Source organism: Alligator mississippiensis, chromosome 11 (assembly GCF_030867095.1).
Source record: "Alligator mississippiensis isolate rAllMis1 chromosome 11, rAllMis1, whole genome shotgun sequence".
NCBI classification, from domain to species: Eukaryota; Metazoa; Chordata; order Crocodylia; family Alligatoridae; genus Alligator; species Alligator mississippiensis.
The window spans coordinates 52,035,593-52,107,330 of record NC_081834.1 but is presented as its reverse complement, the minus strand read 5'-3'; the positions used below and the strand labels follow the sequence as shown (position 1 = coordinate 52,107,330).

Below are 71,738 nucleotides of genomic sequence, written 5' to 3'. Positions count from 1 at the left end.
CCTGTATGATTCTGGTGCACGGTCAGCACTCCTAGACTCCACATTCATCCACATCTGTTTTTTCAGTGCAAATATACCCATCAAAGATTACACTGGAAGTCTGTGGTGGAGCTAAGAATTGAACTTCCTAAACACCTGAGTTGAGCTTAAGTGCTCAGTGAGCAAGAGAGGAGGAGAGGAGTGTTGTAGTTTAGAGGTTAGCACCCTCACGTAGAAGTAGGACATCTGGGTTCCTGTTCCTCTGCAGATGACTGTAATCTTTCCATGAACCTCCAACCCAAGGATCTAAATTCTTTTCCACAACCTTGTACCCTGGGGCTTAGAGCTTTCTCCTGGAAAGCTGGTAATGTGAGCTTGGGTCTGCTCAGGAACAGCAGTGAATTGATTTAGGGTCTTTCACAACCCATGTGTGGGCCATAACGAGTAGCTATAGGGAAGAATGGGGGGACATATTCCTTCTGTCTGTGTTTGCATAGGGTTAGGCTGGTGAGACAGGCAAGGAAATACCTGCTTTGTGGATTCCAGAACGGTGAGATGTATAGCTGCTCAGCACTTAAGCCTAAGACATGCCTAAGAACAAAGCATTGAACCTCCCAGGTATAATAGTCAAAATGTAGATACCTACGGATTTTGGACACCTGTAACAGTAGGTGCCAGCTGAGCAGAGGTTTGAAAATCTAAATTTTAGATTTAGCTGCCTCAAGGGCCCGTTAGGCAGGATTTAGAATTTTTTTTTTCCCTTGCCAATCTACTCCTTAACCTCTCCCTGTCTCAGTTTCCTTCTGGAAAATGGGGGTGATGCTTTGCTTCCTCACTAAGGCCCATGAAGGGTGAATTCAGTCATGAAGGTGAATTAGCTAGGGGTACAATGCTAGGGCATAGAGGAGGATGTGTTTGTGGGTGGCAAATGCTCTCTTATCTCTGGATTTCATTGCTTCTTTGTTATTGGCAACAGCAGTTGAGCAACCCTAAAATGATGTGTAATGAATTTTTGTCCATGTGGTTGTTTATGAACCACGAGAAAAGTTTCTGAGATGACAGATACAGACAGAGGAGTTGCTTTAGGTGGTCAAACTTACTGATCCTGTTAACCTATTGTTAACCTGAACACAGGGTGAGGATGTGGGCTTGCTCTTGAGCTGGGGACACAGCTGTCAGCTCAACTCAGCTGCAGTCTCTCAGCTTCAGGGTAAAACACCAAGGAAGGGGCAGGCCAGAAACAGACAGGCGTTCCTAAAAACCTGCTTTAGGCTCCTACATCCGACGTTTTGATACCACAGAGATCCTATCTGGCTTTCTTGAAATACCTTGGCTGTTGGCTAGACCCAGTGAGCATTCCCAGAGCATACCAAACTGCATATACACCTCCACCAAAGGAGGTCACCCTTTCCATCCTATATCCTGTGGAACCCAGAAAGGGCAGATTCTATACCTTCCTATTCCTGAAAGCATATGTCTTGCCTTCTGGGCAAGCACCTTCAGGTCCAGGCTACAGGGTATTCTGGTTTGGGGGAACACCTTCTCCTTCCTGTTCTACCCATCATGACACACATATAGCAGTTGAGACAAGGAGTAGAACCCAAAAGATGACAAGGCAGCGGGCCAAACTTCTAGGTCATGTAAGGGGCTCAGAGAGACAGCAGTTTACATGGGGGAAGAGTGAGAGGAGTCAGCCACAATGACTCTGGTGGACTCCTGATTTATACCAAGGTGAGGAAGAGATAAATACATTGGCATCCAGGTCCCCTCTCTCTCCAGAGACATGCTTGGGCACTTCTGCTAATGCCACCAGTCCAGTGGCTGCTATTTTTTCACCCCCTGCCAACTCAGGGGCTGGTGCCCCTGCCAACCATCCAGGGCTGGTGCCCCAGTTACTCATACACGTTCCTCTTAGCTACACTACCGCGTCTCTCACAGCAGGGGTTAACTTGGGGAAAGAGAACAGTTACCCAGTTTTCATCATCATCTTCTCCCATTCTGTGTAAGATTGTTGATGACAGAGATTTAGCAGAATTCATGGATTTGTTAGCATCTGAGAGCGCTGTGATGTGAGCACTTCTGTTATGGCCAATAGAAAATCATTTGTTCCAGGGAAAGAAAAGCAAATGTTCTGAAGTATATGGCACAGTCTTGGGAGCGGAGATTGAGGGACCCAGAAGCAAGTAGAAGGCAATCAGTGGCCTTCTGATGAGGATGGTCAGACCCTTTGAGACTGAAAGTTTTTCAGGCTGCATCCAGGATGAACTGTGAATTGCTTTGGATCTCGGATTTGGACACAGAATCCTTTACAGAGTTTCCTATAACTGCCTCTAGCAGTGACTTCCCTGGACAGCACCTGATGCTCACATCATAGCTCTGAAGTCTCACTAGCATGAATTGGAGTTGTTTGGTGGACTCTCCTGAAGAAGCCTGAGTAGATCCTTGCCCAACCCAAAACTCAATTTTCAAGTGGCATTCTGCCAACTGATACCACCCTAGGCCTTTGTCCAATACACATTGTCCTGAATGAGGAGCTGACATTGGTCTGGGATTACCTCACAAAATTCCCCATTGTCCCAGCTACCAGTGGAGGGAGGGTTTGGGATTGAGAGAGTGGTTGGGGTAAAAAGGTAAGAAAGGTTTATTGATCTAACAAACACACAACTATGCAAAGCTTAACAATATAACAAAGACAGACAGTAAAATTCTGAGTCAGCAACTTATTGGCAGTCCCCTTTGATGCCTGGTATACGACAAGCCTCTTGAGATCCAGCGAAGTCAGGTGTCCCCAAGCTGTGCTGTCTAAAGGGGTACCAGGAAGAACCCTGGTATTCAGTCTCTTGGCTTTTTAAAATCCACGGGTCAATGGAATCCAAGTCAACAGCTTTTTCTTACAAAGTCAGCTCTCGTTACCATGCTGCTGCATTCCCTTCTGTTGATTTCTGGATGTACTAGCAAATGTATAAATTTGAACTACGCTGTCACCTTGCAGCCAATTATAGTTTTATGCCAGAAACTTTCCTTATATGACTAACCAATAGCAGTACAAGCCTTTGTGTTTTCCTTATATTATTAATTTTAGCTGCGGCATTGCTAATGAAGCTGGCCTTAACTGGGTTTTAAACTTTAATTACACTTTAAGCTATGGCAAAATGCATTAAGAAATTACAGGAAACATTTAGTCTGCTCTTGTAAGCTCCTAACCACAACAATTTCCTTTTACACTTTCTTTTTAGCTGTAAGCATTCTGTGATACATAGCTAAGCAGCAGAAAACCAGGTTTAACCCTCAGAAAGCTGGTTTAGCCATCACAGGATGCTTCAGCAAACATTTCTTTCAAGCAGAAACAATTTTTGCTGTCGAGAGACATGATCAGATCACTGCCACACCCATGGTTTACCCCACACCACACATGTCTATATTTGGGGAACTCTCTTGAAGAAGCCAACCCAAAGCTGAGTGTTGCAGTGGTGTTCTGCCAACAGATAGTCCCCAGGTGTGTGTGTAATATACATTATCCCGAATAAAGAGGTGTGGTTGGGCTGTGAGGATTGGGCACAATCCGTCTTTGGTCATCCCTCTTCTCAAAACTTATGAGGAGTTCCTACTCAAACCAAAGCTTGGTTTTTGAGTTCCATTCTACCAAGCAAGACCTCCCCAGGCCTTCATGCTGCGTACATTGCCCTGAACAAGAAGTTATAGATGGGTTTAGCGGGCAAAATCTGTTTTAAATCAGACAAAACCACACAACTATGTCACCAGGAGAATGTCATGAAGAATCCTGGGCAGGTCCCTGCCTAATCCAAATCTTTTATTTTTGGGTGGCATTCTTCTAAATGACACCATCCTAGCCTTTGTGTAATCTACATTCACCAGAATGAGGAACTGTTATTGGGCTAAAATCATCTTGCAAAATCCATTACATGTCACCTCAAACTACAAGTCTCCACTGTTGGGAAACTGTCCTAAAGAAGCCTGGGTAGGCTCCCCCTGACTCAAGTCTTGGTTTCTGAGTGGCATTCTGCCAAGTGATACTTCCCTAGGCTTGTGTGTGTCACAACCCAAAGTTGTGATTTTTTGTTTGTGTGTGCTTCGGCACTGCTAAATTATTTTCCCGCTAAATTGCAGCTTCTTTGCACGGTGGAGTTTTCTGCCGCAGAAGAGAACCCCAGTGCAATGGAGAATTTCCTGCCAATTTGAAGCTTTCTTTGCATGGTGCATTTCTTTTGCATCTAAGAAATGCACGGTGCAAGGAGTTCCCGCCATTTGTATGAGAATTCGTGCCACATTATCGGCCGATTCTAATATATGCACACGTGGCGGCTAGCGATTGGCTAGCTAGCCGTATAAAGAGCTTGGGTGGTTTCTGCCCAAGTTGGAGGACTCCACAAACACCAGAAGAGAGAGAGAGAAAACCTTCGCCTTGCGTGAAAATCTCTAAGCGCTGCGGATCCTTACGGACCCAACGCATTTCTTAAAAGGCAATAGAGGCCTGAACAGCCTCTAGCCTCTCCCCGTCGCCGATAGATTCCTAGACGTATCCCTTCCTGTACGAGAAACTACTGAACCCACGGAGCTTCAACAACTCCGGGGGAAAAGAACGAATTTGTCGTAGTCCTCTAACGAGGATTTAAGTGGAGCTGTACCTGGAAAACTGTTCAGCCTACACCACGACCATCTTTGGTGTAAGTAAACGATCTTTAAATCAACCACTACGCGTCTGTGACTAATTCTAGCTCGCCCCCGGTCTTCTCCGACCCCGCGTGCCTGGGCTGCTGGCCACAACCCGCGTGTGCAAAGACAGGCCCAGATCGCCCCCGGCCCGCACAGTGTGCTATGTACATTGTAGTGATTACGGGTTGAGGCTGGGCTATGATTATCAGACAAAATCCATTTTAAATCACCCCAAACCATACATCTATGTCATCAGCAGACTGTTATGAAGAATCATGGGCAGGTCCCTGCCTGACCAAAGCTCAGTCTTTGAGTGGCATTCTGTCACCAGACTCTAGGGCTGTACGAAGCTTCAGGTGGTGATTCAATCTGGAGGAGATTTGGCCTGATTCGGTGGCCAAATCCCTGAATCTGAATCAGGGGACCAAAAGGCCTGAATTGATTCAGAGCTCTCTGAATCTTCGGAAAAGATTTGGAGAGTTTGGATGATTTGGGCAGTCCCCAGTGGCTGCAGCCACTGAGCTGGTAAGTACTAGGGGCGGGGGCCATGGCGGGAACCCTGCCAACCCCCCCCTGCCCCACTCCCTCAGCCACATCCCAACCCCTGACAGCTCCCCCCATGGCTGCCCTGCCCTGCCCACCCCAACTTGGTACTTTAAAAAAAGCCCCGGTGCTCACTGTGTGCTGACAGGTGGGGGTCAATCCCCAGTACCCTCCTCTGCCCCATGCTGCATGGGGGGCTCTGCCATGAGGCCCCCGGCCCCGCTTGCTCTCCCAGCCCTCCCCAAAGGTGCCGTGCCCAGGCCAACTCCAGCCCTTTAAGGAAAAAAAAAATGGAGAAAAGCCCTGGGACTCACTGCTGCTGCAGGTGCCTTGGGGCTTTGGGGGCTCATGCAGAGCCCCCCACATGATGCGGGGCAGTGGGGGACAGTGGGTATCGCTCCGTGCCGGCAGGACCAGTGAGCCCAGGAGTTTATCATTTTTTTTTCCCTAAAAGGGGCAGAGCTGGCCCAGGCAGGGCAACCATGGGAGTGCTGGGGGAGTGATGGGGGGATCGGGGGCCTCATGCAGAGCCCCCCATGCAGTGTGGGGCAGTGAGGGGCAGCAGAGGTGCCCCCCCCCACCACCCAGCAACAACTGGTGAGTCAGGGCTTTTTTTTTTTTAACAAGTGCTAGGAGCTGGGAGAGGGGTTAGGGATGAGCCTGGCTGATTCAGAGATTCACCTGAATCAAATGGGGACAGTGATTCGAATCACCCAATCGAATCACTGTCCCCCAAATCAGCTGAATCCAAAGCGAATATTAGCCACTTCGCACAGGCCTACTACACACCTCCCTAGGCTGGTGCGCTCTGTGAATTGCACTGACTAAAGAGCTGAGGTCAGGTTAGGATTCTCAGGCACAATCTGGCTAATTTTATCCAAAAGCACGTCCAAAAGCACTCTCTCCAGTTTACTATCCTAAAGAAGCCTAGTCAGGGCCCTGCCCAAACCAGACCTTGGTTTTCAATTGGCAACGACCATGCAAAATCCCTTTTAGTTCACTGAAAACCAAACATGTTTGCTCTGGGAGACTCTCCTGTAGATGTCTGGGCAGGCCCCTGTCTATCCTGAAGCTTGGTTTTCAAATGCCATGCTGCCAATTGACACCACCCTAGCCTGGAGTCCTATGTACATCGCCTTGAATAAGGAGCTGTGGTTAGGGTGGGGTTTTTGGCCAAATCTACCTTAGGTCATATCAAATTACATGTCTCTGTCACCACATCACCTTTCAGCTGTCCTGTGAAATATGAATTTTCATTTTGACATTGGAGAAATTAGGGACAGATGGCCCTAGACAGGTGGGTGGGCCAATATTGTGACCAGCCCCGGGGATGGCCCATAGTTGCACACATCATTCATTTTCTATTTAAAAAATATCAGACATTAAAAACTGAGATTAAACCACTTCAAAGAAGAGATGAAGTGCTGCAACCGGATCTCAAAGTCAGTGAGGCATTTAGCAGCAAGACCTGGGATGAAGGGAAAGGCAGTAGCTGGCACAGTTTAAAAAAATTACAGGAAGGAGCAAATGAAATTAAGTGGAAATGAGTAAAATAGAGTGACATATCTCTTCTTGTACCTCTACAGCAAGGCTGTCAAATTCATCTGGCCCTGTAGGAAGTTGTATCTTCATTAGCAGAGTGTATGCTCCATGCTACTGCTTGCATGGTGGTCAGAGCAATTGTGAAATTCTCCAAGCTCTCAGAGCTTCCTGGCATCATCCTTCACATTCCCCTCATGCATACTGTGTTACAACCTGCATTGCAGGTAGTTGTATCTTCATTAGAAGAGCCTGTGCTCCATGCTGTGGCTTGCAACTATGTGGTACTGTGCGTGCTCAGAACAGTTGTGAAATTCTCCAAGCCCCTGGAGCCTCCTGGCATCACATCCACTTTCTCCGTCTGCATGTTGTTTCAACCTTCATTGCAACCTGGTTGTGTTGCAACCTGCAGGAGCCCATGGGTTGTCACCCTATCCACCAGATCTATAAAAAGGGGTGTGGGGAGGAAAATCTACAACTCTTATCCTTGCAGGAGGGAGGATTCATCTCTGAGAGGAAACCCAGGAGCAGGACTTGGGTAAGCTCAAATCCAAGTTAAGGAGGAAAAGCAATTGGCAGGGGCGGGGGTCACTGTAGATTTACCTAAAGGGAGCTAAGACTTTGGCTGTGACCCCACAGCATCAAGTGAGTTACTTGAGAGAGGAATAGGATGAAAAGACATGGCACTGAGGGTGCTGGCAGATATAAAAATAATGATGACCTGGGTTCTGACCCCCCTTCCCCACATGCCAGGACTGAGAGTGTCCATGTCAGGACAGGTCCCAGCCCTGGACTGCTGCAGTCTGCCTGGCTCAGGTGGAAAGGCTGTTGTAGGGGTGCCAAGGAACTGTCCTTGGCCCCATCCCAGCACCACAGCAAGAGCTTCCACTCTTACTGGTTGTACGGCTCTGGTAGGCAAGAGATTTCTTACTCTCCCCACCAGTGCTGGGGAGGTGAATGCCTCAGCCCACATAAGCTCCTTTTGCAGATGGTTCCCAGGGTGGGGAGACAAGAAGCCATGACCTTGGGCTCTTGGGAGCTAATGCAGACAATCAGCTGACATCCTTACTAACCCCAAGAGCCCCAGATCTGGTTATGGTACACCAGCAATTTAGGTTCCAGAAAGGGTTTATGGGCCCTAGCACAGCCTACAGTTATGGTGGGATTCACATGTCAGTGGCAAAGGTGCTACCCCTGCACACAGTTTCAGATCCTTCTTTCTGCATGTTCTTCTGACAAGGTATTTAGCAGAAGTCACAGATTTGTTGGAATCTGACAGGGTTGTGCTTTGAACGCTTCTGCTATAGCCTGAATTTGCTACCCCTGCACCCAAGTTCACACTGGTAGAGCAGCTGTTAAATAGCTAGGGGAAATCTAATAGGTGTGGAACAGCACATACATACTTAGGATTGGTATGCCCTATAGCAGTGAAGCCATAAATAATGACAATTAGAAACAGGGTGGGAGTACTCAGGTGAAACACAGAGAAGCCTAATGTAAACATATACATTTCCTGATTCAAAGGTCACACACAAGAAGCCATCCCCATAACACTAATAATTATAAGGACTTTTATACTAATGCCAGAAGATGGGAGAACTTGGATGCGTAGCATTAAGTAATCATTTTGAGATAATTAGTATCTTAGAAACCTGGTGCAAAGAGGAAAATCAATGAGATGGATAAAAATTATACAGGAATGATAGAATAGGTCACAATGTTGTAGAGTATGGCTCTCTACATCAAAATCTGCATCAAATCAAATAGGATAAAGTGTTTTAACTGATAAGATAGGTACTGATAAGATAGGTACTGTATTTCTGTAAATGAAAATTCTGTGTTTCAGTAGAAAACATCTGGGGATATAGCAACCCCCAAGACCAGGACGGCAGCAGTTAGCTAGAAATGCTGAAGTAGTTGAGAGAGGCTGTGAAAGCTGAAAACAGATAAATAATTGGGGACTTTAATTATCCATAAATAGACTGGGTTAATCTAACCTCAGGCTAAAATGCAGAGACTAAATTTAGTGACTTTATAAAATACTGCTTTCTGGAGCAATTAGTCCTGGCACTTACAAAAGGGAAGGCCACTGCTGACCTACTCTGAAGTAGGAACTGGTGCACACTGCAAGTGTTACTGAGCTGTGCTGAGCTGTGGCCAGAAGAAGATGTCTTTATTTCTCTTGTTTATTTAGATTGCCCACTCTTTTGGGCAGAGAGCATTGCGTTGCATCTGTAATAGAAATCATTAATAGGAAGAAACAGTTTTATCTTTCAGTGCCATTCACCATGCCTGGAATACTTCCGAAGAGTAAAGCTCCCGGAGTTGATTTCTGTGGTGTAGATAAATATTATTACATCATCCGCTCTGACCTGGGCTGCTACATGAGGTCGACCAATTTCAATGAAGGAAAAGAACTGAATGTGTATAGCCTGCACCCCTCCTGCCAGGGTGGGGAGCACTATCTTGCCCACCAGGATGACCTTTTCTACATCATCAAAGGAGGAGCTTATCGGCGTGTCAGCAACATGAACACCGATGCAGATGCTGTTGTGTACAATCTCCATCCCAAATGTCGTGGAGGAGACCATTACCTCTCAGCCTTTGCACACTTCTATATCATCTACAACAACAAGGGTGTCTACCGCAAGGTCACCAATATGAACACTGATGGTGATGCTGTTGAATATACTTTGCACCCTATGTGTAGGAATGGTCTCTATTATTGGGGTGTCAAGGACTACTACTACTTTGTAAAGCCCCATGATGAATGGGGGGTCCAGTATTACCGAACCACGAACTTCCATGAGAACACAGATTCTGTGACTTACTCTTTCCACCCCGATGTTGTCAATTTTCTCCCAGGGGGACTAGCCATTACACATGGTTCTTGTTTTGGCACTTGGCAAGCCATCAAGACCATCTCCAATGATTCCAACATACCCATCACCTGGAACAAGAAGATCACCAGGAAGGTGGGCTACACCAAGGAGAAGATGAGCAGTGTGGAGCACAACTGGAAAATAAGCATCTCTGCTTCATACCAGTCAGGAGCCCTCACTGAAGCAATTTCCAAGTATCAATTCTCCTTCTCTACTGAATATGGTGGGTGCAGCGTCAACACAGAGCAGGAGACCTGGAGTGAAGCCACTGAAGAGGAAGAGTCTGTCAACCTGACCGTGAAGCCCAATGAGAAGATCTACATATGGCAGTATCAACTTGGCCTGGGAAAGGAAAACATCTTGTTCTGCCGTGACATGACATTTGATGATGACCCCACACCACCTACCAAAGTTCCTCTGCCTCCTTCCAATCAGTGATCTGAAATGAGGAGTCCTCCAGAATTCCTCCTCCATCATGCTATTGCTAACAATGTAAGCTATTAAGGTAGAGCACCATAGAGGTCTATTTAAAGTGAATGCTTTATAGCAATCATACAAGTTTTGGGGTACAGTGAGGTGTAGTGAAGCTCTCAGGATTAGAAGCTATGATTATTGAACATAAAGACTAGTCACAGGATCTACTATCATGATCAGAAAAAGGCCTGTCTGTCAACCAGTTTCCAACAGGTGCGCATGTAGCATGGGTGGTTAATCATATCCCAGTCCAGAACAGAAGTTTTTAGTTGCCATCAACCAGCACAGCAGTTAGTGGGAAGTGAAAGACATACTAATGCTTCTTTTCCCACTGAATGGTGTAAAGCTCAGAAGGAAAAAGGAAAGGGCCCTAACCCACCAAAAATAACAGCACCGTTGGGCTTTTTTTTACTTGCAACAACATTCCAGCTTCCTTTGCAGCATCGGCGATAGTTTCAGCCCCTTATTGTGGATTAGGGCTTCTGGGGATTGCATTAGTCATGTAGGGTTGAATGTAGAGTTAGATCATGCTTATAACCAAAGTATGACTTTCACCTGCAAAGCAGCTCAGGTAGGTTTCAAAGGGTACATTCCTCTTACACAGGTTATCTGTTCTGGGGCTGCTACATAAATAAAGGAACTCAAAACTTTAAAAAAAAATGGCTTATTTTTTGTTTTTGTGTCTGCTTGTAGAAACAATACTTAGACGTGCCGATACCTGTGAATAGGTGTGAGGTGTCACTCAAGTCTTTCACGGCAGGCTATGCAAATTTCTTTCCTTCCAGTTCTGACAGGGCAGGGAGAAATCTGCCTCCCAATCTGAAAAGGAATCTATTTTATAAGCTCCCCCTCCGCAACTCTCTCCATGGTTTGGGGAATGGGGTAGGGATCTTCTAAGTCCCCAACACAACTGCAAAAAACCTGACTCATTCATCCAGGATAGTGTCATTAAGCAGGGAGAATCACATAGAGGTAAAGAACTGTTTTCATTTCTCAACCTAGTATTTGTAACACAATGACTAGAATACTGTTTCCAGTTCTGTGGTCTGTATTTATAGAAGGGCACGGTCATAAGTTCAGAGACAGGGTACAAAAGTGAGCTGGCAAACTTAGCCTTTTCACCTCTGGCTGAAGGAGTTCAGCCTACTCCTCTTAATAGAGAGAAGTCTAAGAGGGGACTCTTACTGCACTCACAGACAATCTTCTCTTAAGTTTCAGACTTTTAAGTTTCAGAGTCCTTCTCCAAACAGTGCAGTCAAAGGAAAAAAAAAACAAAACAGCACCTTCCCACAGGTTAATGAAAGTAAACAGTGCCTGCCTCTGGGCTTTGAAAGCAAACCTTTTCCCCGGTTGCAGAGATTTTCCACGCTCACCCAAGCTCCCTCCTCCTATCTTTCTTGCGGGTAGGACCCTCTGAATACTTCCAGATTGCAATCTTCCCAGCAGCATGTTTGATAGAAATTTCCCTGCAAATCAGATTGAAAAGGACCACAATGGACTTTTCACCTTCCTCATCAGGACAGAGCATGGATCCTTGGACTAGTCATGGCTGGACACAGATTTCATGAAACATGACCTATATTTTCCCCTGTGAAAGTATTTGAGATAATTTGGGGGGCGGAGGGGTGGGGACGGGACATTTTTAGGGTCTCAGTCTGGGGCGGGTGAAAAGAATGGTTTCAGCCGTGGGGTGGGAGGGCAGCATAGGCAGATACAGATGGTGACAGTGAGATAAGAAAGATCCCAGCAAGTTGGTACTGAGAGGTGTTTGAGACAAAATCCAAACCGTGTAAAATTGTGGGGAACAGGAATCATCATGGCAAGAGTTTTACTTGTAAAAAAAGAAAATTCAAATTTCCCTATATTCCTGAACTGGGAAACAAAACAGGCATGCCAGGTCAGCAGTGGTGGATGTCAATCCTGGATTTCTAATCTTGGCTGTAAGGATGGCCTGAATATCTATACAAATGGAGCTAAAGCTCCCCCTGCTAGCTGAAACACAGCATTGCTACTCTTCAGGCAAACTAGAAAGAAAACCCGTCCACAGTCATTAATGCAAGAGGCAAGAATGTCTTAGGGTGATATCATTAACTGGACCAACTACATTGTTGGGATAGAATTAGGCAAGCTTTTAAGTGCAAGGCATTTTTCATCCAATCATGCATTTGAAAGCTTGCCTAACTCTATCCCAACAGTATGGTTGGGCCAATAAAAGATATCACCCAACAACATTTTTACCTCTTGTTCAGTGCCTGAACTATCACAATTACATCACTCTAACACTGTCCAATTCATAAAAGCATTTAGGCACCTAAGTCAGAATGAAAGGGAACTTTTTGTGGACCAGGCTTGGGTTAAATCCAGGGTGGATTTTGGTAGTGCAGTTTCCCATCCCCTACTTTCCCCCTTTGATTTCTGCTCCACTTAAAGTTTAAAACAAACTTCCCATACGGAGAGCTGTATTTCTTTTCAGGCTGTGGAAATCAATTGACTTTGTAACTCATTTTTATCTACTTGATTTCTGCTCTTCAGAGGTGTTAACAACCCTGGAACTCCAAGTACTCAACCTATCCTTTCTTCTACAGTTATCCTGGTACTGGGTTTTCTGCATATCCCACAGGGTCTCCAGTAAGGGTGTGCCACCTAGGTATCCATACTGTTTGCTATTTTTTTCAAGGAATTCAAACCCAGAACACACCAGAGATGGTGATGAGAAGGCAGGGCTAAAGGCAGGCCCAGCTCTCCAATGGCTCTACCTGAGTGGTCAGAGGCAGGTGGGCATTGTAAAAGCAAGGCAAAGATATAAGTTACTGCAGTGACCCCTTCCAAGGTCATTCGTTGAGGCAGATGACAAAGGCAACCAGTTTGGCAAGCCAGGCATGAGCAGACCTAAGGGGTTGGTTTCCCTGGGTCAAGGTGCTGCCCCCCAGCCCAGATTCTTTGTTTCTGTGTGGTATGAGTGGAAGGAAGTAGAGGCTAGCTAAGGGCATGCGGTGGGGATGGGGACAGTGGGGAGGAAGAAGGGGCAGTTGCAGCCCTTCCCCCATTTGCCCCATGGTTAGAGGCTGAGGGACAAAAGGAAGTTTTTGGGAGGGGTTCTGAGGGGAGAGGGCTGTTGGAGGTGGTGAGGATGGATAAGGAGGATCAAAGGGATTTTAGAAGAAGGGAGGTTATGCAGTAGATGTGCCTGGAAGAAGGAGTTGGCTTATGCGGGTGAAAGAATGTGAGGGGTAGATGAGGTCTGGGGATAAGGGGTGTGGGGGGGGCATGATGCTGAAATAGGGTCTGAGAAAGTTTGGGAGGCAGAGGGATTATGATCAAGGAGAGTCCAGGGGGTATGAGAGACTGCATTAGGATTTTTTTGGGGGGTGGGGCTCATTGGGGCATGAAGGGGACAGCGAGGGGTCAAGAGGGCTGGGACATGAGGGAGATGGGTCTTTGTGGGGTGCAGTGGGTTCATGGGAACAAATGAGGGGGCAGAATAGGACTCCATGGTGGTGGTGGGGTCTGATGGGGCTTGTGGCACAAAAGGGTTGTGCTGAACATGGGGGATATGTGAGATAAAAGAGAGCAGAGTAGAGCCAGGGGCCATTGAGAGGGGCACTTTACGGCCACAGTGGAGTGACTGTGGGACACATGTCTTAGGGCTGGGGTGCAGGGAGCAGATCTGTCCATGGCCAGGCTGGGGGATAAAAGCTGTACTTCTCTGGTGCCACTTGTCTGCCCCACTCTGCAGCTGACAGTCAGACCCTACCCCCTCCCAACCCCTCCAGCTCAGTTATATTTGTTTTTGCTTGGATCTTAAACAGAATCATACAGCCCCAGGCCCTGGGCATATCGGTAAAGTTTCTAGTTCCTTTCTAAGTGGAGAAAAATATCACATTACCAGCACTCCTTTTTTTTTTTTTTTTTCAAAATCTTAGACCTACCCTTGGATCTAAACCAAATAATTTTCCTCAGCCCAACTGGAAACTGCACTCAATCCAAAGATAACACATATGGAAGGGATGCCATATCCCAGGATGCCATATCTCAGGCTGGAAGGTGATCCTCGATGGCCAGTCGGGTCTTCTTCAGCTCGGTGTTGTCCAGAGGGGGTAATCAGCAGGACCTCTGGGGTGGATAAGTGACGTGAAGCTGGTCTGGTCTGGATGGAAATGGCGTTCCCACTGGGTCTGTTTTCACTGCCCCTTTTTATAGGGGCAGACCGTATGTGACCCTAGTGACAGGAGGCATGCCCAGGCAAGGGTCAGCTCCTGATGTACTCAGCATGTGTGCTCCATGCAGGGATGTGTAGTTTCGGGTGTCTGTAATGGTGGAGTACAATGAGAGAGTTGCTGGTTTTGCAGGGTCTTTTGTTTTTCAAATGCTGGTTTTGTCTCTGTTCCTAGGTGAGGTCTGTGGTTCCTGGGTGAATCAATGCGAGGTTATGGCCTGGTTGCTACAGGCCATTCAATAGAGGCCTGCTACCATTGTATTTCAATCATTCCCAATCATTCTTATTCATCGGGGAACCAATTTACATCGGAGAAGTACAATGAATCATATTATTGCAACATGGGATGCCCAGGCAGAGGACAGAAGATGGAGGCTTGACATATAAAATGGAAACTTGACATGACTTTGGTTCACTTACAAACACAGGCCTAAACCATACAATATCCATATGAAACAATAAAAATCAATATGAAAATGATAATAATACAATATACATCAGTAAAAATTAATACAAACCTAATAATTATACAATATAAAACAGTGGCTATCCAAAACCAAAAACTTGCTACCAAAATAAAAATGTTCAAAGCTTATCCTAAGTTTGAGTTCACTTATACTTATCTATAGGGAATAGAGAGGGAGAGAAAAGTCAGAAATGGTTGGGGAATGCATTTTAAAATTAAAAAAAAGAAAAACTGGGGCTTTTGCTCCATGCGGACAAGCAAAACTCATGACATGGGTGACACTGTGTGTGTTAAGGCGCAGCAGGGTAGAAGCTGCAAGCTTGCTAGCCCCTGCTGAGAACATGAAGCCTGCCAGCTGTCAAGGAGATAGGTGCAGGGGCTTCTAGGTTCTGGGGCCCTGCACCTCTAGCTGCTGATGGGCAAAACTTGTGTCATGGGTGCTTGTGCAACTGACTGTGTCTGCCTTGGGGCACAAGCAGTTCCTGGCTCTGTGGTTTCTAGGTGTTAAACCTTGCTCGTTAACTTGTTATCATATCTAGCTACTGTGTTACATAATCAATCATGATTCACTCAGGGATCAGCTCAATACACAGGAGCTAGCTAGGATAACATGTACACCTGACATGAGTTTTGCTTTCAAGATATTGGGGTGCAGTTTCCCTGCATCTATCTCCTTGAAACATGGCAGGCTACATGCCTTCAGAAGAAGCTACCATTCCTGCAAGTTTCATCCAAATCAGGCCAGAAATGACAAAGTTATAGGCTGTTTCAACCTTCCCCATTATAGCCTATGGATGAAATGTCGAAACAGCGTCGAAACGGCAAAACATTTTGACTTGCCTCATTTTGTTTTGAGGCTGTTTCAACTATATCTGTTTCAATTTTGCTGTTTCAACTTCAAAACTTCAAAACGGAAACAGCCTCGAAACAAAACTGGCAGCAAAATTTAGCACAGCCCTACTGCACAGTGTTATTAGGCTAATGCACAGTAAGTGTCTTGTGTAGACGCCCCAGGTTAGAAGAGAATGTGTTACCACTGCTGGGTCAAATCCTAAGGATCTAACTGAAGGGAAAAAAAACAAAACACAGTGAAGAGCAACTCACCCTCAGGCACATACTTTAGCTGGAGTATGTTGGGAAAAGCAACAGTTGGATAGCCCAGAGGATCTCCCAAAACACAGATCCCAGAACCTTTCCAGAGCAGCACTCAGAAACCATGAGAAAGGAGGTCTTCAGCCTGAAGCAAGTGGAAATTGGAGAGGGCTATGCAACACAAGGTGCTTTGTTCCCATTGACACGGTGAGTAATGGGCATAGAGCTGAGGTGTAGCCTACAGTACAGTTTGCCAGCAGAACTGAAGTTCTGCCAGGAAAATATGTGGGTGTTTACACTCAGAGCTTCTCAGTGCCAGCAGACCCTTCATTCCTGACAGCATAGTTAAGCCACCTGTCTTAAGTAAAATACAGCTTTTTCTGCCACCAGAAAGTAGGCATATGGTGGGGACAGGCACTTCCATACCTTATGTTGGAAGCTCAGTTCTTTCAGTGGATGGTACCTTCTCACAGTGCACTTAAAGCCTGGAGGGAGTACTGCTGAGTGGAGTGGCCAGAAGCGCCTGGGAATGCCACCCACTCACAACCTGGTGGCAATATTCTGGCTGGTGTCATGATTTTCAAATAATACAAACATTTTCATTATATGTCTTTTCATTTAATTTTAACCAGCAGATCTGTAACCTTAAAACATCCTCCACATATCTTAAAAAAACAAACAAAAAAACCCAAGGGTAAGGAAGAAAAAAGTTTAAGAAAGAATCGACTTAATATCAGGTCTAATATTTATTAACAGATGGAGCTCTTGCAGACACTGTAGATCAACTCTTGAGCAATGAGGTGTAGTTTATGGGAAGAATACCTACTTAATGTTAAGGTGGAATTCAATATGGTTATAAGGGGATTTATGCAATGCAGTTTTCTGGAATAGCAAAGGACTGGACTCAGTAGCTCAAGAAATTCCTTATAGTCCTTTGTTACTGATTAGGAGAGTCCCAAAAATCTACCACATTTATTCTTAAAACGTAACTAGACAGACAAGTAGGCTGATAGGTAGAAATATCACTCCTAAAATATACCAAAAGACGATGCTATTACAACTTTAGTAAAAGACAATGAAATTTACCATTGGTAAATGGTTCACAAACAAAAATAATCATTTCCTATTTAAGCCTTCAAATAAATAGTCCTTCAGTAAGAAATAATAGATGTTCCCCATGTGGGAGCCTTCTACACCGAGACAAAGGTTGCAATTACTGAACCTCTTAGATGCCCAATAACAGCAGCTGTGATATGTGGAGTTTAGTTCAATGTAACTTGACTGGTATTTTCCCCATCTTTGGTTTGGGCATTTTGAGTCACCCCAACTCAGGCAGGAATGGAGGGCACACAGAGGTTAACATCTAAGTTTGGGAACATTGCTTCATAGGGATTTCTACCTACAACAGGGTCCTTATTCTGTGTCTAACCACTAAGTGTTCCGTGTAGGAGACATGGTTTGCAGCATAATACCATGGGAGAAACTCCTATTGCCTATATTTGATTGCATTTTATAACAAATATGTTTGAAATATTTGGCAGTTTGTAATGAAGGTCCGAATCTTATTGAGAGCCTTCCTCAGAGCCTCCTTGACCTCTTTGTTTCTCAAACTGTAGATCAGAGGGTTGATCAGAGGAGTCAAGATTGTGTAGAAAACAGAGAACACTTTGTTTAAGGGTCTCAGTGTGTTGGTTTCTGGTAGCAGATAGACAATGATTATAGTTCCATAGTAGAGTATTACAACAATGAGGTGAGAGGAACAGGTGGAAAATGCTTTTTGCCTCCCAATGGTGGAGGGAATCCCCAGGATGTTGGCAATGATGCACATGTAGGACATCAGGGTCAAGAGAAATGGGGGTAGAATCAATATGACTGTGAACACCTGGGTCACAAGAATCATCAAGCTGGTGTCACTGCAGGAAAGTTTGATTAATGCAGTGTAATCACAAAAAAAATGGTCGATTTGATTTTGACCACAGAAGATCAGTTGTGACATCCAACATGTTGTGACGGTAGTAGCTAGAATCCCAGTAAGCCAAGAGCCAGCTGCCAGATGTAAGCATATTCTTCCATTCATAAGGGCCACATAGTAGAGTGGTTTGCAGATTGCTATGTACCGGTCATAAGACATCGCTACCAGAAGGCAACATTCAGTAGATGCCAAAAAAGCAAAGAAAAACATTTGCACAATGCAACCCCTAACAGAAACAGTCCTGTTCTCCGTCAGAAAGCTGGCCAGCATCCTGGGCAAGATAGCAGAAGTGTAGAAGGCCTCCAAGCAGGACAAGTTCCCCAGGAAGAAATACATGGGTGTCTGAAGGTGCTGATCAGCCACAACCAGTGACAAGATGAGGATGTTCCCAGTCATTGTTACAATGTAGGTGACTAGGAACAGCAGGAAGAAAAGAATCTGCAGTTCAGGGAAATTTCCAAATCCCAGGAGGATGAATTCTGTTATAGATGTTTTATTTCCTCCATCTGTGTTTTCCATGGACTTTATTACGGGAAAAAGCAAAACAAAACATGCTGTGATGCACGAAACAAAGGAAACTTTAACATCTTAATTCCATGTTCTGTTTAATTTAATCCTGTCATCCATGGGATCTCTGTCCTAGGAGATGTATCTCATTTTTCCTACCAAGAATGATGCTGTATATACCTTAAACTTCTTCCTCAGCTGATTCTTCAGATATCAACAGCTCGGGAACCCAGTATAGTTAAGTACTTGGACACAAGATGGCATATTTGTATACCTGGATTGCATTTCTGGCCCACTGTGGTCATTAACTTTACAGATTGTTCTGGGTCTCAGTTTCAACTACTGGATAATGAGGAAGAAGGTTTTCTATATCATTTGTGCACTGATTGGGAATTTACTGATAAACAGGTAAACCACTGCAATGAGACTATATATAGTTTTCTGTACATACTGACTGGTAAAATAAAAGCTATCCCCTTGTCATATGTTTCTAGTTACTTTTATAATGATGCCTCTTTTATTGAAGAGTATCATAAGATTTTTGTTGAGCGAAACATTAGGTTTAGTGTTTTCATGTGACTTCCCTCTTATCTGCTTGAAATGATACTTTTTGCAGATATTACAAAGTCTCAATTTATGGACAGTATACATTTTAACTTGTGTAACTGAGAAAACATTCGCTTTCCAAAGTAGGAATACAGACAGACAGAAATAAAAATGGAATTAAATGAAAAATGTAAAAAAGTTAAACAGAACAGGAAAGGAAGACCAGGACATGGGGAGATAAGAGGAAGGGGAGAGATAATGTGAGAAACAGCTATACAAACTGAGATAAACGTTGGAGGAAGGGAGAGAAAGAGATTATTTGAAATGAATGCTCTAAAGACAGACAAAGAGATGTACATGCAGGCAGGAGTAGCTGGGTAGAGAGAGAGGAATTCAAAAAAGACGGAGAGACAGAAGAAGGGAGAAAGAAAATGTGAAAGAGAGATGCACAGACAGAAACACAAAAGCGTAGATGTTTAAATACCTGCTTTACAATTACTGTTCCAAAGTGTGTTTTCCAAGGACAAAATTTGTGTTCAGTTTGTTTTATCCAGATGTATTAACTACATTTTCCACAGTAATATTTCATTTTCTCAATGAATGCCCACATTTCTAACCTCTTTGCCTCTCTTTGGATGATTTAAAGACCCAAACTTCATCCAACACTCACCTTTAGAGGGTTTTTAGGTAGCAAACAAGTAGAAAGACACAAATTCTTGCAAAACCACACAACTGCCTTTTATCTCACCTCTGGCTATTCCTGGCTGAGTAAACACAGGATCTAATAAGAACTGGAATCTGATGTGACCTCTTGGTGCCACCTTTAACAGAACTGACCAGTTCTCCAGAGTCCTATTGACATCCTTGCCCCAAACCTGAGCAAAGAGAAATTAATGTTGCCAGGAGTACCTACCACCAGATTTTAATCTCCAGCCTAGCTCACTTTGCTTACTTTCCCTTGATTTATTGTTTAAGAAGGAGAAGTTTCCCTTGACATTTCTGCTCATGGGAATTTTCAATTGCTTTGAAAGCAGTTGTAACATTTTTGTATTTAAAACTTAAAAGAAAGACACTTACGGGAATAAAGTACTTTTGTTTGTGCGGGGAATATCAGGCCACAACTTTGAGCCTGGGGCCTCAGCCTTCCCAGTCTGGCCGCTCGTCTCAGTCTAACACCTTTCCAATTGCCTACTGAGACTGAGCAAGGCTGGCCAAAAACCTCGATCAGGGCCTATCCAGTTCTAGCTGTCCCTTCATTCCCTGCCATATAAACCCCTGACCCAAACAGGAAGTGTCTGGACAACTGGGACTGACCTGGATCCATATGGCCTGTCTGTTCCCTATGTTTTGTGTCTCTGCCTGGTCTCTGTTTCTTGGCTTCTGGACTCAGCTTGCCCTATGGCTCTGTGTTCTGACTGACATGGTTCAGCTTGCACCCCGGACCCAGTTTTCAGATTAACCTCTTGTCTCCTGATCCAGCTCATCCATTGAATTCACTAACTCCTACCGATCCTAGCTGGCCCCACAAACCTCAAGGGATCCCTAGCCTCTGTTGCTTACAGCCTGATGTGACAGTGAAACATCTATAGAATCATAGAAAATGAGGGTTGAAGGGACCTCAGGAGGTCACATCTAGTCCACCACCCTGCTTAAAGCAGGACTGTCCCCAACTAGATCATCCCAGCCAAGGCTTTATCTAGCTGGGTCTTAAAAACCTCCAAAGATAGAGATTCCACAAACTCTCTGGGTAACCTGTTCCAGTGCTTCAATACCCTCCTCGTGAGAAAGTTTTTTTCCTAATATCTAACCTAAACTTCCTTTGCTGCAACTTGAGACTGTTGCTCTTTTTTCGGTCATCTGCCACCACTGAGAACAGCCTAGCTCTATTCTTTTTGGAACCACATTGTGGGTAGTTGAAGGCTGCTATTAAATCCCCTCTAAGTCTCCTCTTTGCCAGACTAAATAAGCCCAGTTCCCTCAGCCTCACCTTATAAGTCATGTGCCCCAGTGCCCTAACCACTTCCACTGCCCTCCATTGGACTGTCTTCACCATGTCCATATCCTTCTGTAGCAGGGAACCCAAAACTGGACACAGTACTCCAGATATGGCCTCATCATTTCTGCATAGATGGGAATAATTACTTCCCTCGATCTGCTGGTAACACTCCTACTAATGCAGCCCGTTACTCCATTAGCCTTCTTGACAACAAGGGCATAATGTTGGCTAGAGGATTCTTGCTACAGAATCTATGCTACAGGATTTATCTCATTGCTGTTATATCAAACACAGGAGCTGCAACACCTGGTGAGATAAGTCACTTATCATCTTCTCTTTGGCCTTGGCCAGTACCAATTATTTGAGCTACGGTCATAGCTTAATAAAATCTCAGTACAGAAAGTATATTTGTACACAAGGAAACCAACCTGTTTTTTGCTTTTAGACTGCATTTCCCTGTGTGAAATTGAGAATAGAACCTGTTTCTCAGGCATGACTGCATGATCAGAGGTCATAAGAGTTCATTAAAGGGAAATTTAAGTTAGATATTAGGAATTTTTTTTCTCATTAGGAGGGTAGTGAGGCACTGGAATGGATTACCCAGAGAGTTGTTGGAATCTCCATCCTTGTAGGTTTTAAGACCTGGGTAGACAATGCCTTGGCTGGGATGATATAGTTGGGGATGGTCCAGCTTTGAGCAGGGGGTTGGACTGGATGATTTCCTGAGGTCCCTTCCAACCCTAATTTTCTATTTTTCTATTATATTTATGTTTCTCATCAACTCTTATGGTTAGGGTATGCATAGAAGTGAACAAGTTCTAGTGTAATTTACCTTGGTTTTAAATACCAGTTACATCAGGATTAATAATGGACAGATGTATAGACCTCTTACATGTACACCATGATCTAAAGGATTGATGGTTGCCTACCTGTAGCTATCACAGCATAACTCGCATAGTGAGTGACTATTAAAGAACCTTAGCACTCATTGGAAGGGGAGCAAGCAATCGTTTGTTTACCTCTACCAAAAGAATACCCCAGGGTGAATATGAACAGATGAAACCTAAGCTGGTTTAATTAAATTAAGTTTAACCTGGTTTCCTGGAGAGGTACTTCTCTACAAGTTGTTTAATATGTAGGGTCAAAACCATGTTTTGAGGTGTTAGCAGAATTCACAGGGGTTACCAGGTATTACCTGACAGGTGTCATGATGGAACTAATGAAAAAAACTGCTATTCGATTGGTTCACCCACCAGTTACTGGCACAGAGCTCAGACTATGCAACACCTGCTGCAATGCCCTCTGCTTGAAGGCATATGCACAATGAAAGACCTCGGAAAGTGCAATTGGGCACAAGCATGTGTAACAAAGGGCATGTCTACATGTCACACTTCATTGGTGTAGGAATGTACTATGGTGATGTCGCAACCACGTGGGTCTACACATGACCAGCAGCTACTTTGCTGTAGTGGCAAGCTCCCCTATTATAAAGTGCCACTACGGCAAAGTAGCAGTTAAAAATAACCATGCACCATGCATACAGCGCAGTATGGGTGGTTATTGTGCCGTGCTCTAGTACTTCAAAAAAGGAAATACTGAAGAAGCAAAAGGAAGTAGTAAAGCACGGCACAGTAACCACCTGTACTACTACCTCAACTTTGCAGCTACATAAATGAGCCCTTTGTGGATGTTTTAAGTCAGGGGATTGGTTGGTGTGCCTACCAAAGCTGTTGTGTCAGTATGGCCAGCAACCATGGAGTTCATGCCACCACCGCTCATCCTGCTTTTCTCATTGCCAACTGTTGCTGAATTTAGCAATCAACAGCAATGGAAATCCAGACGTTTATTGGCAGCTAAGGAGGGGAGGGGGAGATGCAGGTCGTGGTGGCAATAACTGACACAGTGGCTCCAGCTGTTGTGGTGACAAGACTCAAACACCAAATAGTTGCCTGCTGTGGGGCATATCTGACTGGTGGGATATCTGTTGGACATCTGTAATCTAGGGAAAATATTTGTTGATAGTGTGGTATTGTTGAAGATGATCTCTTGTTCAGTCGTTTAATTTGTCTGAATCATCAATAATGCCTTTCTTTAGCTGGAATTTCTGATATGACCTGTTATTGCTGCCTTTCATATAGGAGAACATGTGTCCAAAAACAGTCCTCCATCCTCTTCTCCCCACACAGACTCCAAAAAATAGAACTGAGAGTTTCAAAGAGCTGCAGCACTAATTTCTCATTTCACATCTTGCCCGGTGTTCTTGCTATCAAAAAGTGTCCCCTTTCACTATATAGAACAAGGAATCTACCTTGACACATCTATTAATGGGAAATAACAACTGCTGAGAAGGCAGATATTATATTTATTTTTAAAAGCTTCAAAGAACAAGTGTTCTTTGCTCCGAGGACCCAAAGCTCAACAGGTACATACTACATGACAGTCACTTCATATTTTTATTAAATGACCTTATAATGCCTGGGATATTGTAAAAACCACCATTTTCCTGACACTTTTTTGAAGGCCTCTTTAACTTCTTTGTTTCTCAGGCTATAAACCAGGGGGTTGACCAGAGGCGTCAGAATTGTGTAGACAACAGAGAACATTTTGTTCAGGATTCTCGGTGCAGCAGTATCTGGTAACATGTAGACAATGATTAGCGTCCCATAGTAAAGCATAACCACAATGAGGTGAGTGGAGCAGGTGGAAAAAGCCTTTTGCCTCCCTGTACTGCCAGGGATTCCCACAATGGTAATGATGATGCAGATGTAGGATGACACGGTTAATACCAATGGAACTAGCAATAAAATGGAAGAGCATAGAAAACCAACAATTTTCATCACATGGAGATCACTGCAGGACAGGTTCATTATCAGAGTGAAATCGCAGAAGAAACCGTCAATTTGGTTCGGACCACAGAAATGTAATTGTGACATCAGTATTATTACTATGGAAATAGCCAGAAAGCCACTGATCCAAGACCCCACTGCTAACTGTATGCACAACGTATCATTCATAAGGGCACCATAATGAAGGGGTTTACATACTGCTAAATACCGATCGTAAGACATCAGGGATAAGAGATAACATTCTGAACACACCAGAGAAGCAATGAAATAAAATTGTACAATGCAACCGCTCACAGAAATGGTTCTGTCTTTACTTAGCAAACTGTCCAGCAACCTGGCAAGATGGTGGAGGTGTAGCAGGTCTCCAGGCAAGCCAAATTGTCCAGGAAGAAATACATGGGAGTGTGAAGGTGATGATCAGCCACAACTAGCACAACAATGAGGGTGTTCCCAGCCATAGTCCCAATGTAGATCACTAGAAATAGCAAGAAGAGAAAAATCTGCAGTGCCTGGAGCTCCCCAAATCCCAGGAGGATGAATGTTGTGACAGAAGTTTGATTTTCCCAGTTTGTGTTTTCCATGAACGCTAGGGAAAATTCAGAGATTGACAGAAGTTAGGGGTTGTAAGGGGCCTCATGCGATCATCGAGTCCAGCCCCTGCTTTGGGCAGGAAAGACTGCTGGGGTCAAATAACCTGAGCAAGGTGTGCGTCCAGTCTCCTTTTGAAGAACTGCAGTGTAAGTGCCTGCATCACCCCCGCTGGGAGTCTGTTCCAGAGCCTGGTCTCACGAACCGTGAAGAAGTTTTTCCTTATATCCCATCTGAAACCTCCTTCTAGGAGTTTATGACTGTTGTGCCTGGTTTTTCCTGGGGCGCTTTGGTGAATAATTGTTCACCTACCCCCTGATGCTTTCCCCTGATTTTTTTTGTAAGCTGCCATCAAATCCCTCCTAAGTCTTCTCTTTTGTAGGCTGAACAGTCCCGTATCTGTCAGCCTTGCCTCCTATGGCTTGTTCTTCCGGTTTCTAACCATATGAGTGGCTCTTCTCCAGACTCTGTCAAGCTTCTCTACATCCTTTAAGTGTGGCAGCCAAAACTGGATGCAGTACATAAATGAATGTATAGAATTTAAGACAGCATCAACATACTATATCTGTAAATATTTGCATATCCAGGGTTTCCTATTGATTTCTAATGCTCTTTTTCTTCATATCTGTGAGTCTGTACTTATAAAAGTTTCTCTGGAATTCCAAAAATCAACCAAGTTGCTGCAACTTAGTATTGCTGCTGTTTTTCTCTAGTCTACCTCTGTAGATACCATGTTTCTCTACCTTTCTGCCATATGCGTGTTTGGAGACAACTTAAATCCATTGTGAATACTAGAAAATTTTGCACAACTTCCACTCTTAAGCAATATTAGACAAATTATCAAGGACAGATAACCCTATTTATTTCCCATTAAATATCAGTTTCCATAGCTTCAGTTGGTACGTATCGGCAAAACCGAAACAACTTCCAAGGCTTGTATTAATTCACTCCAATTGATTTTATGAGTGCTATATTGATTTACATCAGCTGATGAGCTGCACCACTAAATAGATGGCCCTTAGTTTTTAAAAATGATACGGCTTAGATCTTTTGTAGATTTTTTTTTGGCTGTAAGTATAAATATAACAACAAACAACCCAGGCTAAAACATGCAAACCAAGGGTAGTTGTACCATCATCTTTAAAGATCAAGCAACTCATGCTTGAATTCCAGCTTTCTAGTTCAAAACCCTATAAAATTTACCCTTCTAAATAGTTTCATAGGCCCTGGGGCTCATGAACTATCATTGCTATTACATATATTTTGGTTGGAAAAGAATGCTTTCCTGATGCTTTTGGTTAAGGTGAGAATTTTTTTGTCATTGATACAGGTACATCCAAAAACCAGAAAATACCTCATGTTTTCCTATAGCTTGGGCTTTTCAAAGGAGGCTAAGGAAGTTTGGCACCCCAGGTAAATTTTTCAAAGGGGAGAAGGCCCAGATCCTCAAAGGTTTTTAGGCACCCAACTCCCATTTCTCCTGAGGGAATTTAACTTCTTAAGTACCTTTATGGCTCTGGGACTAGAATCCACCTGCCTAAATTCTCCTGCCCATAATGATTCAAAATTTTCAGAAATCACTTCTTCAAAATTCTGTGTAAATTTCTGCCCTCCAGGCTCTTATTAAGTTTTTACAGGTTTACTGAATGGGGGGGGGGGAGGGGGGAATACACACACACACACACACACACACACACACACACACACACACACACATGTTGAACCTTAACTGTGTTTTCATTTAAATAGAGGGAAAGGTAATTCTGGAAATTTTCTTTATACAAGTGCAACCCAAATGCCAATATTATTTTGACTCAAAAAATTTAAAACAGGATTCTGGGTGATTTGAGGACCAAAAATAATTAGCATTTTTCCTTTTCCCCCCTTCTCTCTCTCTCTCTCTCACTCTCTTTCTTTTAAATTATAGGTTTTGATAAAAAAAAAAAAGTAATTGAAACATACAAAAGGTGAAACACTTTAGACTTCTAATTTGAAATACCTGAAAACATTTCAAACCTGGATTACTCCAAGCCACATAAAAATCACCCAAAGAGCTAATATTTTAAGTAAAGACAATATTATTTAAGAGTTTCTAACCAACAGATTTCAAGTAAAAAAATACATTAAATGGAATGGGAGAGAGAGATTAAAAAAAAAAATGTTAGGTTTTCTCAGCTCTAATGATTCTAATTATATCTGCAATACCTGGGGAGATCTAGATTTTTTTACTGTAATCTGTTGGTTAGAAACTCTGCAATACCTAACACCTGTGTATCACCACATACATCCACCATTCTCACTTGGAAAAAAGAAGGGTTTCAGAGGGAAAATTACAGAGATTAAGAAAGAAAGATTCCCTGAGATACGCCAACAAGCATAAGCAGGTACCGGTTTGTCAGGGGAGAATTCTTCATTGAGAAGATGGGACTGATAAAGACCAATCAGTATGTTTCATACTGAATCATAGACAATGAGGGATGGAAGGGACTTCAGGAGGTCACATCTAGTCCAACCCCCTGCTCCAAGCAGGACTGTCCCCAACTACATCATCCCATCCAGTTTCATCCCCTGTAGCATCCCAAATCAGAGGCAAAATGTGTTTTAGCTTCTGGACAAGGCATTCACATACCTGTGTGTCCAATGTAACACTTTCATTCAGAGTTCCGGCCCAAGATGCAGGATCTGTAGCCTGTGCTTTGTCAAACAATTTAGGATTTTCAATAGAGAGGTCTGTTTCTTCTTTATAGCACTCCTTTTTTGTTGATCTTCTTGGTATATTTTGCCTTGTCTCTTTTACCAAAGGACAAATGACATACTTGCTTTCTTCATTTATTTATTCTCTGAGGAGATGAGGTATCCCTTGGCATTTCAGGTGCTTGGGGTATTTTCACATGGTGAAAAGGGAGCATTTATAATTTATGTATTCAAGGACATATAAGGAGTAATCTTAATGGTGGAGACTTTCTATCCCCAAACAGGAAATTCATGCCGAGAAGAAAACGTCAACTCATTCTCGTAGATAAGATGAGCAACATCGTCCTGCCTTTGCCACTTGCTTGTCCACCATCATGGTGTCAATAATACTGAAGCATCTCCATTTTTAAACAGCTTGATCATGATAGGCAGACAAGGTTCCTTGGGTGAATTTGATATCTTTTATTAGACCAACCCAAACAGTTGGAGAATAGTTATTAAGCAAGCTTTCGGGTTCGGGTTCATAACTGCTCAGTTATGGTATATGATGAATAAATTGACATTTGCAATCCTGTGTGATAAATTCTCAGCATGTCCCATAGGGCCTGCACAAAGGTGACTTAGCATGGATGGACTATCGGTACAGCAGTAGCCTTTAATCAAATAGTCTCAATAATGTTTACAAAGCCCTTCTGTAGGTCTAGCAGAAGCAGCTATTTTTTCTCTGTTTTGCTTCTGTATTGTCTCTGGCCTTACTGAGAGCCACAAAGATGAACCTGTTGTTACATACTTGGTGTACTCCTTAAGCTGGTCTTTCTTTGCCCATCATCTTGTCCTACATGGTCATAGTCTCCACTGTCCTCAAAATGCCTTCCACTGAGAAAGCAGGCACAAAACTTTATCCCCATGTTTTTCACTCCCTATTGTGGTTTCCCTCTTCCTATGGGACTGTTTTATGGAATCCATATCAGCCCATTCTAAGGATGGAGAACAATTCCTCTCCTTGATATTGCCAGTTCTGACTCCACAGTTTAACCCCATTATTTACAGCTTTTGGAACAAGGAGATGATATCTTCTGTCAAAAGAAAGAAAAATAAGAAAGGAAGAGTTTTATTAGGCAATCTTTATGTGATGAGTTTCTTATCACTGTGAGGATGTTGAATACTGTTATATTTAGCTTTGTCTTAAATTCATTAAAGTGTCTCTTCTTCCCCAGAATATGAAAGAAATGTTCAAAGTCAGTAGAGCAGGGGCAGGCAAAATACAGCCCGCGGGCCAGATCCAGCCCACCAAGCACTTTCATCTAGCCCATGGACCCCACCAACAAATTGTGCCCCACAAGGGTGGGGTCAAGATGACCATGTGTACACCACCTCCCCAACATACCCTATTGCTTTGCTCCCACCCTCATGGGTGGAAGGGCCCTGCATATGGCTAGTGGGCAGCTTCTGTGCTGGGCTGCTGCTGTAGCACCCAGGGACCTGCTCCACTTCGCTGGTCTTCTTCTGGCTCCAGGCAGCAGCCAGGGAAGCAGTGGGGGCAAGGCTGCAGCTGGGGGGGAGCACAGAGTGTGGGGATAGTAGCAGCATGGAGCCTGGAGTATTTGGGGGGGGGGCAAGGGGAGGGACTTGCAGTGGTAACGGTCAGGGGTTAGGGATGAGACTTCTAGTCCCAAGATGGTGACAAGAGGCAGGGCAACTGTCAAGGGGTGGGTGGGGCTACCCATGCGGCCTTTGACAGCTCACCAAAACTCGTTAAGTCACCCTCCACCCAAAATAATTGGCCACCCCTGCAATAGAGATAGTTCTCCTTTTCCTTACAATAATGTAAAGAGTAGTATATTGATTTATAACACTACCCTACCCCAAAAAGGCTCAGATGGTGCATCTACATGAGATGTTACTGTGAATTAGCCTAATTTCATAGATTTCATAGACATTAGGGCTGGAAGGGACCTCGGAAGATCATCGAGTCCAGCCCCCTGCCAAAGGGCAGGAAGTCAGCTGGGGTCATAGGATCCCAGCAAGATAAGCATCCAGTTTGCTCTTGAAGATGTTCAAGAGCAATAATAACCCTGTGCAGTGGAGTGTCACAGCAAAACCCATGCTAATAGCCTACTGTTCAGTTTTACTAAACTAATGCACAGTAAATGTCACTAAATAACCATGCATTGGCACTATTGTGCAGTAACTGGAGGTACTTCTCATTTAATTAGTACTTTATTAGAGGAAGTACTAAACTAAATGTAATGTGCAGTATCTAGAATGCATTAATGAATATGTAGACGCGCATAGGGTGGCTTACAATAGAGACAAGGTAAGTCATAAAAACAGGTACAATATTCAAACAAAATAACGAATGAGAAAACAATACCCTAAAAATTAACCTCATCTACTAAAAGTCTGCCTAAATCAGGTATTACAACACTTCCAAAAGATGTCCAGGTTTGGGTATGATGATTAGGTCTCAAGGGGGAGGGAGCTCCAAAGCCAGGAGTAACTACTGAAAGTGACCTCCTGAGTTTGTTCAGAGTGTACTTTCTGTGAACAAACTAGGCAAGGAGATAAACCCTGCAGGAAGCTGCCCTTGACTAACCATGGGTTCATACTGAAATGTAAGGGAGGAGGTAGTCTCTTAGGTTTGTAGGGCCTACACCATGATAGATCAGAAACAGACCCCTGAATATAGCCCAGAAAATTATTGGTGTAATGTGCTCCTGGCAACCCAGCTCTGTCAGAAGCTGCAGTTTCTGAATAGGCTTCCAGGGCAGCTACCACATACAATATAATGCAGTAATCTAGCCTTGAGGTTGTGAAGGCATGATGAATGATGGTGGCCAGATCCAAATCTGAAAAAATGGTGTCACAGATGGAGCTGGTGGAAGCCACTGCCACCACCTGAAGATTCAGGTATCCAGAAGTGTATCCAAAAGCCTCCCAAGGCTGTGACTGAGAGTGACAAGAGGGGGCCAAACTGTGTCCAGGATAGGTGTCCTTATATCCCACCCCACCCCACCCAAGTCATGAGGTCTGCTCATCACTATCACCTCTGTCTTGTCAACTTCAATGGCTAACCTACACCCAATATCTAACTACACTCAGGCCCTGGGTAAGGACTGAGACTCTAGGGCTTTTGGTCAAATGAAAAAGTGTGACAGGTTTGGGTGTCATCAGTATTTTGATGGTACCTTACTCCAAATCTCCATGTGATCTTGGCTGGATGTGTTCAAATCAGCGGGCCCATTTGAACTTCATTCAAGGGTGCGGAAGGAATTGGCCAGTTTGAGCACTCGTGGTGCTCCAGTCAGGTCCCAGAGGACTGGAAAAGGGCCAGTGTGGTCCCTATGTTCAAGAGGGGAGGAGGGAGGAACCAGGAAACTATAGGCCAGTTAGTCTCACCTCTATCCTTGGGAAAAATCTGGAAAAAAATCATTAAGGATCACATTTGTGGGAGCCCACCAGGGGAAATATTGTTGAAAGGAAATCAGCACAGATGAATTCCTAGACTTTAAGAAGGGCTTCAATATGATATCTCATTCTATTTTCATAAATAACCTGACAGGCTGTGAGGTAGATGATTACAGCCGCCAAATGTACGAACAGCAGCGCCTTTAAAGTGGTACAAAAGGGCATTTAAGCCACTTTAAAGGCCAACTTTGCGGTATGTACAAAGGCCCCAAAAGTCTAGGTTATGGTCACCTAAGGGGCCCGTTTGGTCAGAAGCTGGTCCCTGGGCAGCCATGAGAAGGAGTTTTTTTAGCTAATGGCCTTTGCTCCCAGTATGGCAAAAGCATCTTCCCTCCACTGTTCTTCACTCATTTTTTTTCTGGTGTTTATATTAGTGACTCATTTTCAAAAGGAGATGAGTCTAAGAAAGTTGCACTTGAGCTATGATGGAGCAAGTAATCTGCTGGCGGATCATGGATAGTCAGGTTCAAACCTTGCCTGGCTGAGGCAGGGCCAGAATGCAGGACTTCACCTTGGTAGGCCTCTAGCCCTACACATACCCCTTTTCTGTTGTCATCTCTGAGTCCAGTCATCCTGGGTTTTGGCCAACTCCATTTTTGGGCATTGATGCCACCACAAGGGGCAAGTGCATAGGCCTCATCTACTACCGAGCATTCCCAATCTGTATGACTACATTAAATAGTTGTACATATGTACATAGGGCTATGCACCCGGGAATAAAATGCTGACCTTTGTGTAAGTGGCATTTTTGGCACTTAGGTCACACACACACACACACACACAGATTGATTGAATTTTTATATTTACAACCTGCCTTTCCCAACCAAGCTGCAGGGTGGCTTACAATAAGAATCAATAAGTCTAATATAAGTGGCTTGATGAATTGATTCTTAATCTGCTTTCTTAGGCTGCCGCTTATTATTTAAATGCAACCTTATTGATTATTAATTGTACACTAGTTTAAGCATATATTATTCATTACTCAGGATTTTGTTAGGCCTGTAGTCTGAATTGGTCAGTGTGATCTGTCAGTCCCTGACCGTATCCACAGCCTACAGAATCACAGAGAGGAAGACAAAGTTAGCTGTATTCTAAAATTCTGTTAATTATGTTGGGGAAAATCCATCAGTAGTGTAAATCATTGTAACTAACTGGACAGCATAGTGGTCAATTGACAGCAATGGGGTTTATTACTGAACCACGAAGAAGATCACGCGGCTGATGCAACTGCCTGTAATAGTGCTGTCATTATTTCCTTCGTCTTCCATGTGTGCTGGCTTCCCTGTTGATCCCACATGAGACACCAGACTGGTACCTCAGCCATGTTCCTGGTATAAAGTGTTCAACACAGAGTATTTCAAAGGAATCGTTCTATTTTTGAGCCAGGATAAATGGGCTAGGCCCCTATAAATATAGTAGCAAATCTCATGATTTATCCTACTGCTTTTCCTAGAGGGTTTGGGAGACAGAAACAATTTTTTTACTTGTATGTGTCCAAAAGCTTCAGGCCCAGGGAAACCCTCTGCACTCAGCAGAAGGATTTCAGGTAAGTTTTGTTCTACTTTCTGTGTTCATAGATTCATAGATGTTAGGGTCGGAAGGGACCTCAATAGATCATCAAGTCCGACCCCCTGCATAAGCAGGAAAGAGTGCTGGGTCTAAATGACCTCAGCTAGATACTCGTCTAACCTCCTCTTGAAGACCCCCAGGGTAGGGGAGAGCACCACCTCCCTTGGGAGCCCGTTCCAGACCTTGGCCACTCGAACTGTGAAGAAGTTCTTCCTAATGTCCAGTCTGAATCTGCTGTCTGCTAGCTTGTGGCCATTGTTTCTTGTAACCCCCGGGGGCGCCTTGGTGAATAAATCCTCACCAATTCCCTTCTGTGCCCCCGTGATGAACTTATAGGCAGCCACAAGGTCGCCTCTCAACCTTCTCTTGCGGAGGCTGAAAAGGTCCAGTTTCTCTAGTCTCTCCTCGTAGGGCTTGGTCTGCAGGCCCTTGACCATACGAGCTGCCCTTCGCTGTACCCTCTCCAGGTTATCCGCATCCTTCTTGAAGTGTGGCACCCAGAATTGCACGCAGTACTCCAACTGCGGTCTGACCAACGCCCTATAGAGGGGAAGTATCACCTCCCTGGACCTATTTGTCATGCATCTGCTGATGCACGATAAAGTGCCATTGGCTTTTCTGATGGCTTCGTCACACTGCCAGCTCATGTTCAACTTGGAGTCCACTAGGACTCCAAGATCCCTTTCCACCTCTGTGCCACCCAGCAGGTCATTCCCTAGGCTGTAGGTGTGCTGGACATTTTTCCTCCCTAGGTGCAGCACTTTGCATTTCTCCTTGTTGAACTGTATCCTGTTGTTTTCTGCCCACTTGTCCAGCCTATCCAGGTCTGCCTGCAGCTGTTCCCTGCCCTCCGGCGTGTCCACTTCTCCCCATAGCTTTGTGTCATCTGCAAACTTGGACAGAGTACATTTCACTCCCACGTCCAAGTCGCTGATGAAGACATTAAAGAGTATCGGTCCAAGGACCGAACCCTGCGGGACCCCACTGCCCACACCCTTCCAGGTCGAGACCGACCCATCTACCACGACTCTTTGGGTGCGACCCTCCAGCCAATTCGCCACCCACCGGACTGTGCAGTCATCCACATCACAGCCTCTTAATTTGTTCACCAGTATGGGGTGGGATACCGTATCGAAGGCCTTCCTGAAGTCCAGGTATACGACATCCACCCCTCCTCCTGTGTCCAGGCATTTTGTAACCTGGTCATAGAAAGAGACTAGGTTGGTCAGGCACGATCTGCCCACCACAAACCCATGCTGGTTTCCCCTCAGCATAATTTGTCCTGCCGGGCTCTCACAAATGTGAGCCTTGATAATTTTTTCAAATACTTTACCAAGGATGGAGGTGAGACTGACTGGCCTATAGTTGCCTGGGTCCTCCTTCCTCCCCTTTTTGAAAATGGGGACCACGTTAGCCCTTTTCCAGTCCTCCGGGACTTGGCCCGTGCGCCACGAGCATTCGAATATTCCCGCCAGTGGCTCTGCAATGACGTCGGCCAGTGCCTTCAGCACCCTGGGATGGAACCCATCCGGGCCTGCCGACTTAAAGGCATCCAGTTCTTCCAAGTGACTCTGCACCACCTCAGGATCTACGCATGGAAGTCTGGCGCCTTGCTGCTGCCTCTCTACAAACCCAGTGAGAGACTTGTCGTGCCCCTCGCTTAGGAACACTGAGGCAAAGAACTCGTTGAGGAGTTCAGCCTTGTCCCCTCTATCTGTCACCAATTGCTTCTGCCCATTTAGCAGGGGTCCTATTCCTCCCTGGGCCTTCCTTTTACTCCCTATGTATCTAAAAAACAATTTCTTGTTGTCCTTTACTTGGGTTGCCATCCTCAGCTCCGTGGTAGCTTTGGCCCGCCTAACTGCCTCCCTACAAGCACGAGCAGAGGAGGTATATTCATCTTTAGTGATCTCACCCTGTTTCCACTTTTTATGTGCTCCCCTTTTGGCCCTTAGGCTGCCCTGGATTTCTCTGGTCAGCCATGGAAGCCTCCTGGCCCCTTTCCCTCTTTTGCCTCGCTCGGGGATCGTCTTGCTTTGTGCCCAAAGGATCGTTTCCTTTAGGCACAGCCACCCTTCTTGGGCACCCATCCCATCAAAACTCCTACTCTGCAGTGCTTCCTTGACTAATCGCCTGAGTGCAATGAGATCAGCTTTCCTAAAGTCTAGCACTTTCACCCTACTAGTTACCTTACCCACTCGACGTCTTATGTTGAATTCTATCATAAGGTGATCACTGTCTCCCAGATAGCTACCGATTTGGAGGTCCCCTATCATGTCATCTCCCGTTGCCAATACCAGATCCAGTATGGCATTCCCCCTAGTGGGACCATACACTTCCTGTGTCAGGTGGAGGTCCTGTACACAAGTTAGAAACCTGCGTGAGCGATGGGACCTTGCTGTCTGCGTCTCCCAGCAGATGTCCGGGTAGTTTAGGTCCCCCATGACTACCGCCTCTTTAGCTTTTATGGTCTCCGAGAGTTGCCTCAGGAGCCCTGCATCTATTTCTTCCCCTTGGTGTGGGGGTCTGTAACAGACCCCTACCACCAAATCCCTTTCTCCTTGCCCCCCATGTAGCCTAACCCACAATCCTTCTACTTCCTCAGCCTCGGATTCTGTCTTGATGAGGGTTGATGTATATTGCTCACTGACATAAAGTGCAACCCCCCCCCCCTTTCTTCCCCGACCTGTCCTTTCTGTACAATCTATAGCCCTCAATATGTACCGCCCAGTCATGGGATGAATCCCACCAGGTCTCTGTTAGCCCCACTAAGTCATAGGTGTTTAGTGCAAGCAGGAGCGCTAGTTCATCCTGCTTGTTCCCCATGCTCCTAGCATTAGTATATAGGCACTTGAGCCCTGCGACTGGCGCCTTTGCTGCCCCCCTGCTCCCAGTCCCATGGGGCCCATTGTTTCTTACCTTCTTGTTCCTTACCTGTTCTGTTGTGCTGGCCTCCCCATGGCTTTCAGGTTCCCAATGTTCTCCTTCTTCAGGCTGGGCTGTCCTTGTGGATGCCACATGGTTTGGTGGTCCACAGCTTCCCCTGCCCTCGTACTCCCCTCCCCCCGACGAGCCTAGTTTAAAGCCCGCCGTGTTGTTTGTCTGGTGAAAAATGGGTCATCTTCTACCAGGCTGACTCTCTTGAGGGGGTTTGCAGCTGGTCAGATGGTGAATAAGTTCCCAGATGCACTTCAATAAGTGTGCTGATACAGAGAAAAAAGCTGAAAGTAGGAAAAAATAATGTAAATTGAGCTGAGCCATCTACTATCCAAAACTACCTATCTCTACCGAAAAGATCGCATGAATCAGTGGAGGGTGTTGTTTAATCATTCCCCCTCTCTCTATCAGCCTCTGAGCCCCTGGTTAGACAAAACAGGGCTTCCCTCCCCTAAAGTGATTTTTCTTCTTCCCAGTCTTACCTCTTATCCTTGCTAACTGCACATGGGCTGCTTTAATCTCCATTTCATTTGTGGGTTGTTTTTTTAACTCTGTTGATTTAAATCAACTAAATTAACTTACTTGCATACATAGACTCTTGGTATAATGGCTTGTTTGGGATTAGTATTTCTCTGAGCTATTAAACAGGACCATCCTGATATCAGGCAGAACTGGGGAAGGAGAAAAGGAGTGGGTAATCACATCATTTCGAGAATATTTCTAAATATATCTCAATGGAAAAAAATGAATCCTGAAGAACTATAAGAATGATCCAGAAATTGTGGCAATATGTTTATATATATATGTCTGTGTGTGTTATATATATATGTGTGTGTGTATGTGTGTGTGTTTATATATATATATATGTATGTATATATATATATATATATAACAATTCTTTCAGCAGACAATATATATATGCATATATATTAATCGATGTATGTATATCCATATGCATATAAATATGCATGTATATATCTATGTGTATATATATATATATATAAACACATACATATATACATATATGAATATAAGTATACACATGTATAAACATGCACACATACATATACAGCTGCATGTATATTAACACATTACCAGTGTATTATAAATGACAATGAAAGCAATCAAAATGTATCTTATATTGATTTTACATTAGGGGAAGAGAAGATTTTTTTTTATCCTCTTCTTTACTGGAATGGTGAATGAATGCATATGTTTTAAATGAATGCTTGAATATTGCACTTTTTATAAGTTTATGTGGATGGTTTGTAGTCTGCTTGATGTGATGCAAATATATATTTTGTATTTCAAATATGATGTTTGCATTAAAAAAAAAAAGACCTTTGGAAAAATTCCTAAGGCATTATTATCGGAACAAGATAGCCAGGATATGAGGCAAAGGTGTATCATTGCTCAAGGTGTAACTAAGGGACAGGAAACACACAACAACCATACATAGTCTTCTTTTTTTTTTTTACATAACGGGGGGTTGATGTTATTTTGTTCAATATTATTTTCAAGGAGAAACCACAAATAGATTTCATGCTAGGACTGTCGCCATTTACTACATTTGTTAGTGATCTGAGAATGGGGGTGATCAGGGAAGTGGTAACATTTGCAGATGACACAGAACTACTGAGAACTACTCAGGGCCCAGAGAAACTCCACAAAACCAAAGAACTGGGCAGCATGAGAGCATATTAAACTAGCTGTTGACAAATGTGAATTTTTGCTCACTGGAAAGGATCATTTCAACTAATCATAATTATGAGTCACAACTCAGGAACAATGTCTGTTCATTCTAGTAACCACCTCAATCTTTGATCAATGTTAGATATTAAGAAAAACTTTCTCATTAGGAGGGTAGGAAGGCACTGGAACAGGTTACCCACAGAAGTTGTGGAGTCTCCGTCCTTGGAGGGTTTTAAGACTCAGCTAGACAAAGCCTTGGCTGGGAAGATCTAGTTGGGGATGGTCCTGCTGTGAGCCGAGGGTTATACTAGATGACCTCCTGAGGTCCCTTCCAACCCTCATTTGAAGGAATGAAAAAAGCAAAGAAGATTTATGGTAGGCATGAAGAATAGGCTGGAAAAGAAATGTTGATAATATGAGGATGTTGTTCTCTTTATCATTGATACACCTTTGCTTGGAACCCTGTATTAAACTCTCTTTATGGTATCTCACGAGAAACAGCAGGCGTTGAAAGGACTAACAAAAATGACTAAAGGAATGTAATGGATTATTTCAGGTGTGAAAAATGTAAACAATGGACATTGGCTAAAATATTATATTTTTTAGGGAAGTCTCCTGACATTCACTGAAGGGCTTGTATTCTATGTGCATTGTAGACATTCAAACATCTGCACACCTACCGAGTATGCTCCTGGACAAGGGGGCTAGGCTGTGGGAAAGGGGTCAGCTAAGAGGCAGGGGTTTGGGCTCTGCTGGGTAGGTGGGAAAACATTTGGATTTATGTGAGGTAGCCACAGGCTCATCTGAGCTAGGCTTGGGATGCTGCTGTGCAGAGAACAAATATTAATGACCCCAGTCCCCAGCTGAGCTGAGGACATTTAAAAATCTTAAGAACAAGATGTGGCATGTGATAGCATGGGCCGCACAAGATGGTAGGGAGAGCAAGCTGAACTACTCTCTGCAAGAGAACAATAGGATGTTCAAGTGCCACAGCCTGATGATTACAAAAGCACAGGCAAAAAATGATGACTAGTAGTGTTAGATGCCAAACATGGAGAGGGGGAACTCATATTTTACCTCAAAGTAATAGTGGTTGCCTGAAGAGGGGGAGAGCCAGGTTCTAGGCTTTCCTCATTAAGAGAATAAACCTATACCTCTTTATTTCCCACCATTGTGTCCTAATTGCCAGACCACACATTACACATTAGCTAATCTGCCTCACCTGTTCTCCTGTTAAAACTGGCCTGTTGGAGGTATGTTGGGAGAGGAAATAGCAAGCAAAGTACAAGATAGGTGGTATAGTGAGATAACATCTTCCTGAGAACTGAGACAGAAACCGTTCTCATCAAGAAACAGATAATGTTGCTTGATAGTATAAGAGGTCAAAGGACCCTGTTACTCTAATAGGAAACTCATAGCAGGCAGGTGAGCAGAAGCCAGCTGCAGAGAAGCCCAAGTTAAAATATAGAGGAGCCGCAAGCAGTCATCTGGGCCTAGATGCCTCTGAAATAAGCCACAGAGACAGAGGTAAAGGCCAACTGAGCAGGCTGAGTAAAAGCTGGGTGAGTTGGATGTCATGGGATCAGAAGGGGTGAATCCCAGCATACTAAAAACTTAGCTCTTGACTCAGAGAGAACTCAGTTAGAGAAGTGTCTGGCCCAGGACACCAAATGGGGAAGAGCTCCTCAGGGGACAGGCAGCAGGCAAGGGGAACCCAGGTAGATCTGATATCCAAGAAAGTTGGAGAGAGCCAGCAGATAGAGTGTAGGAGTTTGCTGGATCCTTGAAGGACTTCAGCTCTGGGTTCGACTACAGTTTGGTTTGTATTATCTCATAAAAGCATGGGCATGACTAAAGAGGAGGTTGGAGGTGACATGGGGGGGTTCCAGGGAAAGTACCTCAAGTTTAGAGTAGTGGGTTTAGAGTCCAGGACAGACCACTAGTCAGGGGGCAGTGGAAGAGGATATGTGCAGGCCATGAAACTATAGGGGTGCTGGCAAGGAACAGAGCATTTCAGTAGCAGACTTGTGGATCAAAATAGAGCCTGGGGCTTCTTTCAAGTTCAAAAATAACCTCTGCCTACAAACCACATGAACTTTTCTCTTTGGGCCTAGGAACCAGGTATCACTCCCCTTCATGAGCTCCCCTTCACTTTCAAATGAGGTGTAAAAGGATGAATAAAGAAGATGGCAGGTTAGTTATCAGCTATCCTGATCTTCTATAACATGGTCATATATTCATAGCCAGGACTCACATTTCAATGCAATCCCAATGAATATCTATAATGTGGTCACAGAAGCAACTGAATAGTATAGATGCATCTGAGCTCATTTTGAGCTAGGAAGCTCTGGTACTGGTAAGAATTGGCCATGGTAGCATGGACTATAGTACAGTACAATTTACCCACTTTCTCAGGAAATGTTCAAGTTTGCACTGAATTCTTTGCCGTTGGGCCTAAATTACTAGGTAGTTTAACAAGGTTCTTTGAATATCTTTTATTAGACCAACTAAATTAATTGGGAAAATTCTTCTTTGCAAAGTTTTGGGTACAAACACCCTTCTTTAGGCAGAGGGAGCATCTGCAGTCATTCTGTGCTCTTCCTGGATGGGATAGAAGCCAGAAGCCAATATGCAAGAATGGTCAGTGAAAATGCAAAGGTTAGGTAGTTGAAAGGTAACTTGGATACTTGGGCATGTCCCTGCGGTATACATGCATCTTCAAAGAACTTCGGTTAGTAATGGCCATTTATGATGTAAGCAAATAGGAAGCATAGTTCATCATCCATCAGTGATTATTGAAAGTGTGTGATAAAATTATATAAATTAAGAAGCTGTCATCCTTAATACATCAATAATTTTGCTCAGTTTAAGCAACAGTTCACTAATAATGCTGAATTCTCATGTTCTTGTTCTGATATTAGGGAACCTGAGCTATGATCAGTTCAGCTAATCCTGGAATAATTAGGATGAATGCCTCCAACCTGTTCATGTGACTTAAAAGCCTGAATCCTATTGTCCAAAGTAAGGCAGATTTTTAAATGTATTAAAAGCCAAAGGATGAAGATTTGAACCCAAATTCAAGTAACTTCTGTGGGTTTTCTGACTTAGGTGTTTCCGGCCCTGACTTCCAAGTGTGTGCCCTGGGTGGTGTGCCCTACTATCTCCATTGGATGAATAGGAAGACCTTAGAAATGCCTGAGTGATTCAGATTAGTGACTAAAGTGCTCTATATAGAGAAAGTAGTGCTAAGCACTGCCATAGTCAACTTGAAGGTTAGAGTACCAGAGGTCTCTCTGAACTCCTGCCCTCTCATGAGTTAGATGTCCAACTCAAGCTATCCATTACATACCTCTATGTGTGAATGGCAACAGAGACTTCCACTTCTGAGGGCTGCCATGGAGTGGGTAACAAAAATAAGACATTCAGAAGTGTTCTCCCAGGTGTTTGACCAATAGCTTAAAGACAGTCCACTTATCCAGGAAGTGAAAGCCATGAATGAAATCCTTTGAGAATTTGGTGATGGATTATTCAGGTTTGGGGACCAAGCTAATTTAAATTTTTCCTTTGAGTTTAAGTATCTAACTCCTATCTCTTCTTTTCTCTCTTATATCAAATAGGGAGAAAGAAGTGTGAATATCAAATGGGAGAGAGAAGTGGGAATGGATATAAAACCCTAAAAACTGATTATTTGATTGAGTTGCAAAAACAGAACATTTTCTACATATTGAAATTTTATGTTGTTAGTTTTTTAAAGAGGTCATTTTAATTTTTTTAAAAATGCTTATTTTTAACAGATCTCATCAGGCTCTTAGCACTCTTCCTCTCTCTTTATATTAAATGTCTAAGTCAAGTGTATTAAAAACCTTAACAAACAAACTCAGAGCACCGTATAGACTGTTTATCAGGTTCCCAGGTATGGAAAGGGTCAAATGAGATGATATAATGGTTCTTTTGGCTTTCCCATCTCAGAAAGTTGTAATTCATTTGAAGTGGGACACACAGAAAAATAAGGATTTGTAAATAATTCCTGACAGGACTTTTTTACTTGAATGTCATTCTGGACTTTAAATGGGATGTTGTCATCAGTTAACCACTAAGGTCAGTGGGAAGCTTAGCACACCAAGAAACCAAATGAAAAATTATTTTAGAAAATAGTTCAAGAACTGTCCATAGGCTGAGGTACAGACAGAAAAGCACCTCCTACTCCTCCAGAAACTGTAAGCAGTAAAGGGATTAAAAACTGTCCATAGCTTTGTGTGCTAAATTCTGTAGGCCAGAGAATCTCTGTGAATCATCTATTTGCACTGCCGCTATGCAAACCCTTTGTAATTCAAATCACTCCAGTAGATTTGATATAACCTGATTATATCCTGGGGGCTCAAAAGAAAATTCAGTAAATGGATGAACATGGAAATAAAACTAGAACCAAATAACACAATGCAAGATTCCTCCCTCGTTTTGGAGTTCCCTTATCTATTCTAGAGCCAGACATCAGTCTGAGAGGTGGCAGATTATGTAATCTATTCTTTCTGCCTGAGCAATGAGTGTCCTGTTCTTCATTTTCTTTAATTGGTTCCCTTAAGGACAACTGTTCTGGGCTTGAGCCCTTCAAGTTCCTGTCCCCTGTTAATGAACTAGTCCTAATAATTAGCGCCCACACACACAAATATACCTCATGCTTTAAAAAATCTCAGAACCAATTAATGTCAGGTTTTGCTTCCTTGTAAACTCATCCCAAGCATGTTTGTAGTGGGGGAGCTTTCCTGATCATACTAAAATTGCAATGAGCCTTTTAAAGTATGAGCTTTCTACAGTCTTAGGGAAATGATTTTGTCATTTGGTGCATTTGCAAGGGTTCAAAGACTAATTTTACTTCTCTGATCCTCGAAGGGGAGAAGCTAGAGTGAAGACATGGGGACACTAGCAATTCTGTTTACATCAGTGCAGCAGTACGTAGCCCAGTCTGGACATACACTTGAGGACAGCTGGGATCTATTTAACTACAGGTCCCAGGACCTTCTGGAGTAGATCTAGAGGATTACTCATGCTCACCTTCTAAGCCTCCACCCTTCTGCTGCAGTGACCACTTCTAGAGTTATAAAGGTGAGTTTTGAATGAATGAATTAACCAATGAGTTAATCTAACTCAATGATGGTGCAAGTTCACACAGACCTTCCTTTTCTTTATGACGTGAATTACAATTTAACACTGATTGAAAAATTGTTATTGTGGGATGATGTGTATTAATAAAGCCTAGCTTCTTTTTTGAGTGAAGGTTTGTATTCTATGTTTGCCCCCTCCCTTTCCCCCCCTTGCTTACTACTAGCCTTAATTTGGTTATTAGAACAAGAGATGTTTTTCTACGCTCACCCATTACTACAGTGTCTGAGCACTCCTGAAAAAACAGAAGTAGGCACTTTCCCAGCGGGAAGTTGAAAATATTATCTCAATGTCCTGCAGTACCACATTAATCAGGATGATGAATCTGTCCTGTGTTGCTAGTTCTCTTTTTTTTTTTCTGCAGGGGAAATGGATGTGCAGCTGAGAATCTTTTTTTGGCAGCTTGGTAGCAACCATTGGTGAAGTTTTTGCTCTTTGGGGTGGGTTTTTGATTTCTAGAGTTGCTTTATTATTTTTTGTTTGTTTTTCTTTTTTTAAGCAGATGTTCATGTTTCTATGTATTTATGTTGGATGCTCCAAACTGCAAAACTTCCTCTTCAGGACCAGATTTCCCCCAAATAACACTCCCAACATTAAGACCTTCAATCCAGCCCCTAAAGGACTCTGAAATAAGGCAAACCATCAAGCGTATTTAGATCCCAGTCTGATTTTTTTTCTGTGGAATATTTCAATTTCTTGCTGAAGAAATAAAATACTAAAAAACAACAACAACAAATTTTGGCTTATTTTCTATGGGAGCTGTTCATATATTCCTGCATAAAATACAGAGCCTAATAGTTAGATAGGTTAAAATACATCTTCACACCAGCCTAGGAGGCTACTAAAGTTTAGCAAAACTCATGCATCAGCAGTCTTCTCTATTGACTGCTGCTAGCCAATAAAACTTTCTGTCACTTCTCATATGCAAAGAAAATTGCATTTTTGAGTAGAGTGGGATAGATGTAAGAAAAAGAAAAGGAAGTGAGAAAAAGTAGGAAAATAAAGTATATTCACATGCAGATTTCCGAAGGAACCTAAGGGATTTAAGCGCACAACTCAGTAATATAACTCCCTTAGCTTCTTTAAAAATCCCAGTCTTGCTGTCCAGAAGGTCCTTTGTCATTTGGACAAGTGGATCATGACAGAACAAATATACTGCGTGTATGAGGAAAGCATTTCCTTTGCACATAAACTTTCAGTTTCTTGGTGTAAAAGTGAAAACCCTAAAAATCATGTTTCAGCACTTATCAGCCAAACACTGTTGATTTCTAGCAATTGAAAGCATTTTATTTTGGTTTTATTTTTCCCCTGCAGAAAATAGAGAAATTTTCCAACATAGCCTAACAACTGGTTAGATGAATCCAAAACTTGTGAACTTATCCAGAATAGAAATCTTTTAGGGCCTCTCACACCTGTCACTAGGTTACCTATTCCTTTGCTTTAACATCAACAGATAAAACATTTGAAATCAAGCTTGGATGGAGAACAGAACTGGCATCCGTGAGTTTATCCTCCTGGGATTCCCATTGGGATTGGAACTCCAGGCCTTTCTCTTCCTGGTCTTTCTGGTCACCTATGTGCTGACAATCACTGAGAACATAGTTATCATTTCTGTGGTCAAACAGAACCGTCACCTCCATAAACCCATGTACTACTTCTTAGGCAACCTGTCTTTCTTGGAAATCTGGTACATCTCGGTAACCTTGCCCAAGCTTTTGGTCAGTTTTTGGTCTCAGAACAAGAGCCTGTCTTTCTCCAGTTGCATGGCCCAGCTCTACTTCTTCATCTCCCTCATGTGTACTGAGTGCGTCCTCTTGGCTGTCATGGCCTATGACCGCTACCTGGCTGTATGCCAGCCGCTCCGCTACCCAGCCATCATGACTAACCGCCTGTGCTTTCAACTGTCAGCTTTCTCCTGGGCTGGTGGCTTCTCCATCTCACTGGTCAAAGTATACTTCATCTCACGCCTGAAATTCTGTGTCCCTGGGATCATCAACCACTTCTTCTGTGACATCTCCCCAGTGCTGAACCTCTCCTGTACTGACATGTCACTCGCAGAGACAGTGGACTTCGCACTAGCTTTGGTCATCTTGCTGATCCCACTCTTTGTCACTGTCTTCTCATACCTCTGCATTATTGCTGCCATCCTGCGCATCCCCACTGCTCAGGGGAGGCAGAAAGCCTTCTCCACCTGCACCTCCCATCTCACTGTGGTCATCATTTTCTTCTCAGCCACTATCTTCATGTATGCCCGGCCCAGAAGGATCCATCCTTTCAACCTCAACAAGGTGGTATCTATTTTTTATGCGGTAGTCACACCGGCACTGAATCCTCTGATCTACTGCCTGAGGAACAAGGAGGTGAAAGATATTCTGAGAAAAACCATAGGCAGGAACTGCTCCCTGCCCCACAGGGTTGGCATGTAGGTTGGGATTCCCAAAGAACTCAGAGGGAGGACTTTTAAGATAATAATGTTGGCCCGTAATACGGTGATAATATGCTGAAGTAGAACTCATGCATCTTGGGTTTAGTTGACAGATCAGTGACAACTTTCTTCTGTGGCATCAGGCATATGACTTGATGTACTTTGTGTCTCAGAATTTCCATCCATACAATGGGAATAATATTTCCGTACACAGACGCGCTGGAAAAGCTAACCCTATTACTGACTGTAAAGTGTTCTGCTATTGTGGTAATGAGGGTCATGTAAGGCTTTGGTGAAGGGGTATTTCCTGATATAATTTAGTAGTGGTTTGGATACTGAACTCTTACGCTCCTTTGAAAAACCTGGTCATTAGGCTGAGCATTTTCAATGCCACTACTGAGGTTTTATCAGCATTCAAAATTAGTAGGAACTAATCATCCAAATCTCTGCAATCACCCAAAGCATTTAATTCCATGAGTGATAGCCACCAACGTAGCTATGGAGTGGAAAGAATGAGCTGATTTGAAATCAGGAGAGTGGGGGTCACTTTTTGCATGACCATGAGTGATCCCGTTACCATCTTCATCTGTGAATTTGAATGGAAATATTTCTTTCATGTGCCATTTGTCTGTATAACTCTTTGAGGCATTCAAAGCCTACATTTCATCGAAATCCAGTGGGAGTTTGGCACTTAATTCCCTGTGAGATCTGAATTCCCAAACCCTGGAGTGGAAGCACTTGGGGACAAACTGTTTTCTAACACTGTATATGTACTTATATTGTGAAACACAATAGGTCTGTGATCTTAAACTTTGATCAATGTAATTACACTTTACACTACTTTGTTTTTGCTTCATATTAGAAGAAAAAATGTATTCCTAATCTCTATTTGATAAATATTTTGTGGTTTAAATACAACAGTTCGTTTCAATTCAGGCACAGTTGCTGTTCTTTCCCAGTTTCAAACATAAGCACAGTTAAGGACATTGAGAAGTAGACTTCACCTGGTGCCCCTTTAACCTTGTTTCCTTTTTTTCTTTTTATCCCACTGACGGCCTCCTTATTCTTGGAAAACGTGGTTTTATCTCTATTATTAGGGGTATGTGCAATGGGCTGTATTTGATTCGGATTTGGATTTGGCCCAAATTGGGAACAGTGATTCGATTCATTGATTCGGATCACTGTCCCTGATTCAATATGGCCGAATCCGAATCTGAAGATTCAATGTTGATTCAGAGAATCAGCGATTCGGCCATAGACACAGCTTTAAATGTTTTTTCTACATACCTCAAGGTACCAGGCACAGTTCGTGAATGTTGTGATGCTGGGGTGGATGGAGCATCCCAGAGGAGCATGGGAGGCCCCCCACATGCTCAGCGGTGAACCCAGAAGTGAACTGGAAGTACTTCCTGTCCACTTCTGGGTCTGCCACTGTGTGTGCAAGGGAGCCCCCTGCACCTCCCTGGGCCCCTTGCATCTCCCTGATCTACCACAGGGGTCCCAGGGTGCCCCCCCAGACCCAGAAAGCACCAGTAGCCAAGCTGAGGGGTGAGGGGGACCCCCCTGTGTACTCCCCAGCAGACCCGGAAGTGGACAACAACAACAAAATGAGTCAACAATGTGGGACATGGTTTGAATTTGTCCTCAAGGGCATTCGTTGTCATTGCAAAGGCTCCACTGGTATAGGTTTGAGGTACAGTGATGCTGGCCAGTTAAGAAATGGTTGAGAAGTGTTCAATAATGGTATGGCCAGTTAAATCCTGGTAGACTGACTTTAGGGTCAGGGATGATGTCGTGATTGATTGGTGCTTGTGCTGACCATTTATCATGCCATCAAGTAAGTAAAGAAAAGTTGAACAATTTTTAAAGGATGAACCATATTGGGCATCTTGAGGAGGGCCAAGCCATTAGTCTTGCCATTGAATTGCCCATTGAAGGAAGCCCTGGGTAGGGCTCTTAATCTGTGAGGGTCTTTCAGAAGGACTCAGGATGCTGCATATGTGTTTTAGAGACTTTCATACTGAGAAACAGTGATCTCTTTAAGATTCACATATGAAGACAGTAAGAAGGTATTTTCTTTGGTCATTTATTATTACCAGGGATCCTGGTGTTCTCTGGTTTTAAAAAATCCCCAATTTTTTAATTAAAAAATAGTAACCCAAAATCCACATTTTTCCATGATTAAAAGGAAACACCACTAATATTCTCTATATAGTGGTGTTTCATTGTGATCATGGAAAAATGTGGATTTTGGGTTACATTTTTTAATCCAAAAATTGGGGATTTTTCTTTATCCTAGAGAAATCCAGGATCCCTCTTTATTACAGTTCCTGGCTTTCCTAAAACTTACAGTGGTGACTACTGGATCATATGAGTCCTGGATCACATAATTAATAGTATTTATGCCTACATCTAGTGCCTGAGTTTTCCAACTGAGATGGGGGCTCTTTTCCACTAAGCACCAAGCACACAAAGTGAGAAATAGTCATCCTTTCCCAAAGACCTTGGCATCAACATGGACAAGAGAAATAGGTGGTTCGTGTTTAGTCAAACTGGAGCCCCGGTATGCAGCACCCCATTAACTACATTTCCCTCCCTCCCTCCCTCCCTTGGTATGATGCCTTACTCACAGCTGAAAGCGAGTGACCATTCCTCCATGGGATGCCTTTCTTTGTAAAATGCAGACTGAAGAATTCCACATGGAAGGGTTGACTTTGCGATACTGTTTTAGATGCTTTTCTGAACAATATGGAGAGTAGGGTTGCCAACTCTGACTGAAGCTATTCCAGGAGACTTTTTTTCCCCAACATGATGTAATGTCATTAATTGTACTGTTCAACCTGTTCACAATATCAATTTCCCGGATTGCTTTCAATAGTCATTGGGAGATCGATGGCAATTCTGGTAGACTCCCGGCAAATCCAGGAGGGTTCGCAAGCCCAAAGGAGAGTGTGAAAATAGAGTAGTCCTCACTTTGAATGCCATTCTGTGCTGAAAAATGCCATATTTTGGCAAAAATTCTACTAGAAATATTGCCCAAATTTTTCTCTACTGAAAATTTCCACTTGTGGGAAATGTTGCAGGGTTTACTTTTCTTTCACATTCCCTCCTACCTGGGAGAATCTGTAGGACTCAATAAGGAGTATGGTCTCCCCATCTGGGGCGAGTTAGGTGCCTCAAGGTAGTCCTCAGTATAGCCAGTATGCTGAGCCTGGTAGAAGGTGGAGCTTACAACCCCTACGCCTTCTCACCTAGTTACACACCTCATTCTGATGAGGATGTACAACCCCAGATGCAAAACAAAGCAGGAAATATCACTGTGTCAGTTTATGAATCCAGAATACAGCCACATCTGGGGCACTGCATGCAGTTCTGGTCACCCCATCACAAGAAGCACAGGGTAGAGCTAGAAATACAGAGAAGCGTGGCAAAGATGATCATAGCAATAGACCTGGTTTGACATAAGGAGAGACCAGGAAGGCTAGGACATTTCTGGTTGGTCTTATGATGGATCCTAGTCGCCCGGCGCTATTATTTTATAGATGACAGAGATCTATAAAAACAAGAATGATGTGAGAAAAGTGGCTTGGCAAGTGTCCTTCACTGTATGACCCAGGTGCCATTTAGACATTTTTGGCATTTAGTAGTACAGGTCATTCCCCACAGCACTTGAGATACAGTATAAGCACATCTCCTCAAGCAGGGAATGAATATGCATTGCCTTCCTCTGTAGCAGGGTAGGCATGGGCCTCTTCCTTGGACCTTTCACCTGTAATTGGAATTGTTCTCTCCATTAATTGTAGTGCTTGAAGCAGAAATGGCAAATAACTGAGTACATCATTGGGGGATAAAACTGGATGTGTGGAGGACAGTAATGTTGACTAGTTTCCTAAAACACCTAGCACTGAAATGCACAGTGATCCATGATACCCCAAAACACAACTGAGAAAGAGCCCTTTATGGTGGTGGAGTTATGGTGTAGAAAGCCAGGGAACTGGGACAACCATAGAATTAGTTATACTGATGCAACAGGAAAATCCCATCTGAGTAAATCTGTTAGGGTGGCTATATTTGGATCTTGGGGGGCACTGGATTTGCAGCTGAATAAAGGCATGACCTGTGGCCTAGCAGAGCTGCTAACCATTAGGCCTGTGTGAGTAGGCAGCTATTCAATCCAGCTTTGGATTCGGCCACTTTAGATACCAGAGATCCAATCTGGAGCTTCGGACCAGGTTTCTGCTTCGATCTGGACTTAAGTGGCTCCAAAGCTTTGGAGCTGCCTCGGAGATCCGGCCATAGGGTATAATGGGGAATCAATGAACTATCTATAACTTTGTTGGTTTTTGTCTGATTTAGAGGAAACATGTAGGGATGATAGCCTCTGATGTGAGCATGAAGTCTACCACATTTCAAGAAGATCGGTACAGGGGTTTGGGAGGAACTGTACCCCAAATTCTTGAAAGCAAAACTCATGTCACGTTATATGTGTTACACCACAGGGGGGTGCAAACTGCAGGGGTGGTAGCCCCTGATGAGGCCACAAATCCTGCCAAGTTTCAAGAAGATTTCATAGATTTCATAGATTTCATAGACATTAGGGCTGGAAGGGACCTCGGAAGATCATCGAGTCCAGCCCCCCGCCCAAAGGGCAGGACGTCAGCTGGAGTCATAGGATCCCAGCAAGATAAGCATCCAGTTTCATCTTGAAGGTGTTCAATGAAGGCACTTGAACAACCTCCGGCGGCAGGCTGTTCCAGACCTTGGGGGCTCGGACAGTAAAGAAATTCTTCCTTATGTCCAGCCTGAAACGATCTTGTAGTAGTTTGTGACCATTCGTCCTCGTCATCCCTTGGGGCGCTCTGGTGAACAAATGTTCAAATGTTCGGTGCAGGGGTTTGGGGAGAACTGCACCTCACACTGCTGACAGGCAAAACACATGGCATAGATGATCCTGTGTATGTTAAGGCGCAGCGGGCTGAAAACATGCTCTCTACAGAGTCTACCACTTTTGCAAGTTTCCTCCAAATCAAACAAAAAACAATGAAGTTATTGATATTTAATTGACTCCCCATTATACCCTATGGCCGGCGCTCCGAAGCGGCTCCGAAGCTTTTCTGAAGCACTTCAGAAGCTCCAAATCACTTCGGAAAGCCTAATGAAGTCAGCACTTGGATCTGGACATAATTCTTTGGACACCAAAGAATCTGAAGCTGCTCCGGATCTGAAGCAGGGTCCAAAGCCTCGCACAGCCCTACTAACCATAAGGCAAAATTATATATTAAAAGTAAAATTGCAAGATGCTTAGGCAAGCAGATTTTGCTTATGAATGCTTATGCTAAGCCAGCCATTTGCTTATGCTAAGTACCCATCTTAACTGTGTCAACCATTTTTAAGTGAGTCTGTGTGAGTCTGCATGCTGTGAATGAGGTGAATCCTTAGAAATGTAGAAGATGGTAGAATATGGAACAGAAAAAACAGACTGGAATGTGGAAGACAACATGTAATTGGTAACAGGATCTGAAATGAACATATGCAAAAGGGTGAATAGTGATTAGTGAAGAAGCTTCCAGGTTTTGGTCAAAGTCTGCTCAGTGACTGAAGAAGTATGATGAAGGTCTTAGACGTGCGCTCTTAGCAAAAAGGCATGTAAATGAATAAAATGCATAGGCAATTCCATGCTAAGCAAGTAAACAGTAAACAGAGGTGGAGCTTGAAAGGGGAGATGATATAGTGAACCAAAGGAGGGGGTGAAGAAGAGTTGAATGTTAACAAGCATGAAGCAAAGTGTATAAAAAACTATTGTTTGTGGTAGGTCCCCGGTTTGCTAGTTTTTTGGCAACTTTTCCCGAAGTTGTCTCCATTCTGAATAAAGCTGTTGCAAGCAACGTGTGCTGATGTTTGCTCCCTGCTTGCTCTGGCTAATGAGCAGACCCATGAGCAATTGGATCATCATCTCCCTAGTCATTGGGTGCTGCATGGAGTCAGGGTCTAAAAAAACCCATCAGTGAGTTCCTGAAGATTGGAGGGCCTAAAGAAAATCAGGTGGGCACATTCTGGAGCACCCCATATACCTCATGAATTGCAGGTCCAGTGGTAGATCAGTTGACAGTGAACTGGATGGTCAACAGAGGTTCCAAATTACATATCAGTACTAGCTTTTCCGTGTTGAAAAGTGCTCACATACTGGTTGTTCTGTCTCAACTCTGCATGGATCTTGAGGAATACAGTCCATGCATGGCTATGAGTCACCGACACATCAGGGTAACAACATTTAGTCTACAGTTTATCTACTAAGTGTTCTTTTCCTGCTCTACGATGAAAGCCTTTAGCCACTCTAAAAGTAGCATTCAAATTAGGGTTAAAATACAGAATGGTATTCATAGAAAAAGCAGTTAATAACCTGAGCCAGATACTTATCCTAATCTGTCACAAGTTCACCATGTCTAGCACCAGTAAACAACTCATTTAAGGCTTGATGTTTCCCTAGCTTTTCCTCTGAGATTCAGTGTTTATCTCCCAATTAATTGTCTTCTGAGGTTACATTTGTTTTCACCTTTTCAAAGTTTTGCATTCTTTGGGGCCATTCTATTGAGAGTAGTGCTATGGAGTTTAGCAGTCTCATCATATTAACATGATTGTGTGTTCCCTGGAGAAAATTAATACACCAGCCACTTTCACTACTTATTCATTTCATGGACTCAGCAGTAGATGTATTAAACAGCATGCCATTTGCTTGTATAGAGAGTAACTAGTGAATCAGGAGAAACATGAATACTGATACTGGATACAAGGCAAGAAGCTATAACTCTGTCAGCCAAGAGAGAGAAATATATATTGATCTCCTCCCTTAGAGATGCAAGAATCAGGGATAGACAACAATCTACATGACCCTGTCCAGATGCATGTGATGCTGAATTGAGAGGAGATGGGTGAAATACAAGCTTTGAGTGAGATAAATACTTCTTTGTCACTTTTATATCAATTCATCATAGATTGGTAATGTTGAGGTAATGATGTGATGATGTTGCAGTGTGGTGGCCCGAGACACACGTGTGAGAGAAGTTATATGTTTATAGGTGGCCCAAGAAAAATATCACCAACAAGAATTCTTGCCTAATTCATGATATTCATATTTAGAGAAAAAAAGAATACTGAAGATTCAGTTTTTCACACTGCCTAGGTAGAGACTTTTATTACACTGGAGATATATTCATTCCATTTTTTTCCCCCACAAATCAAGGTCTAGAAAAAAAGATAATGATTCCAAGAAGTCTGTCCCCAACTTTTTTAGTCTTTTTCAACTGTTGGTTTCATTTCCATTTTTTACTTCTTTCCTTCCCTTTTCTTGATTGCCCAGAGGAGGTTTGGGATAAATGAAGCCAGAACAGCAAATAGTGAAAAAATCATGTTAAACTTGTCTGTGCCTAAAGTAATTAAATAGTTCTGGTCCTTAGACACTTTTGGTAATTGTATGTTGTCACGGCGGGGTCCTATAGGAGGGCCGTGATCTCCTTAAGGCCCTCTCTCCTTGCCAATTCGGCCCAAGGACACCCTCGATTCTCGCCCACCACGTCTTTGCTGTTTAAAATATGTTGGGAGGCTGCCTTACGACTCCCTGGGCATGGATAGATGGGGAGCTCTGTCCCTGTGTGTTCCCGGACCCCCTGGGGGTCTCCCGGTATGATGGGTACTCCTCAGGCACCCTAGACTTATGGGCTACGCGTGGCTCCTACCAACCCCTAATACCACGCCCCAAGCCTCGCTGATGGGATAGACATTGTCCGGTCACAATACACACATGCCCACTCTCTCGGGCCTTCTCTAACGTGTCACCCCTCTCGGGGCTCTCGGTGTGCCCACTCTGGGCTCTCTCTCTAAAATATCATCCCTCCTTGGGACTCTTGTCCACTCTGGGACTTCCTATCGGGCCCTACGGTCTCTAAGGCCCACCGCACTTCTTCCCCCTTTTCTGGGCGCTGTGCCGCTATCCCCTTTTCTTGGGGACCACCGCAGCACCCTGTCCCTCGGGCTTATCGCACTGCTATCCCTCTTTGCTGGGGACCACCGCAGCACCACCCTTTTTCTGGGACGCTGCACTGCTAACCCTCTTTTGTGGGGTCCACTGCAGCACCCTGCCCCCTGTCCTGGGTTTTCCTGCAGTGTAGGCCTGTCACCGGGCCCGCCACAGCCGTCCTGGGCTTCTCAATATTGCCCCCTTATTCTCAATATTGCCCTTGCTCTCGGGCTTCTTAACACACTGCCCCCTGTCTAGGGCTCACCATACCCATGCTGGGCTTTTAAATGCCCTTCCCTGGGCCTGGGGTGTTTGCACCCCGCACCGCTGCGCCCTCTTTAGCGCTAGGCTGCGGCCTCACTGGTGCTAGGGCCCCCACGTCACTGTGGGTCCCTTTATGAGGTTAATGCGCCCTCTTGGCACTAGGGCCCCACCCCTCTGGGGTCCCTATGAGGCCTCCTCCAACCCCTATAGCCTCACCCAAACCACCGGTGTAATAACACCAATGCAAACGCAAAACACAAGCCTCTAGGCTATAACATAACTATAAGCCCCCTGGCTATAACTTAGCATCAGGGCTCAAGCCTCCAGAGCTATCACGAGCTATACTTGAGATCAGGCTTCTACCTATAACCCAACTAAGGGAGCTCCTGCCTCTCCAGCTGCTGCCAGGGGACTGGCAGCCTGGCTTCAGCCCTGGGCTTTATAAGGGCCAGGCCCTGCCCCCTTCTGACCAGCTGATTCTTATTAGTTGTCCCGGCAACTCGCAGCTGTGCTCATTAGTGTCCTGCCAGGGCTCTCTCTCCCTGGCAGTTTCTCCCCTCTAGGAGCAGGAGCACCGAGGTGCGCCGCGACACATGTAAATGCAGCTTCTGGTGCAGTAAAGTGGAAATATCACTACTTGAAAAAGAATCCCTCCATTTTGGGAACTCTGTGTACAAGGTGTAAAACTGGGGAGATTTGACCTCCAATACCTGTGCTGAATCAGATTGGATGGTTTGATTGGAATGTTTATCAAAATGTATTACTTTTATGATTTCATTTTGGAAAGAAAATAAATTAGGTACCATAAAGTTGCATATTAAAATTGCTGTACAGAGATTTATAGACAACATTTTTTTAGACCTTGATTTTCAGTGCAAGAGCATGAAGACAATGAAAGAAAGGGGAGCATACATCACTTCAGTACCATCAAGCATATTTGCACTTCATGGTATTCATTCCAGGTCTCAATCCTGTGTGAGTTTTGGACAGGGACAGGCACACACATGATCATTTATGCTCACCTCTAAAATGCTTCCTATTAAATTGAGAAGGAATTACTCTGTTAATAGGCATGACGTAGAAATACGTCACCTATCTTTCCTTTTCATGTAAAAAATCAAATATTGAAAAAAAAAAGTTCTATTTTAATTTTATTTAAATTTGGGTTTTCAAATACTTTTTTTCTTCCAGCAATGCAATCCTAACACACTTATTTTCTGATATAAGAAGCTATAGATTCAGTTGCCCTTTTGTTCCAGAAACAAACAAACAAAATAATTGGAAGACTTTTTAGTTCCAGCAACTTAATAAAAATTGATATAAGATTGAAAAATTTCAGGTGCAAAATTGTGGGAAAAGAAAAGAAATAAGCAAAAAAGACCAAAAGACGGAAAACAAAACCCCATATAATTGTTTCAGACATTATAGATAGATAGGTTTAGACCATATCATTATATATGTAGATCTCTTTCTCTCTTTCTGTGTGTGTGTACAGACATAGATCTATATCTATAGATCTATGTGTAATGATAAATATTTCTTTTTCTCTAGAAAGAGCATATTTTCTGGAAAATATAATGTAATCTGAAATCTAATTTTCCAATTAAAATGCTTTGATAAATACTTCTCAGTCATCCCTAGTCAAGAGCATGGCAGATAAAAAAAACTATATTAGTACCCGGTTCTATGGTCCTATAGGCAAAGGTTATTTTCATCTGTCACCTTATATATCACATTGCGTCATCCTAATATTAAGCAAATTGGAAAGCTGGGATGAAACTTAAAAACAGAATATGGATTGGGTAAGAAAATTTTTGGACAGCACCAGAGTTAAACTTACAACCGTTCCATTCAGCATTTTGTTGTACAACCTGCATAGTATGGTTTATTCATTTCTATTTAGATACAAATTGAATTGCATTCTAGGTTAAAGCTATAGCCCTCCAATTAAATTTACTTTTTTTTCTGTACCTTCTTTGATGCAGTCAGTTGCACACATAGGATGGAGTAATCAAACGTCCATCATGGAATTCATCCTCCTGGGATTTGGGAATATCTCTGAAATGCAAATCCCTCTCTTCCTGATGTTTCTACTGATTTATCTTGTGACCATCTCTGGGAATATCCTCATTGTTACACTAGTTATGGTGGATCAGCACCTTCACACTCCCATGTACTTTTTCCTGGGGAACTTGTCATGCTTGGAGACCTGCTACAGCTCCATCATCCTGCCCAGGTTGCTGGCCAGCCTCTTGAGTGGGGAGAAAACCACTTCTGTCAGAGATTGCTTCTCACAGTTTTATTGCTTTGGTGATCTAGTAGCAACAGAATGCTTCCTGCTGGCAGTGATGTCTTGCGATCGGTATTTAGCAATATGCAATCCACTCTGTTATGCCGTTATTATGAATGGCAGGGTTTGCACCCAGCTAGCAGCTTATTGTTGGACAGGTGGCTTTCTGAGCAGCACCACAGTAATCATTTTAATGTCAGAACTAAAGTTTTGTAGCGCCAATGAAATCGACCATTTCTTTTGTGATTTCTCACCCATAGTGAAACTCTCATGTACTGACACCAAACTTGTAGAATTTTTGGTCATCACACTGTCTTCAATATCTTCACTGATCCCATTTTTGCTAACCCTGACATCCTATGCTTGCATCATAAGCACTATCTTGAGAATCAGTTCCACATCTGGGAGGCAAAAGGCCTTCTCTACCTGCTCCTCTCACCTTGTCATTGTTGCAACCTATTATGGGACCCTGTTTATTGTCTATTTGGTTCCAACAGACTATGTTTCAAAGAGCTTACACAAAGTGTTCTCGGTCTTTTACACTGTCCTCACTCCCATGCTCAACCCACTCGTCTACAGCCTTAGAAACAAAGAGGTGAACGAAGCCCTGAGAAGAGCTCTCAATAAAATATATGGTTTTGCAAGATTTCCATTCATAAAATTTAACCAGAGTGATATGAACTAGTGTCTTTAACTGACTAACTGTAGCAGGTTTTGGAAGAGTCAGCTTTTGGCTAATTACAACAGAAAAAAAGGGACTCAATGAATCTATGAAATCAAGCTGAAATTTTCATAGGATCCCGTGAGTGTTTAAAATAATTCACTGTATTCTTGGACTGCCAACAAACCTTTGGAAAGTCACTTGATGCAGGGTTTTCAAAGCGCTTTAAGGGCATTAAACACTGATGGTCTGTCCTGAGGCAAAATTTTCATGCTGATGCTAAATCTGCTGATCAGTTTGATACTGGATGTGTGAGCAAGACCTGACAATCAGGCACCTGATGGGTGGGCAGAGGGTTCTATATAGTTGATAAACTGATTTGGGGTTTTTTTTTGGTTCTTGTGCCTTTTTTCTTAACTTCTTAGAGCGTGGTGCTTGGAATTGACCAGTGGCCCAATCAGAGATCTTATTTGAAAGGCATACTACCCAGGGCAAGCTGCATGTGGATTTATATCATGCTTTCTTAGATGACAATAGCCTGCATGAAATAGGTTTCATTTTTGTTCTTCTTCATTTCACATATTTTGAGGCATAAAGAGACCTTTATGTTAATCTAGTCCAAACTACTTTTTAACACAGACTGGAGAACTGTGGGTGCTGACAGAAGTGCAGCGTCTCAAGAAGCACCATGAGTTACAGGGTGCTCCTCTATCCAAAGAGACATTGACTGTTGGGTGCAGGGGGCTGGTGGATCGAGCTACAGTTTGGAGTACTTGTGTGTCTGCATCCACTCTCTCCAGTTCCTTTTATTCTCTCATGCCTTAATGGGCCCTGGAATCAGGATCATAATCAGAATTACTTGAAACCCATGGAAGACCATTTTGCACATAATTATCAGAAGCCCTCCTCATTGAAGTTTACCAAACTGCTGCTTCTACAAAAATGATGGATGTATCAGTGCTCAGGTATCCCCCTTCATGGGCTGAGGCTACTAACTCTATCTGTACAATGCCCAGGACTACACACATAAGAGTATCTTCTCCTTTTCTGGTTAGATCTAGGCCAGAAGGTCCCTGCCATATATGCCATTGACCGCAATTTCCTTTTTGACCTAATTTGGTTATACTCAAAGCTTGATTCTGCAAGCCAATCCTATCATAAGAATCAAGAGCCATCTTCTCTGTCACAGGGAAAACCTTTTTTTTTTTTTGCCTAGCATTTGCCCTTTGGGTTCAGTTTTGGCAGCTTTATTTTCAGCTTCATCGACTCAATTGTTAAAACTTGGCTCAGAAAATGTTCCCTGATTGTGAGCCTTTATTTTTCCTTATTTTACCAGGTGATTCCACTGTTGTGCCAGTGTCCATGTGTATTGAGATGGATCATTGGCTTTCCATCAGATGTATTACACTCTCATTTTCTCCATACCAGGAGCCAATCTGTAAGAGTTTGCATCACCCAGTTGCTGTTAGAGAAAAGGGATAAATTGTAAAGGCAGGGCATTTGTTAGAATAAACCAAGGAGACAACCCATGTGGCATGCTACAGAGAAATGCAAATGAACTCATGGTCCGTTCTGGTCTGTTCTGAGGCAAAAGTTTCATGCTGACCCCAAATCTGCTGATCAGTTTGATACTGGATATGTGAGCAAGACCTGATGGGTTTCTAAATACACACACTGGACAGCTCCCAGCTCTAATTATAGTAATGCCCAATGCTTCAGGGAAAGGCCAAGTGTGGGAGAGGGAATCCATAGAGCAGAATCCAAATAACACATTTAAGGGGGGATTTCAGGGGAAACATGTTCAATGCTTCATACAGGTGACCAGGTAAATCTCTGAAGCATGCTACTACCAGACACCTGCCACATGAAGGTAAAGTTACCTTCTACCCTATTAAATCAAATACCAAATCCTGTTACACACATCACACACTCCATGAGCACTTGTATCCTATCATAGTGCCCCTTCTATGAATGTGACAAGCTCAATTTTAAAGTGATTCAAGGTCTAGTTTAGAAAACCATTGAAAAGCTTAATTCTTTTAATAGTAAAAAAAAACTTGGGATGTGACTGGTTCCATTTTCAAACTACTTGATCTTGTATCAAAATTTACCTTTGACTTATATAGCTTTCCTTCCTCCCTGGTAGTTGCCAGGTGGATATATTTCATCATAATCATCATATCTCTTTCCAGCCTACTGACATTTTAACTAAACAAGTCAAGGTATTTAATGCCCCTTTTCAAGACCTAAGTTTGTGATGTCTTTAATACCTTACTAAACCAAATACCTACTCCAGTTTAATTTTAAAAAACAAAAGAAAAACATCAATGACAAGAAGTTGTACACAATAGTCTAAAATGAGTTTTTGCCATTGTTTGGAAAAGTGAAACTAACACTTCCCTCCCTCTCCCTGGAAATCCTTTAATGAATGCTTTTTGTAACCAGCAACCATCTTTATTTCCAGCCTAAGTCGCAGAAAACAGTGAGGAGAAGAAAGACCCAAAAAGCTTTTGGGGATGGAATAGGATTGGACAGTCACCTCTGTTCACTTAGACACCTAAAAATGGACTAGAATCTGGCCCTGACTATAAGATTTTAATCTCTAAATTATTAAAGTTTGTGTCATTTCTATTTCATCCCATAAGGTTATATATTTATTCTTGTTTCATATTCTGTTCCTCCTTGTTACTGGCAACAGCTAGTTATGGGCTACCTGGCCATTTCTGAAAAACTAAGGTTATGAATGAAAATATTAGAAGGGGTGCATCGCAAGACTGATCCCTGAGGAATAACACTAGTAAATTCTCCTCAATCCTTTAACACCACTTTCAACATGTGCTTGTCTCACATTCAGCCAACTCCTCCTTCATTTTATGACTGTTATTTCACTCCCATATTCCCTAAGCTAACTAACAATATATTGTGAGGTGAAGCACTAAATGCTTTATAGATTCATAGTTGGTAGGGTCGGAAGGGACCTGAGCAGATCATCAAGTCCGACCCCCTGCCATGGGTAGGAAAGAGTGCTGGGGTTAAATGACCCCGGCTAGGTGATTATCCAGCCTCCTTTTAAAGACCCCAGGGTAGGATTGAGCACCACTTCCCTTGGAAGTTGGTTCCAGATTTCAGCTGCCTTGACTGTGAAGTAGCACCTCCTGATGTCTAGCCTGAATTGACTCTCAGTCAACTTATGGCTGTTATTCCTAGTTACTCCTGGTAATGCTCAGGGGAACAGGGACTCTCCCGTTCCCCACTGGTCTCCCTTGGTAAGTTTATAGGTGGCCACTAGATCCCCTCTCAGCCTTCTCTTGTGAAGGCTAAACAGGTACAGGTCCCATAGCCTCTCCTCATAGGGCCTGCCCTGCTCCTCCCGATCAGGCGAGTGGCCTCCTCTGGACCCTCTCAATGGTGTCTGCATCCATCCTGAAGTGCGGCACCCAGAACTGGATGCAGCACTCCAACTGCGGCCTGACCAATGTTGCATAGAGGGAGAGGACCACCTCCTTGGACTTGCTTGTGACGCATCTGTGGATGCATGACAAGGTGCAGTTAGCCTTCCTGACCACGTCCCCACATTGGCGGCCCATGTTCATCTTGGAATCAATAATGACTCCAAGATCCTTTTCTGCCTCTGCACTGACAAGAAGGGAGTTCCCCAGCCTGTAGGTGTGCTGCTGGTTCTTCCTCCCCAGGTGCAGCACCTGGCACTTGTCAGTATTGAAACCCATCCTGTTCTCATCTGCCCACCCCTGTAACCTGTCCAGATCTAGTTGCAGCCTGTCCCTCCCTTCTAACATGCCTACTACTCCCCGCATCTTAGTGTCATCCGCAAACTTGAACAAGGTGCTTTTCACCCCCTCGTCCAAGTCTCTGATGAAGATGTTGAACAGTGCGGGCCCGAGGACTGAGCCCTCGGGAACCCCACCACCCACATCCCTCCAGGTAAAAAATGACCCATCCACCACCACTCTCGGGGTGCAGGGTGCAGCCCTCCAGCCAATTTGTGACCCATCTGACTGTGTAGGCATCGACACCACAGTTGCCTAATTTTTTAATGAGAATGGGGTGAGAGACAGTGTTGAAGGCCTTTCTAAAGTCCAGAAAGACTACATCCAGCGCAACACCTGCGTCCAAGGATTTTGTGACCTTGTCGTAGAAGTCAACCAGGTTGGTCTGACAGGACCTGCCTCTAATGAACCCATGTTGGTTGCCCCTAAGCATAATCTCCCTTGCTGGTCCCTCATAGATGTGTTCTTGGATAATTTTCTCCAAGAGCTTCCCCAGGACTGAGGTAAGACTAATGGGCCTATAGTTTCCTTTCTCCCTTTTTTGAAAATGGGGACCACATTGGCCCTTTTCCAGTCCTCTGTCACCTCGCCAGAGCAGCATGAGTGCTTGTAGAGCTGTGCCCAGGATCCCACAATGGCCTCTGCCAGTTCCCTCAGCACTCTTGGGTGGAGATCATCTCGACCTACTGATTTGAACCTGTCCAGTCCCACCAGAAGTTCCCTGACTAGGTCCTCTCTGACCCTGAGCCCGGCTGTGCCTCTCCTGAGTTCGTTAAGGAACCTGGTGGGGCCCACCAGAAGTTCCCTGCCCCGGCTATGCCTTTCCTGAGTTCATCCGGGATCCCAGAGAGGGGGATGTCCCAGTCCCTTCTCAGAAATATGGAGGCAAAGAATTTGTTAAAGAGGTCAGCTCTATTGTCTGGTGCGACCACCAGATTGCCAAGCGTGTCCTGCAGGAGCCCCAGGTTATCTGGGGCCCTTTTACTCCCTATGTATTTAAAAAAGGACTTCTTGTTGTCTTTGATCTGGGTCACTAGTCCAAATTCTGTGTCTGACTTATCCTTCCTAACAGCCCCGCCTACAGTCTTGAGCAATGGAGGTATAATCCTCCTTGGTGATGGCCTCTCCCTTCCACTGGGTGTATGCCTCCTTTTTAGCTTCCAGATGTTCCTGAATGCCTTTGGTGAGCCATGGGGGCTTTTGAGCACTGTTGCCGACTTTGATTTGCATTGGGACTGTCACCCTTTGGGCTCAGAGGATTGTCTTCTTAAGGAATAACCACTCATCTTGGACTCCCAACTCCCCTCCCCTCTGGGACTTCAGTGCCTCCATCACTAATCTCATTAACTCATTGAAATTGGCCCTTATGAAGTCAAGAGCTGCTGCCATGCTGCAGGCCTTTGACACCCTGTGCTGGATGGTAAATTCCAGCAGGCAATGATCGCTATCACCCAGGTGGTCGAGCACCCACAGTCCCCTCACCAGGTCATTGCCCATGGCCAGGACCAGGTCTAGCAAGTCATTTCCCCTGGTGGAACCATGCACTTCCTGGGCTAGATGGAGGTCCTGTATCTCGACTAGGAACTTACGTCAGCGGTCAGACCTGGCTGACTGCTCCTTCCAGCAGACGTCCAGATAGTTTAGGTCACCCATGATGACCCTTGTATTAACTGCATCCGCGAGCTGACCGGAGAATTTCCGGTTCAACTCTTCCCCCTGGTTGGGTGGTCTGTAGTAGACCCCTACCGTTAAGTCCCTTTCCCCCTAATTCCCTTGTATTCTAACCCAGAGCACTTCAGTCTGCCCGTCCTCTGACCCAGTGCTGTTTGTTGAGGACGGGTATTGTTCCTTGATGTACAGCACCACACCTGCACCTTTCCTTCCCCGTTCTATCCTGCCTGTACAGTCTGCAGCCCTTGATGTTTATTGCCCAGTCATGGGTTGAATCCCACCACGTTTCAGTGAGCCCCACTAGGTCTGGGTTTGTGTTAGCTAGCAGGAGGGCGAGTTCCTCCTGCTTGTTCCCTATACTATAAGCATTAATGTACTGTATAGGCATTTAAGGCCTCCTGTGGGTGCATGCACCCCCCCCCCCCCAATCCCAGGACTGTCTGGACCCCTGCCACTTACCTGGATACTTCTTGTGCTCATCGCCTGTCTTGGCTGGGAAGTGTCATCATTTCCCCCTATGGCCCCATCCCCCAGTGAAGCTAGTTTAAAGCACACTGACCCAGGCACTTATCCTAATCTGTCACAAGGGCATTATTTCTAGCACAAGCAACAACTCCTTGAAGGTTTGAACTTTCCCTGTCTTTTCCTCTGATATTCAAAGGGTTTGTTTCCCAATTAGCTGTCTTCTGAGGTTAGATCTACATTTGTTTTCTTGTTTTAGATGTTTTGTATTCTTGGAGGCCATTTCATTGAGATTAACACTATGGAGTTTAGCAGTTTCATCATATTAGCACACTTGTTTGTTCCATGGAGGAAATAAATACACCAGCCACTTTCACTTCCATTTCATGGATTCAGCAGCAGAAGTGTTAAAGAGTATGCTGTTTGCTTGCATAGAGAGCAGATAGTGAATCAGGATAAACATGAATACAAACCTAGTGATATTGATACTGGATAAAAGCAAGAAGCTATAACTCTGGCAGTCAGCTCTTACAGATGCAAGGTCGATGAAAGAATCAGGTATAGAAAACAGTCTGCTGGACTCTGTCCAGGTGCATATGATGCTGAATTGAGAGGAGATGGCTGCAATGCAAACTTTGAGTGAGGTAAATACTTCTTTGTTACCTTTTACTATCAATTCATCATATATTGGGGGTTGGACTCGATGATCTATTGAGGTCCCTTCCAACCCTAACATCTATGAATGAATCTATGAATCTATGAATATTGGTAGTGTTAAGGTGATGATGTTGCTGTGGTGGTCCAGGACATAAGTGTGAGGCAAGAATCCTTGTGAGTTATATATTTACAGTTTCTCCAAGGGAATATATCACCACCAAGAATTCTTGCTTAATTCATGATATTCATATTTAGAAAAAAAATGCATAAGTTTTAGCTTTTCACACTGCCCATGTAGAGGGTTTTATTACTCTGAAGGCATATTCATTCCATTCCCCCCCCCCCCCCCACACACACAAATTAAGGTTTGGTAAAAAGATAATGATTCCAAGAAGCCTGTCCCCAAATTTTCTTCATTCTTTTTCAGCTGTGGGTTTCTTTTCCATTTATCACTTCTCTCTTACCCTTTTTTTAATTGGCAAGGGGAAAACTGGGGTAAGTGAAGCCAGAACAGCACATGATGAAAACCTTTATGTTAAACTAGCCCATGCATTAAATTATTTAAACATTTATAGTCCTTAGATGCTTTTTCCAATTGAGTGCAAATACAATTTCTGGTGCAATAAGGTAGAAATATACCTACTCGAAAGAAGAATCCCTCCATTATTGGGTTCCTTTCTACAAGGTGTAAGATAGGGGACATATATGCTCCCATTCCCATGAAAAGTCATTTGGATGGTTTGACTGGAATGTTTATCAAAATGTATTACTTTACTCTTTCACAATTTCATTAGGGCAAGTAGATTAGGTAGCATTAAGGTGCTCACCATATTAAAGTTGCTGTACATAGATTGATAGATCAACAGTACTTGATTGTCAGTGTGAGAAAATCCCACAGAGAAAACCAGCGTAAGAAAATCACACAACATTTTTAGTACTTCATTTTCAGTGCGAGAGCATGAAGGCAATGTAGTAAACAAAGGGGAGTGTATGTCACACCAGCATAATCCAACATGTTTGTACTTCATGGTGTTCAGTTCAGGTATCATCTTTGAAAGCAATAACCTGTGTGAATTTTGGAAAGGGAAAGGCATGTGCACAGTTAGTTATACTCATTTCTAAAATACTTGCTATGAATCTGAAAAGCAATTACTCTATTAAGATGCACACGGTAGAAATCTATCACCTAATATGTATTTCCTTTTTATATAAATAATCGAAGTACTGAAAAATGGACTAGATTGTTTTTTTGATTTGATATGATTGTAGATATTAAAATATTTTTTCTTTCAGCAGTGCAAGCCTAAAACAGTTCTTTTTTGATATATGAGGCTTCAAATAGGTTGTCTTTTTTCTCCAAAAAAACCCAAAACCAAAACACTTATGTAAGACTGAAAAAAATCAGCAAAATTGCAAAAAACATTGCAAAATTGCAAAAAACATTGCAAAATTGTGACAAGAGAAAAGAAATAAGCAAATAATACCAAAAGACAAGAAAAGGCTTTTTCAGAGAGAGAGAGAGAGATTTTTTTAAAGGAAAGAGAAAACAGGGTTTTTTTTAAATATAATGTAATCTGAAATCAATTTTTCCATTAAAATGCTTTGATAAGTAATTTTTAGTTAGCCCTAGTCAAGATCATGGTAGATAAAATAATGATATAAATACATGGTCATATTTATGTGTAAACCCAGGGTTATTTTCATCTGTCACCTCACATATCACATTGCAATAGTCCTAACATCAAGTAACTTGGGAGGCTGGGATGAATCTTGAAAACGGAACATGGATTAAGTGGGTGGATTTTTGCAGAACACCAGAGGTAAATTTATGACACTTCCATTCAGCGTTCTGTTCCACAAGCTGCATAGCAAAGTTTAATTTCCACTTAGATACAAATTGAATTGCATTCCATGTTAAAATTATTGACCTCCAATCAAAATGTCTGTTTTTCTGTACCTTTCTTAGATGCAATCAGTTGCACACATAGGATGGAGTAATCAATCGTCCATCATGGAATTCATCCTCCTGGGATTCGGGAACATCTCTGAAATGCAAGTGCCCCTCTTCCTGATGTTTCTACTGGTTTACCTGGTGACCATCTCTGGGAATATCCTCATTGTTACGCTAGTTGTGGTTGATCAGCACCTTCACACTCCCATGTACTTTTTCCTGGGGAATTTGTTGTGCTTGGAGACGTGCTACAGCTCCACCATCCTGCCCAGGTTGCTGGCCAGCCTCTTGAGTGGGGACAGAACCATTTCTGTCAGAGATTGCTTCTCACAGTTTTATTGCTTTGGTGTCTTAGGAGCAACAGAATGCTTCCTGCTGGCAGTGATGTCTTACGATCGGTATTTAGCAATATGCAATCCACTCCATTATGCCATTATTATGAATGGCAGGGTTTGCACCCAGCTAGCAGCTTATTCCTGGACAGGTGGCTTACTGAGCACCACTATAGTAATCATTTTAATGTCTAAGCTGCAGTTTTGTACCTCCAATGAAATCGACCATTTCTTTTGTGATTTCTCACCCATAGTGAAACTCTCTTGTAATGACACTGGACTTCTAGAACTGGTGATTTTCACACAGTCTTCAATTGCATCACTGATCCCATTTTTGCTAACCCTTACGTCCTATGCTTCCATCATAAGTACCATCCTGAGAATCCCTTCCACAACTGGAAGGCAAAAGGCATTTTCTACTTGCTCCTCTCACCTTGTCATCGTTACAACCTTTTATGGGACTCTGTTCCTTGTTTATGTGGTTCCAAAAACCTACCTTTCAAAGAGTTTGCGAAAAGTGTTTTCAGTGTTTTACACTGCCCTCACCCCCATGCTCAACCCACTCATCTACAGCCTGAGAAACAAAGGGGTGAAAGAAGACCTCAGAAGAGCCCTTAGTAAAATATATGGTTTCACAAGATTTCCGTTCATAACATTTAATGAGATGGATATTAACCAGCCTCTTTAACTAACTCACTGTAGCAGGTTCTGGAAGATGAACCCTTCTGGCTAATTTCAAGGGGGAAATGGGGACTGAAAGAATCTGTGAAATTAGGGTGAGATTTTCAAAGGAGTCCCTGTGTGTTCAAAATATTGCACTGTATTCTTGGACTGCCAACAAACCTTTGGAAAGCCACTTGGTGCGGGGTTTTCAAACTGCTTTAAGGGATTAAACACAACAATTTCATTGAATATTAACGTGCATAGAATCCATGAATCACTTGAAAATCCTACCCTAAAATACTGACAGGTGTTTAAGACTTCTATCTGTTGCCATATTTTGTGTGCAAGTGAGCAGAGGATTTTATATGGTTGATATACTGGCTTTTTTTGTTTTGTTTTGTTGTGTTTTTATTTACTCCTAACAGGGCATGTCTAAATGTGCTTTTACACGTGCCTAAATTTAATGTGCATTTGCCTAATGCTCATTAAGGCAATTTAGGCAGGCATCTACACATGCATGCACTAAGGCGCATTAATGCAGTGTGTGGACCCACTTGGGACTAAAGTTAGTACAAAATTAGTCAACATACACAGCGTTAGTGCACCTTAGTGCGTCTACATGTGTGTTAAGGCAGTTTACATACAAAAATCTAGAACTCTTGGTTCCAAAATGATACCTTATATTAGACCAACTGGGAAAGCTCAAGAAAATTGTCCTTTTTTGCAAGCTTTCAGGATCAAAGTCTCTTTCTTAGGCTCTGGGAAAAAGTATAGATGGTACAAGATGGTAAAAAGCCCCCATAGGTAGGAAATAAACTTCATTTTTGCACAGGGAGGGCTGAAGAAGGAAGGCTGTCCCTCTGGGTCCATGAGAGTGTCTTTGTGAGCTGTGCTGAGTAGCTCTTTGATGTGTAGATCAGGTAGAATTCCTTCCCTGGAGGTGTCAGAAAGCAGGCAAGGGGGTAAAAAAAATCTTTCTTGTTGTTCTTTGTTGTTCTGCAATGAAGTTTAAAATCCAAAATCAGCTAAAATTTGGCATCTTCCATGTTTCAGGGGTGTACTTGGTAGCCATGTTAGTCTGAGACAAGAAGACTAGAACTCTTGTTTCCAAAATGATACTTTTTATTAGACCAACTGGGAAATCTCAGACCAACATGGCAGAAAGGCTGCAGACAGACGCTTACGTGCTGTTTATACGTCCCTCCTCCAGAGCGCTGTGATTGGAAGGGGACCAAGGGAAACAGCATAGTCACTGGCCAGCTACAGATGTCAGTTTTTCCCCCACCCTGCTCCCCCTTCATCTTCTCAGTTTCTGTTTGCCTGAAAGACTGCCTTCTGAAACTCCAATCTTTTTCTGAATCTGTTCCAAATTGATTCGGAGGTCTTTTTTGGCCTACTGATTTGATTTAGATTTGGTGATTCGGCCTCCAAATAGGGCCAAATCTTCTCTGAATAGAATTGGCAACCGTAGCTTCGCACACCCCTAGTTTATATCATGATTTCTTAGATGACGATGATGTTGATGATGTTGATGGTGATGATAACCTACGAGAAATGTGTTTCATTTTTGTTATTCTTCATTTTACATATTTTGAAGCATTAAGAGACCTTTATGGTCATCATATCTGACCGTCTCCTTAACACAGACCAGAGAACCGTGGGCAGTGACAGAGGTGCAGTTCCTTTCTTTAACTCATGGCACTTTTCAAGAAGCACCGTGAGTTACAGCATTCCCATCCACTCAAACAGACTTTCGCTGTTGGGTCCAAGGGATCGAGCTTCAGTTTGGAGTAGCTGCATGTCTGCAGCCACTCTCCCCTAGCCCTGCACCTCTACCTTCCCAGCTCAGGTGCTGTCTTCAGAAGGGGTGAGCTGAAATCCCAGTCTAGGGCTCACCCAGTCTTTCTATTCTTTGATGCCTTAATGGACCCTTGATGATTTTATGATTAGGATTACTTGTGACACATGCAAGACCATTTTGCATTTAATTTTCAAGATCCCTACTCATCCAAGTCCACCAGCCTGCTGCTTCTACAGGACTGATGGCTATATCAGTGAGCAGGTATCTCCCTCCATGTGCTAAGGCTAAATCAATTTGTACAATGCATGAGGCTACCCATACAGGAGCATTTTCTCCTTTTCTGGTGAGAATTAGGCCAGATGATTCCTGCCATATATGCCATTGACCATTGACCACAATTTTCTTTTTGACCTTATTTGATAATACTTCAAGCTTGATTTTGCAAGCCATTCAGACCAAGAGGATCAAGCTGGTGGCATCTACTTTGTCACAGGGAAAACCTTTTCTATTCCTGGAATTTGCCATTTGGGTCGAGAGTTGGGCCCTTTTTTGCAGCTTCATCATGTTGGTTATTAAAAATTGACTCAGACAATGTTTCCTGGCTGTGTGCCTTTACTTTTCCTATTTTTACCAGGTGATTCTTCTGTTGTGCCAATGTCCGTGCATATCTCAGTTTGTTGAAATGGATGACAGACTTTGCATAAGATGTCTTTTAGTTTCATCTTCTCCATACTGGGAGCCAATCTGTAAGAGTCCGTATCACCCAGTTGCTGTTGGAGAAAATGGATAAACTGTAAATGCAAGGAATTTGTTAGGATAAACCAAGGAGAAAGCCCATGTCGCATGCTACAGAGAAATGCAAATGAATTCATAGTCCTTCCCAGTCTGTCCTGGCAAAATTTTCATGCTGACTCCAAATCTGCCAATCAGTTTGATACTGGATATGTGAGCAAGACCTGTTGGGTTTCTAAATACAAGTAAGAGCATCATCACACACTGGACAGCTCCCAGCTCTAATTAAAGTAATGTCCAGTGCTTCAGGGAAGGGCCAGGTGTGGGAGAGGGACTCCACAGAGCAGAAGCCAAATAACACATTTAAGGGGGGATTTCAGGGGAAAGATGTTCAGTGCTTTAAACAGGTGACCAGGTAAAACTCTGAATCATGTTATTACCAGACACCTGCCACATGGGGATAGAGTTACCTTCCACCCTGTTAATACAAATACCAAATCCTGAAACATATCACTCACTCCATGAGCACCTGTATCCTATCATAGTGCCCCTTCCATGAATGTGTCAAGCTCAATTTTGAAGTGATTCAAGGTCCTTGCCCTTACTTACTACTTTGTTTAGAAAACCATTGAAAAGCTTAACGCTTTTAATAGTAAAAAAACCCAAAAAACTTGGGATGTCCTGTCTAACGGTTATTGGTTTAATTTTCTATCTACTTGATCTTGTATCAAAATTTGCCTTTGACTTAAATAGCTCTCCTACCTCCATTATAGTTGCCATATGGATATATTTAAACATAATCATCATATCTCTTTCCAGCCTTCATTTTACTGAACATTTTAGCCAAATAGGTCAAGCTAATTAATGTCACGTTTCATAACCTAGGTTTGCATTTTCTTTACTACCTTACTAACTCAATTACCCACTCCAGTTTAATCTGAAAAAGCCCCAAACACACACACAAAGAAACACAACTGGCCAGGCTCTGGAATGGGTTCCCAAGTGAAATGGTACTCTCTCCTACCTTGGGGGTCTTCAAGAGGAGGCTGGACAGATGTTTGGCTGGGGTGATATGATTTGGCTGGGGTGATATGACTGCGGCACACATTCCTGCCTGGGGTAGGGGGTCGGATCTGGTGATCTGTTTAGGTCCCTTCTGACCCTAAGCACTATGAAACTATAAGTTGTACTCTTAATGGAGTTTTTGCCATGGTTTTGAAAACAAAGCTAACACTTCCCTCCCTCTCCCTGAAAATCCTTCAATGCATGTTTATTGTAACATGCTACACTCTTTATTTCCAGCCTAAGTCACAAAAAAGCAGCAAGGAGGAAAAGGAAGACCCAACAGCTTCGGGGATGGAATAGGATTGGACACTCACCTATGTTCACTTAGATACCTCAAAATGGAATAGAATCTGGCCCTGAGTATAGGATTTTCCACTATAAAATACTAAAGTTTGTGTCATTTCTATTTCACGCCACAAGGTTATATATTTTTTTTTTGTTTAATATTCTCATCCTCCTTTCCATTTTCCAGATATCTTTGATCATATCCATGATCTTTATTTACTTTATTTAAAAGAGTTCCTCTTCAGTGGCTCTGGGGGACATGGAGTTGGAGCAGATTGGATTTCATCCAGAACCACATACACGATGAAAGCAGACACTTGGGCATTCTCTGGAGGTGAATCCCAATCCTATAATGTATGAGGAAGCTGACTATGCCTGGACCATGTTGACAGAGCCCCAGCCTCACAAGCTTCCCCTTCAGACCCTCTGTCACTGTGGGTAAAGATCAGTAGGGCTGTGCAAAACAGCACTATTCTGCTCTGACTTCCATTTCAACATTTAGACAGAACAGTGTTTAGTTTCAAGTTTTGTTTCATTTGGAAAGCTCTGCTCCATTTCATTTAATCAAAACTGTTTTGCTGTTTCAATGCTGTTTTGACATTTTGCCCATAGGCTATTCTGCACCCAGCACTGGGAAGTTAGGTGCTGCTGCTGGAGCCAGCCAGCAGCACCAGCCTCCTGTCATCTGGCTGGCATCCCCAGGAGGAGTCCAGCACTGCCCCTGCAGCCCTCCTGAAGGTGCAGGCAAGCCCCCAATCTGCCTGCTGGATGATAGGAGGCTGCTGCTGCCAGCTGGAATTGGCACTGAAGCCAAAGAAGCCTGGCTTCGAAACTCAAAATGTTTTAAAACTTCCAAAATGTTTTTGAGTGCCCTTGTTTCATTTTGAAGCTGTTTTGAAGGCTATTGTTTTGTTTAGATTTTGCTGTTTCGAGCTCAAAACACATTGAAACAGCTTCAAAAGGAAACCGGGTGAAATTTCGCACAGCCCTACTGATCATGCAGTAAGTAGGATTAATATTTTTCCTAGGCCATGAAAGTTCACATTTCTATCTACAACCCCTCTTCCCAACCCAACACAACTAGCTCAGGGACCACAAGGAATGGCTGTCAGGAACCAGTGTAGCAGGCTGACTAACCTGTCCTCATTTGGCCCTGGTTGCATGAGCGGGACTGGCTCCGGTGACTTAACAACCCCCACCTCACTCCAATTGCCTGCATAGTTCTGGCTGCCTGCTTGTAAGCAGTGGCTATTTTCATGCCCAGCCAGATACTCAAAGGACAGATGTCTCTCTAAAGCCTTGAGTTTCTGACCTCTTGTTTGTAGTTTCCTACCTTTGGGTCTTAGTTTTCCATTTCCTGGGCCCTACCTGTTTCTTTCTAGTGTTCTGGTTTCTGGGTCCAGCTTGACGGCTTCCTGACTTCATTCTTTTTTCTGGTTCCTGCCTGCTGACTCCTTGTTCCAGACCTCTGAACTCCAATGGCTTTGTGGGTCCCTAACTCAATATTTAGCTTGGCGATCACCCATGTCCCAGTCCCATGATCTTCAATTTAGTTGTACAGCTAGTTTGCCTGGTGATCATTGTAGAGTGATATTTATAGCCCATATCATATCTATGCACGTAAAAAGGAATTTTAGATGAAGATATTATATGACCCAAACCTTCCCATTCTGTGGGTTGCTCTGGTTTCTCCTTCGCCGCACTTGCATGTCTGTCCCAGTCCTCTGGTCCAGGATTTCTGTGCACAGCATCCTGGTAAATAGCAAACAAAGCATAGTCATCACATTTCCCTCCGACAGTAACCATTTTAACACTAAGCTAAAGTTTTGGAACTCCAATAAAATTGCAGCCCTAAGAAGTGTATGGTTTAGCAAGATTTCCTTTCATAAAACTCAGTGACATGTGTATTAACCAGTCTCTCTGAGTCATTGCACTAGGTTCTGGAAGACTTTTTCTTGTGGCAAATTTCAAGGGGAAAATGGGGACTGAATGAATTTGTGAAATCAGGCTGAGATTTTCAATTGACCACATGTCAGTTTGAAACTTTGCACTGTACCATTGGCCTCCCAAGAAACCTTTGGTAAGCCACTTGGTGCAGGGTATTAAAAGTTCTTTAAGGAAATTCAACACCACAATTGCATTGAAAATCAATATGAGTAGTAACTATGAATACCTTGGGCTTCTTTGGAAATCCTACCCTAGAATACTGTCAGGTGTTTAAGACTTCTATCTGCTGCCATATATTGAGTAATAATGGGCAGATGATTCACTACGGCTGATACACTGCTTTCTAGGAAGGCGGGGGTTTGCATGTTTTCCTTTTACTCCTTGCAGAGTGGTGCTTGAAATGAAGAAATAGTGACCCAATATCATTTGAAAGGCATTTTACCCATAGTAGTTGCACGTGGGTTTATATCATGCATTTTTGGATGGTTTTCATTGATGATGATGATGATGATGATAACCAGCATGAAACCAGCATGTTTCCATTGTTGTTGTTCTTCATTTCACAGTTGAGGCAGAAAGAGACCTGTATGATCATCTAGTCTGACCTCATGCTTAACACAGACCAGAGAACTGAATCTACTACCTTTATTCCTCATGTGTTTTCCCATCTGATTATTTTAGTCTGGATAGAGCTATTGAGCTAGTTAAAGGGGATATAGTGATTTACAGTAACCAGGGCTCTGTGGCCAATTTTTTTCAATGTATATTTTGATAGTTGCAAAAGTTTTAGGCCAGTGATCCATGATTTTTGGCTCATGGGCCACATTTTCTGTACAAATCCCTTTGGTGTTGCTCATGGCAACTCTTGTGCGAGAATAGTGAGGCAGTGA

General features: G+C 43.4%; 5 protein-coding genes and 1 pseudogene across 6 annotated transcripts; 4 read left to right on the top strand and 2 right to left on the bottom strand.

Moving 5' to 3' along the window:
* The first annotated feature begins 7,181 nt into the window (after positions 1-7,181).
* LOC132243823 (uncharacterized) lies at positions 7,182-10,751 on the top strand. 2 transcript variants are annotated; one of them, XM_059714274.1, is made up of 2 exons: positions 7,182-7,273; positions 9,013-10,751. In XM_059714274.1, exon 2 carries the CDS (start codon positions 9,024-9,026, stop codon positions 10,053-10,055), a length of 1,032 nt encoding a protein of 343 aa, XP_059570257.1. In that variant the 5' UTR covers positions 7,182-7,273; positions 9,013-9,023; the 3' UTR covers positions 10,056-10,751. The 2 variants fall into 2 exon arrangements, with proteins under 2 accessions (XP_059570257.1, XP_059570256.1); XM_059714273.1 differs by having other exon boundaries at positions 7,183-7,273; positions 9,000-10,751.
* A 6,199-nt stretch (positions 10,752-16,950) lies between these two features.
* Positions 16,951-18,356, bottom strand: LOC132243667 (olfactory receptor 10A7-like). Its single transcript, XM_059714059.1, has one exon. It carries the CDS (start codon positions 18,354-18,356, stop codon positions 17,376-17,378), a length of 981 nt encoding a protein of 326 aa, XP_059570042.1. The 3' UTR covers positions 16,951-17,375.
* A 4,986-nt stretch (positions 18,357-23,342) lies between these two features.
* On the bottom strand, positions 23,343-24,429 carry LOC132243666 (olfactory receptor 6B1-like; annotated as a pseudogene).
* Positions 24,430-43,318: 18,889 nt separating this feature from the next.
* LOC132243665 (olfactory receptor 6B1-like) lies at positions 43,319-44,266 on the top strand. Its single transcript, XM_059714058.1, has one exon. It carries the CDS (start codon positions 43,319-43,321, stop codon positions 44,264-44,266), a length of 948 nt encoding a protein of 315 aa, XP_059570041.1.
* A 10,256-nt stretch (positions 44,267-54,522) lies between these two features.
* On the top strand, positions 54,523-55,518 carry LOC132243664 (olfactory receptor 5V1-like). The gene has a single exon (XM_059714057.1). The coding sequence runs from the start codon at positions 54,523-54,525 to the stop codon at positions 55,516-55,518; it is 996 nt and encodes a 331-aa protein (XP_059570040.1).
* Positions 55,519-64,038: 8,520 nt separating this feature from the next.
* LOC132243663 (olfactory receptor 2AP1-like) lies at positions 64,039-65,043 on the top strand. The gene has a single exon (XM_059714056.1). The coding sequence runs from the start codon at positions 64,039-64,041 to the stop codon at positions 65,041-65,043; it is 1,005 nt and encodes a 334-aa protein (XP_059570039.1).
* The last annotated feature ends 6,695 nt before the right edge of the window (positions 65,044-71,738 follow it).

Excerpts from the sequence above, each read along its gene's own strand:
- LOC132243823 (XM_059714274.1), top strand. The coding sequence starts at position 9,024 with ATGCCTGGAATACTTCCGAAGAGTAAAGCTCCCGGAGTTGATTTCTGT.
- LOC132243664 (XM_059714057.1), top strand. The coding sequence starts at position 54,523 with ATGCAGTCAGTTGCACACATAGGATGGAGTAATCAAACGTCCATCATG.
- LOC132243667 (XM_059714059.1), bottom strand. The coding sequence starts at position 18,356 with ATGGAAAACACAGATGGAGGAAATAAAACATCTATAACAGAATTCATC.
- LOC132243663 (XM_059714056.1), top strand. The coding sequence starts at position 64,039 with ATGCAATCAGTTGCACACATAGGATGGAGTAATCAATCGTCCATCATG.
- LOC132243665 (XM_059714058.1), top strand. The coding sequence starts at position 43,319 with ATGGAGAACAGAACTGGCATCCGTGAGTTTATCCTCCTGGGATTCCCA.